Here is a 72089-nt window from a genome sequence, read left to right on the forward strand (position 1 = left end):
GTGTTTGAAACTAAATACAATGATTGGCTGGACATGGAAAATGAACTACCCGATGATGGGTCACGAATTAAAATCACTGTTATAGAATCTAAAGACATGTCAACGGTTAACAGTAACACAGGTCAACACGATATCCATGAAAGTGCAGTTGAGGAATCTCTTAATGAATCATATGGGTGATTTAATTTTACGAAGTTCTATCCCTAAGTTATGATAAATGTGTTTAGGCTGGAAGCAAATAATATTTGTTTTTCAGTTCAAATTCCAGACCAGCGTTTCCTGTCATTTACACCGTACCAAGATTTGCTCACGTTATAGAAAATATGATTCTGAAAAAGGATGAAAGTGCATTTTTACCTAAGAACAGAAGGAGAATCGTAGATACTCTATATGAAGATTTATCCCGTTATGGAAAGTAAGTTTAATGCTTAATTAGTTAGCATTATTAAGTTAAGGTAAGTTCTATGTAAGGTTGTTAAGTGTAGAAAAACTATATTGGTTTACAACGAATTAACTCATTAATTATAGATACCCCTCTCACGATCAATATGTTGAAACTATGAAAAGGTTGATTCAAAAGCACAATTTCCTAAGTGATCGGGATGAGCATGGAAATCCACTTCAACTACCAAAAGCATATGCACGTGACTTACATTTAGGGTGATCTTTTTATTTTACTAACAACCACGAATTTTAAACAGACTACTTGGTGGCAAGCCCTACGTAATAAATTCAAGCATGAAAGATTCCCCCTCACTGGAGATGCTGAAATTGCTTAAGCAAAACTAAGCCACGGGTCCTTAGCCCAGAAAAGGAAAAGAAATCCGTCAAATGTAGAAAAGGCATTGGACGATCGTAGTAGTGCAGATGCTATTAATAGTCAGCCCAAGAAGAAACGACGTTGGGTAATATTCCGATGGCCAGACAACCATTTTTTTCGGTTTAGGACTATGCAAAAACATTTCACATAACTCTCTAAATCCCCATTAGTTTTTTACAAAATCTCTATGCTAAGCGTTCAGTATTTTAATTAGAATAAAAAATGCAAATGATACAATAATAACAAATTCTTTTTGGTGTACTTGTCAATGGCTTTGATAATAATAACAGATATAAATGAGTTGTCCAGCTATTTTATCCAGTATTTAAGAAAACTTTGAATTAAAAGTACTAATTACAAATTTCAACAAAAAGTCGCTCAGTGGTGATCATGCGGGCGAAGATGAACAGAGTATAAAAGCTCACATTTCTCAGCTTCAAAAGGAGTGGACTAAAACCAAACCAGATGAAGTCTTAATTGATAACAAAATGGCCCTTACACTCGCCTACAGAGAAAGTATAGCATGGGATGAAAAAGTACCAATTTCGGAGATTTTCGTACAATTTCCAAATTTATTATGCGAAAAACAGGTCCGTTGACATAATTTAAAATTGAGATTTCAGTATACAGATAACTATTTTTTCAGTTTTAAAATAAATGAGATTAATAAAAATTAATGTCACAGTCAAAGCGTGATTCTATAGACTTCTAATGTTAGACTTTGAGTGATATAGTTGGGAATAAATTCCTAAGGTCTCTACTGACAGCCTTCCCCGCCCATTGTTTTTCATATAAAATCTTTCTAGATTCTCCTAATCTTTAGAAGGATGAACTAAATTAGGTTTAACGTTTTCCAAAAAGAAAAAAATTAAATTAGCTTAAAGCCGGGAAAGTGAAAGTTTTCAAGCTTATAAAAATTAACAGAACAATTTTTATAAATTTCATGAATGATTTTGACATTGTTTTATAAAAGTCTGAATAACCTCCTGTCCGGACATTTATTTTTCCTTTGAAGAGTAGTTTAATATTGTATTTTTTTCTCAAATCAATGCCGATTTTCAAAGAAATGAACAGAAAAACAAATCTAAACAGTCAAGTGGAAAAACTGATTTACTTTTTCGCAGAAAACAATCATGAAAAGATTTTAACGGCAATAAAAAATAAACCAAAGAGGAAGGAATTTGTCTCGAAGTTAGAAACTTATTGTGACTCTTTATATGAGGAAAAAAGTAGAGGTATATACAAAAAAAACTTAGAATTACTGTGATTGTAAAGTAATTATTTTTGAGTAAATTTAGATATAAGGATGAGTGCTTCAATGATTGGTTTACCCTACCTCTTTAACGAGGAAATTGAAAGTTGGGCTTCTGATAAGGTATGAAAATTTATTCTTAAATTCAGATAATTTGTGATTAGACTCTTTTGTTGGAAAATTGTGTTATGTATTTTCAATATTTAGGACGAAGCAATCGCAACCCCTTTGGTTCGATTAAAATCTGAAAACTACTTTACAAAGCCCGTGGATGTGACAGTTGGTGATGCAAGAGTGCAGTGCAGTAGTATTCTAAATGCAATAACAGTAAACTTTGCGAGCTACTATATCTTCAATCTCGAATGCCCAAAGGGAGCAAAAAGAACTTTAGAGTTTGTAATTACCCAGCAAACGCAAAAACGTCCATGGGATGTACTGTGGATATATTAAAGGGACATAGGTTAAGTCCCTGGGATGTTCCTATATCCAAGATATTTGTGCAGGGGATGGTCCTGGGACATTCAAATGTCCTGCATACCAACGTTCCACGTTACTCCCTCGGATATATCTGGGGATATCTCTAGGACCTCCTAAAGATGTTATTGTTTGTCCCCACAATATCCCTGAAACATCCATGAAATATATCAAGGATATCCTAAAGATACTATTGTTTGTCCCCAGAATATCCCTGAGGCATCCATAAAATGTTCCTACTAATATTCGTTGGAGATTTAAAGGAATTTTCTTTGGACGTACAAAGAATACATTTTGTGCTTAGAGCGACATGAAAAAATTGGATTAAAAATATAAATTTCATGTAAAGTTTTATTGCACATTTTAAGTTTGTTACATTCTCACTTAAAGTCCCTTTCTGGTTAAAAGCTAAATAATTAGAAATATCGCGAACATGACAGTTAAATATTAACTGATGTTTGAACTGATAAAAAATAAGTTAACTTGAACTGATAAAAATAAGTTAACCCAAGTATATTGATTTTCAGATGCTGTCCATTTTCATATTAAAAATGGAAATCGAGGTTTAAAATAACTTTTTTCTATACTTAATAATTAATATTAAGTATGGAAAAAAAGTTTAGGCCTTTTTTTATCGAGATTTCCTTTTGCATGTCTCAGTCGTGATTTCATCTCATCTTCTACGTCTTTTTTGGTGCATTGAAATGTGTCAGAGGCCATGACTGCTTCTATATTATTGAAAATGATACAAGTTAATATACATCAACCACGTAAAGTTTCGGTTAAAAAAAGGTTAACACAGACGTTAATGCTCAAGGCTCGGCTCACGCAGGCCTGCATAGTTTAATAGCGTTAAATTTCCTTATTTAAACTCACCAATAATTTGTGACGTCATTATGAAATTTTTAAACATTTGCTTAGTTTTGCGTCCTTCCCAATTAAATAAAACTAAGACTTCATCAGTCAAAATTTGTAAAAATATTCTTTTGACAAAACTTTTTACATTTGATCCACCAATATTTTTCAAATATTGAAGCTAAAATAGAAATATCACAAACATATATAAATGTCTATTTAGTATTTACTTATTAGTTATTACTCTATTATTTTACACATTATACTTACGAATTGAGCCTTTGATTCGATTGATTCGAGTTTAGTCTCGAGATTTTTAAGATCCTCTAGCGATTGAATTGGAAAGGAAAAATCAAATTCCACTACGGGTGAAGTTGGGAGTGTAGTTTTTGCTCCGTTTGCGTCCATGCGCTTCATGATGGCTTCCATTAATGACATCATGTCGTTTCCGTTGATTTTTATAATTTCTAAATTCCTATTAACGCTACGATACCAATCTGCGATAAAAAATACGAATTTAATGTTACGTCCAAATATTTAATACACGCAAATAAAAAACTACTGAAAGCCGATTTTGCAGTTTCGTTTGAACACCTTAAATTTGATTCAACTTATATCAATTAAATTTGTGTCCTACAAAATCTGCTTTGAACTGTTATTTGATTAATTGTACCTTCTTTGATCAACATCATGCCATCCGGAACTACAAAATCTAGTAAAAAAAGAGGAAATTGTATCAAAAATTGTATTTGAAATATAGTTACTTTACAAATACCTTTGGTATTCATTCCTTGTGAATAATTTTCGTTAGTGAGTTTGCCATTTTTTGCTCTGAATGAAAATTAAGATTCTTTGGTTACAAATGCATGGAGTTAAAAAGAATTTTCACAGTTTTTGAGGTGTTAAAAACGCTTAAAAGAAACGTTCACCCAACATAACATTATATCTTAAAAGAACTGTCTTTTTCTAAATATAAATATTAAATCAAAATATTAAAAAAACTTTAGAGCACTCATTTCAAAGTAATTACCTTTTAATTTGTCTTAAAAACGATGACTACTGTAAGTCTTGCCATGGCGCGGTAGTCCTCTTTTTTAAGGCAAATTAAATGGCAATTACTTTTAAATAAGAGTCCAATTATTTTTTTATATTTCCTTTTTATATTTAGAAAAAGGCAGATCTTTTAAAATATAATGTTATGTTGGTTGAACTTTTCCTTTAAAGGGGTATTGTCATTTGTGTTTTAGATTAAGATTTATAAGTGTTAATAAAAGGGCGGAGTTTAATGTCTAATTACCTTTATTGATACTCTTTGCATGATTCTCTGGGCTCTGTCATCCTGATTTTCTTCATCTGGTACAAAATGGGTAACTACTATAAGTAAAATTCTTTTTAAAGGGAAACTTAAAAGAGCTCTTCAGAATTCAATGAGAAAAAATATATATGCCAAAAATACCTTTATTGAAGCTCGCGGCATGCTGTTCTTTATTTTTACTCATGGCACACTGTTCTTTGCTTCTTTCTGGTTCCAGTATTTCTTTTCAAAATCTGGTTTAATTTATAAATAGGAAATAATAAGAAAACCGTCAGAAAATTAAGCTGTCTAAATTGCTATAGTCACAATCGTTTAAATCAGGGGTGTGCGGGTACCCAAAGATCAGGACCGCACAGCCCTTTTATATGTACCTTGACTTGTATTCAGGATTTCGATAGGCTTAGGGGTATGATTTTCAGGTTTTTTAATTTTATTTCTTAATTCCAATTCAGAGTCTTCATCTAAAATATATATGTTAAGTAATTAATCTCGACTTACGAGAAAGCGAATGGCAAACATATTTTTCGAGTGCTACTTAGAAAGCCTTTTAACAATAACCAGAGCTGTGCTAATTAATTAGTTAGCTAATTGAATTTCTAATTAATTAGCAAAATTTACTAATTGAAAATGGTAATTGTATTTTAATTACCTTAGTGCTAATTGAGAAGTAATTCTAATTAATTAGTATGAATCGGAAAGGTAATTATCTAATTAAAATTTAATTAGATTTAGGATTAACTAATTAGCTAATTGAATTTTCAATTAATCTTTTACGCCAATTTGTTGTAAAAAAATCGGGGAATTAACTCTTGATTCATCTATTTGAATATGAAAAAGCCTTATTATATCGACGAGGAAACCTTAGTGCTACTCTAAATTTTTCAGCTCCTCAAACATGAGAGAATACTAGTACTAGTAGAAAATTTCGTAGTTCGCAACTGCCCCATTTCGAAATTTCGACTGTTTTACCTAATCGAATTAATAGCAGTGCGCATGTATTTACTACTCAGGGGTCCATTATAGGAACTGTGGGAAGAAAATGAAGAAATGAGACAAATTTTAACATGACGGAAGGCTCGAGGCTTGTCTCATTTTTCGAGAATAATTCATGGCTTCCGTACCCGTTTTTCAATGACATTAAAACATTAAACTTTGCATTTTTTCCCCGCTTCACTCCCTAGTCCCAACTCCCAAATTCCGCCCTCGTTTCTTCCGTGGTTCGGCGCTCCTTTCTTCCGACCGGTTCCGACAAGTTCCGAGGCTCCCGAAGCTTCGGCGTCCGCCATTTTCCCGCTTCGATCCCAACTCCTAGCAGCCCCGATACGAAGGGTTGTTTGCAAAATATATCTCAATAAATCCAATGTAATTCGCTCTAACACAAATTTCTAGTCCTACTTTTACACTACAAAGACGCTAAAAAAACAACTTACTTTTCGTAGTTAAACAGATTTTCAACGATCCTAGCTTTCACGTTGCAGAGGTGCAAGGCAATCACAATAACACGATGCCGCGAACTATATATTTTTCTACCGCCCGATGTACGCGCTCGTCAATTAAAATAAAATTCGCGACACTACCTCAAATGTACACAGATAAAAACTAGTTACGTACGTACGTACTAATTAACTAACACGGTGACGAATCCTCGATGGAACGCGTCTCTGCTACGATCTACGATACTGGATACGAGTCGACGACAATACAAGGAGATCTTCACTCTCCAGAGTCCGAGGAAGAAAGAAAGGCAGCGGTTCGAGTCATTTCTAACTGCAAGGTTGGGTAGAGAGAGATGCCGAAAGAGGGTGTGTTTGATCATGTGATAGAGAGAGCCAATCGTCTTTCACTACTTCACCCCTGCTTTCTCTAAACAACTCAATGACGTCGTTGCATGACGTCATGATTCCGTTTCTTAATTTTAGAGTATTTATGACATGTATGATATGCATGCAATAGCGGAAATGTCGGTTTTGAATGTGAGTGTGAAAAATGTAAATTAAGTAGGTTTAAAATAAAACTAAATGTAAATTAAAATAAATAAAATTTTAAATGTAACATTAAGTGTAAATTAATTAGGTTAAAAATAAAACTAAATGTAAATTAAATTAAATATAACTTTAACTGTAACATTAAGTGTAAATTAGTATACTAATTATAACACTAAATGAAAATTAATTAGTTAATTATAACATTAAATATTAATTAATTAACGTGTCGACATACCATGGATGTGCAATCATTGCAAATAAACGCATCTACAAGAGATAAACCCTTCAATAAATACTACGGACACATTTCAGAGATATATACGGGAGCAATTAAAATCGTATTTCCACTCAATGTACAAGGGATGATATAAAGGAAAACCTACAAGCTTTGCACATAATTATACATCCTGGGGACATAAAAAGGGATAGCACATTCACGGGATATGAGTGCCTTAGAGAAGGAGATTAGCGTTTGCTGGGGACTTGGTTGGGAACTGGGCCTCGGGAAAGGAGCTCGACAATTTTGAACCGGGTAGGTTTGAGGATAATTTTGGACGAGGGTAGGATGGTAATATCCTTCTTGATGGGGATTGTTATTGTTCCCATGCGGGATGTCCATGTTAGTATGAGTTCCCATGTTCGGGATGTACCCTTGATTCGTTCCCGTCTGGGAATAACCAGTTGTACACCCGAAGGCTGAGGAACTACTTGTTGAGAATTTACTTTAGGTTTGGGTGCTATATACCGCAGGGCCTGTTGTATGGGTGGCTCTCTCACATCAATATTTTGCTGCGCGATAGGATTTTGGTTATCGTGGGATGAGAGAGGTTGGTCTAGCTCAAAAGTTTGTTCTATCTGTAGGCATACATCGTGCAAGTCTGAAATCGTTGCGCTGGGAGAACCATAAGTAACCCTTTATATTCCATCCTTAAATTTTGTTTAATTATGAGGAGTAGTTCATCTTTCGGTATTGGGGGGTGTAAATTCTGATTTACCCTCACGAAATAGCCAAAAAACTCGTCGTTGAATTCATTTTGTTTTTGTCTTCTATTATGTAAAGCTATTCGGGCCTTGGCTCCCTCATCCTTAATCCTATAATGACGTTTTAGTCGTCCCTTAAATTTTGCCCAATCAACTCCTTGGGGGAGGGAACGATTCGAATATAGAGCATTGTCTCTTAACAGGAGGGGCATGAAAAGCATTTCATCATCCTCACTGATTTTATGGAAGCTTACGTATTCCTCGAATTTTCTAATGAATTCGGGGACGCTTTCGTTTTTTCTACCATAAAATGCTAACCTCTCAGGGGGTTCTAAACCTTTCACATTGCCCTGGTTAGCTACCGCCAGGTTCGAAAAGGATTGCAAGACTGCCGCTAGGAAGGCTGCTTGTTGGGCACCTCCAGTATTTGGAGGTGGTTGAGGGTTTGATGTCCCGAGGGGTTGACTAGAACCTTGTGTACCTTGAGGTTGAACACTAGGTGGGGACTGAGGAATGCCCTGTAGAATATGTTCTATAGGGGTCTGGGGTTGTCCAGGGTTTACTGAACTGGGTCTATTTGGCCTACTAGGAGCACTTGTATATACAACCGAGCTTCTACGTGGGATAGCCCGATTGGGGGAGGAAATTGGTACTGGCATTGTCGGAAAGTTCGTAGTTGGTGTGGTCTTAGGTACAGCTTGCTTTGGGGACCCCAGCTATTCGTAAATTGCTTTGCCCTTGCATATGAGTTTACTGCAGCCTCTGCCTTTTGTTTGGGAGGACTGGGTCTAGACGTCCCGCTTAACTTGACTAAATCGGGGGTACTCCCCTTGTGTCTGTTTCTAACGAGGCTACTCCCCTGGGAGTCTAAACTTTGACTCATGCTTTTGAATAGGGCTAAATTATTCTCATGTCTTATTCTTTGTTTCTCTTTTGAATTATTAAACCTACAATTGGGGGAGGCCTGTTCTTCCCTTTCGTCCCTTTGATGAAAATACGGGGTTAAATCTAAGTTATCATTCCACGGGGAATCTTCATTTGGGTTTTGGGCATATGCCATGTTTAAATCACTTAATCGAGGGGGCGTATAATATCCGCTGCCACGAGGTTAGGCTTAGCTATCGATAACGTTGATCCTGAGGATTCCGAAATATTTCCCGAAGCTGAGGAGGATTCTGTATCGTGTCTTTCACGGTATAAATTTGAATTTGGGCACGATTCGGGAGGGTTCATTTAAATTTAAAAATAATTTAATTCAAAATTATCGGTCCTGGAAAATAATATCCTCTAACAAGCGTTTAATTCCAAATTAAATTAATCCGATTATTTCAATTTAATTTGAACCCATGATATCAATGGTAGATTTAATAAAATATGTGATTCAACCCGCTTGAAATAAAAATCGGAAAATTCTGCCTCGAATGTTCGAGAAGGAAGGGACAGGGTTGTCATCAGAGGAGGGTCCAGGTGGGCCCGGCCCACTCTGCATTTGGTTTGGCCCTCCCTGTGAAATTCGTGGGGAGAAAATATTGAATAGATGGCCCTAATTATACTTTTGGTAGAAGACAGAACAACTAATTTCTGCAATAAAATGTTAAATTTGATGTGACTTGGAAATGGAATTTATTTAAGTTATTGCTATTCTACTATAGAAGCTTAGAAGATTCTTTCCAAAATATCATTTTCACTAGGAGACTGAGCTATTACCTGGAAAGAAGAGGGCACAAAAAATCACCTTTTGTCCTCCAGGCAGCTTTTCTACCTTGTGTGAATGGTATGAATCCCCCATGTGTGAAAAGCAGCTATATCAGGCTGAGAAATATGCATTTTTTTTAAACTTGGTAGTTGAATTTAAAAGCTGGTCTTTTACCATCTCTAACCTTCAAAATCAAAAAATAACAACTTTATTTTTCAATAATATGGTGAAATACAATAATAATTTTAACGGAGGAGACACGCGGATAAAATAAAAAACTTTTATTGATGTAAAAGATCAATAAATTAAAGCGTGAGCTTTCGACCCGCGGATCTTTATCAAACTACAGAAACAAGCTGAATATAATGTACCGCTATGCTACCGTCGCGAGTCCTCCAATTTGTAAAGTCCCCCCTACGTTTATTGCATTATTGAGTGCAGTATGTCTTTAGTCTCATTAGTGGTTAGTACATAAAATTTAAAATTTTAAAATTTACCTGCGTAACTCAAATTTCGATTTTTGTGAAAAATGGTCTAAAAGCTCTGGCCGCGCATGCAAATAAAGTCCATTTTCTTTGGCCCTCCCGTTGCCCAACCTAAAATTTTTAGCTGGTGACGGCGCTGGGAAGGGACCCAATATGGCGGCGATCTGGCTAACTTAGAACTAAGTGCTCGAATCGGGCCCGACCACCCCGTCGGAAAAGAAAGCGACGGGACGGAAAAAGACCGAGGCTCAAAACAAAGGGCACAGCACCATTTGTAACAGGTCCCCATCGTGAAAGTACTATATGGCCGGTCGTCTGGGGGTTGTTACAAGTCCCTTAGATTCAATAGTAAGCCTAACTTGAAGCCGTCACTATCGTCCCGTAAGGGAATCCAATCCAAAGAAAACAAATATACCTTTTCTTGAACTTTGAATAATTTTATTAATTGCGACGTATTTTAAATTCTCAAAAATAACCGGATCCAAGTTTGGATTCGCGACAATTCGCGGAGTACAAAAATATTTCTTCAATTTTCGGAATTAAAAAAAAGCGTTCTTAGACCGAATAACTGACCCGTGCCTGGTCAAATGGAAAACAAAAAGCTAACTGCACTTATAGAAGCAACTGGCGTTTCTAATCGCCTTGGTTTGTTTTCGGACGAGGGTTTGGGATGAGAAAGGAGGAGGAGCTTAGATGGCGGCGGGCTGAACATAGTCCCAAAGTTGGACGAGGATGCTCAGCCCTCCGTCATCGTCTGCAACGGCTTCAGGGGTGAGGCCGCTGCAAAGTAAAAAGGGGGGTGAGAAAGAAAAGGATGTGACATCAGGCCCGGACATAAGCACAGGACACTGGACATTGTCCAATAAAATTTTAAAATGTCCCATAATCTTTTGAAAAACTAAGGGGGTCACTGGACAGTTTGACCAATAAATTTCCCGAAGTTTCGATAGCTTGACAGTGGAGACGCGACAGTATTTTTGCAAACTTCAGTTACAATGTCCTATAAATTTTCCAGTCAAACAGGGGGTCACTGGACACATGTCCTATTAGAATTATTTCTTACTTCTGGCCCTGGGTGACATTGACGGCAAATATGTTCGAACTTCTGTCGTCTGCAACGGTTTCGGGGCAAAACCGCTTCAGAGCATACGCTCTAATTCAAACGTCAAAAAGAAGTAGGTTTAAAACGATTTTAAGAGTAACGTTTCTTAAAAGACTTAACTTAAATTAATGATATTTCATATAATTAATATTAATTATATTTATTTGACTACCATGAGATGACGTTCGTGCTTCTAGTCATGCTCAACAAAGTTAAAAAAAGGGAATATTTTTATATGAATATGAAGCGTACATCACGCTTCTCAAAAAAACGCATGGTTTTACGCGATGCGAAAGAATTCGATGCGGAAATAAGCATTTAAATGGGGCTCATCCTCAATTTCTGTTGCCTTAGGGCAACCAATTTCATTTAAATCAATAACGTCTTTGATATTAAAAGTTTCATCTAAAAACGCGCATTTTTCTTTCCCTTTAGAAAAATATTTGACTACACCTTGCGTTGCATAATTAAAACATGCCGATAGTATAAGAAGGTACGTCACCATCTCGGAAAGAAATGCCATGGATGTATTTTGTAGTATACAAATTAGTTCTTCTGTTATCTGGGTCGACGTGGTATGACTGAGGGGTTTGATTCTCCGGTAGCGATGGATAATTCTTTCGGTATAAATGTCGGCCGTTTATTTTCATTGGTTTCTTCCAAAAGATAGTCGAACGGGGCTGAATTTTCGAACCAACCCTTTAGATACGGCTGGATGATGATGCTTTGCTCTTCCAAGATGACCTCGGTTTGAGCGAGTTTATGGACCACTGTGAGTCCGAACAAAACAATCCAGATATTGAGGAGTTGAACGCCCTCGATAACGCGATTTTCTCGGCTAGAATTACCGCGCCTGAAGATGTTACCGATCCGATATTATTAACGCCGACGATTCTTTCTTAGCCGGCTATTCTACTCCTCCAATAGCTCCATTTCAAAATGAGTCTATGGATCTAGGGGATCCACGTTCATCTCCGCTAGTTCCACCACCAGGTGTGAGCGTAATTTCTAGCGGGGTAGTGTCCTTCCTCAATTTTAATCTTGATGAATGGGAATTGCAAGTGCAGTTTGACAATAACATGGTCGAATCTGTAAGCGATTTCCAAGATTACGATTTGGATGACTTTTTACCAGATGATATGATTGCAATTTCGATGACAAATATTAGTAATCCAGGCATTCAAACCGCAGACTATAGTTTTAGAAGAAGGGACCAAATAGATATTGGATACATACTAGAAGTACTGGCTGATAAAGCCTATAATTCTAAAGGAGGGTCCAAGTTTTTTTTCGGCCCAATTGGAATAAGCATACAGCGCGTGAGGTTACCCTAAGGCGCCTGCCGTTCGAAACGGTTAGTAATTTGTAGCTTCGAGACTTTTGCCAGGGAGAAGATATGTATTATACAGATCAAAAACAACGACCGGCTATGTCTCCCACATGCTCTAGTTTTAGCTAGAATACAAAGGGAGCATACAATACATCCCATTGACAAAAGCCTCGAGGCGGATTTCCAAACCCTAAGCCGTCCCGATATTAGGAAGAAGGCAGGAGAGAGGCTTAGGAAGATGGCGGAAGTTATAGCCGTGGAGTCGGAAATACCATTGTACGAATGCGCGGGGGCGGGTGCTCTACCAAGATTTCAATCATATTTAGTTGATTACCAAATAATAGTTTTTAAGGTTAGAGCAAACGTACCCCACCGTATTTTCGGCGAACCCGATTTCATTGAAAAAGTTGCAATGCATCTTAATTTTAAACACAAAACGAGTCATTTATAAAAACACTTTACAATCTTTATCTCATTCGTTCGTTGAAAGTCAAAGAGTAAGATCGTGCATCCTTTATACCATCCTTATAACGTGTTGATAGCAGGCCCGTCTCAAAGCGGAAAAATCAGTTTTAAAAATTTTAGAGAATAGGGAAACCATGTCTTCCCCTAATATAAGCGAAATACAGTGGTTTTACGGTGAATGGCAACCTTTTCTCGAAAGTTTGAGAATTTTTTTTTTCAAACAAGGTACGCCAGACTTATCAGAATATACAAGAGGCAAACCTTGCCTTTTAATCATCGATGACTTGATGACCGAGAACAAAGGAGAAGTTGGGTCTCTTTTAACCAAGGGAACGCATCATCGCAACTTGAGCGTAATTTATATCGCCTTAAACGTATTCCATCGAGTCAAAGACTCTAGTGTTTTTTCTTTGAACTCTCATTACCTTATTCTTATGAAATCTCCTAGAGACAAATTGCAGAGTTACATAATAGCGAGACAAATGTATGTCGATATATGGTGCGAGCCCCTTATGAACAAGTTAGTTACATCCTTGTTATTAGATATTTCACAAAGTAAATCATCAAGTATAACAAAATTCTTGATATTGGGGTCTAATAAATTCACATTTAATATCCCCTTCCACGGAAGGCGTGTGATCTAATACCGAATTAAATCATTTCTGTTGATATTCAGTGTAACACCATATTATCCTATCTGTAGGAGGTGATATACATATATCTTTATACTTTATAAGGTTAGCTACAAAGTATGATTTTCCCGATTGTGTCGCTCCGGCTATGAGACCATTAAATGGGTGTTGTAAGCTGAAGTCCATTTTAAGGAATGAATTGCAACCCTCAATAGAATATTTAAACGAAAGGTAATATTTTCTAGACGGCCATAAAATAAAATAAAGACAACTTACTGTTTACTCCAAAATGGAAGAGTAATCTTCTTTATTTTTATTAATAACAATAATAGGGATAAACCCAAAATAACCTCCGTTACAATCAAACTCCGTCTTAGCGGTTCTAAGTAATGTGCTCTCTCTAAGAGACGACTACGGAATGAAAAAAATCATAGAACAAAAATATCACAGCAAAATATTTGAAAAGGGGAGGAGCATGTAACATGGAGGCAATATGCCCTGTCAAATCAAAGGAGTGGAAACTCCAAGGAATCTGGCAGCTATGTTACATCCCCCCTCTTTAGAAGCTATGTGACATTATATTTAACAAAATCATTAAGAAGAACAAAAAGGAAAGGGTTACCCCGAGGAACCCAGGATAAATTGGCAGGGGTAGTGAAGTTATATGTGTTGTTTTTTTTTTCATTGCTTGTTCACTTCTTCCTTTCATCGTTGCTCCAAGCAGGATAGCCCTCCGGCTTCCCGTCCGGACAGTCCGACACAACATGATGTCCTATTTTGCGGCATCTCCAGCAGACTGAAGTGCTCCATATTAATGGATGTTTCGCGTTAGCGATTTTGGACGGAATTAATATTTTTGGGAGGGAATTCCTTGGGGTCCTTCCCATGGACCCAAAGCGCTCCCAATTTTTCTCATCTTCGTCGGGGCCTCAAGATGTCTCCACTGGCACGGAGAGAAAGGGCGAATTGGAGATGGGTTTTTATAGCTGGCTTAGGATTCACAAGGACTTGCGCACTGAACTTATGATATGCCGTAATGGGTACATTTACGTCCGTTTGGCGGAGAGGTTGAAGCAGGTAACGCGCTAAGGACCAAGGATCTGACTCGGCATTAGATGAAGAAGGAGGATCAGTTGAAGGGTTTAACCCGAAAGAGAGGTCCTGGACGGACAGGGTTGAGGCCAAAACTCACAGGGACAATTTCCCCATTTCTTCCTTCGTGTCTTCTAAAATTAATACATCCTCTTCATCAAAAGGACAGTTGGTTGCAATATGTCCCGACTAGTAGCAATTGTAGCATGAATGGGTAGAGTTTAAATAACGATTTCGCATATAGCAATCCTTTGCTTCATGCCCCAATTCGTCACAATTGATACATTCAATTACTTTCCCCCGTTCCTCCGCTCAATACTCTTCTAACACCTTTACTGATTGTTCTGTAATACTTATCTGCCTTCGTGTGTATGCTACTTTTCTTTAATTCCTTAGGACTGTCAAACGACCAAGGTGAAGAGTTGTTGTTGATAGACAAATTCGGAAATAGGAACAATAAAGAGGAAATTACAGGGGTAGTGGCCCTTCGCGTTCAGCTCAGTCACGCGTTCCGTTGTTAAGAGATGGCGCTCTCGTAGCCCTAATTCTGATTGGCTAACATTTCCCGCTGGGTGAAAAAAGCATGGCTCCGTCCACCGAGAGTTTTTGCGCGCAACTTTTTCAAGCGATTAACGTTTTTAGTCATTATTAAAAAGAAAATTGGGTTATATCATTAAGTTATTGTTCCTGAAGTGTGGATTCTGCAAAGTCGGGTGTGTATAATATATTTTAATTATATAAATATTATGGAAATAGATGAAAATTGTTTGATTTCTTATGTAGAATTACTAAGCCTTGGTCAAATATGGGCCCTTTAAGAAAAATATGCAGTGTTTTGGATTGTAAGCAGAGAGGGTCTTCGAAAAATGTAATTGAGTTTAAAAGTAACTTTAATATTCCCAACCTAATTAATTATACTGGTTTTTCAGGTTTCATATCATAAAGTCCCGTCGTTCAATTGTGGGAGAATGCGACTTATTTGGCTTTAAAAAATTCGTCGCCGAGGCTATCTTTATAACCCGCTCAATCGTATTCTTGTGTGCTCAAATCATTTTAAGACATCCGAGTTTCTACAAAATCGAGCAAATGGCAGGAAATGTTTGAAGGCGGGAGTGATTCCATCGATATTCAAGTGGAATTTTGATGCTTGTCCCACAACAGAGCCAACCCCGATGGGGATGTTTAATCTCGAAGATCAAGAACTAAGGATTACCAATCCCGAAGATCAGGAACTGACGATTGCCAGTCCCGAAGATCAGGAACTGACGATTTCTACTCCCGGAGATCCGGAACTGACGATTTCCACTCCCGGAGATCCGTAACTGACGATTTCCACTCCCGGAGATCCGGAACTGACGGTTATCACTCCCGGAGATCCGGAACTGACGATTTCCACTCCCGGAGACCAGGAATTGACGATTTCCGCTGACGGAGACCAGGAATTGTCGATTACCACTGACGGAGACCAGGAATTGTCGATCACCACTCTCGGAGACCAGGAATTGTCGATTACCACTCTCGGAGACCAGGAATTGTCGATTACCACTCTCGGAGACCAGGAATTATTTAATTACATTAGTTTTGTGGCTTCTGTGGAATATCACACTCCAAATAAATGATTACAAGTTTCATAGATTGTTAGTACTTATAAAATTCGCATACATTTTTTTCTTTTCTTATAAATTCGAACATAACTTTAGTCATCGGACTTCTCGACGTGGTGTGTAAAATATACCGCCGATGAGAAGAGAGGTGTGCAACGGCATGGAAAAGGCACACCTCCTTAAAACTCGACGGCCCAGGATTCTTCGCCTTGGTCGTCGACGAGGTGTGCAAAATACACCGCCGAGGAGAAGAGAGGTGTGCACGGCATGGAAAAGGCACACCTCCGTCGACTCAGGATTCTTCGCACTAAGGTTGATAGAAGTCCTCGTAGTTCGTACAGATACCAAAATTCTTTAATATTCTCTAATTACTCTGAACAACGTTACTATTTCAATTTAAATGCTGTATACTAAGCTTTTGTGCATCGTTCTGATAGCTAGGATGTATAGTACGAGTTTGCAGTGTGAAAAATGATATTCAATGTACGAATTAGCGTTTTTCAGAAGAGTGTGTAAAGTGTGCTAGTGTGTAAGGTGTGCCTTTTAGGGTCCATCTATTTAAATCATGGAATTGAACGTTAGGAAAGAAAAGTTTATTCTACCTTTGGTGAAAAAAATATAAGAGTTTGTAGAGTTAGTAGAAGGTGACAGAAAGAGATGTTCTGTGGTAAGAGACCAAGTCTTAAAGTGTTAGTAGATTCGAGAAGTTGTTAAAGGGAAGAAAACTATTTAAAAATTAAAGCATTGTTCTTGAAAACAAGTGACCTAAACGGAAATCCTCGAAACTAACATGTTTGTTGAAAGTTTCTGGAAATTTCAAAACATGCTCCTTCAAATCTGCGCTTTCAAAAAATGTAAAAACTGTATTGTTCGTCTGTTTTTTTTTTTGCTCTGTTTATTGTCGAGCTAGGGCTGGGGACAGCCATACAGCTCCAAATGGGAAGGTACAGAAATAGTGGTGGTGTAACAAATATACAAAAATACTATTTTTTTAAATAGGAACTTTGGCACTGGAATTAATATTGTCACGGGAGGTATCACATGGTTACATGTTTAACATTTTAGCAAAATCATAAGGGTTTTAAACTCAATTAAATGTTTAGGTAGGTTCGAAGTGTCCTTTTAAAATTATTTATCGAGCGAGTTGAGTCCTCGGGAAGGGCATTCAAGAGCGGAACCGTTCGACGGAAGGAGTCGTGCAGGAGATTTGTACGCGAATGGTTAATAAATAGCCTGCGACTATGTCCACGTGTACCTATAGTGTTGGCATGGACGGTTAAGAATGTCTGGGAAGGTTGACAGAGAATCTTGAAAAGGCTAAGAAGGTCAAGGTATTTGCGGCGAGTTGCAAGGGGTTTCAACCCAAGGGCATTTAAACGGGCAGGAGGAGGTTTATCTCGCAAGGAGAGCGGAATACGGCTAGCCCGTCCAAGCACGTCCAAAAGTAAGTTAATGTCCCGATTAGAGCTAGGGTTCCAGACTTGACTGCCGAACTCAAGAACTGAACGTATGTAACATTGGAACAACCGGGTTAAGAGAGGCTCGTAACTGGAAGGAAATTACTCAAGGAGCTACCCACCCGCACTGCCTGAGAGCGCCCTGTCAAATAACTAGCCAACCAACCTAGTAAGTTAGGGGAGAGCCCATAGGCTGTAAGCTTAGAAAATAAACGGGCATGAGGAACCGAATCGAAAACTTTGGCAATGTCTAGGTAAGTGTCATCGACCCTTTTTCCAGAGTCAAGGGCGGTAGGCCACTCACGTATGCCGTCAAGAGGTTGGTTTCAACTGACCGATTGTGGAGAAATATGTGCTGGTGGGGAGATAGATAAGGGATGACATGTTGTAGCACAGCCGAACGAATACATTTTTCAAATATAATTTACAGACCGATGAGGTTAAGGTGATTGGTCTATAATTTTCAGGTGCTGATTTGGCACCTATGCCCTTATAAAATGGAGTCACAACTGCAGTTCGCCACTCCTCTGGCACAGATTTCTCCATTAGAGAGGTCGCAAACCGCTTAAGTAGGGGGAGGGCTAAAGAGGGACTGCAGTTTTTTAATAAACGGTTAGTAAGGCCATCAGGGCCAGAAGCACTTTTGACATCTAGTAATTGGAGAGTTTTCTTAACTTCAAAAAAGGTGGGCAAGTATTCATCCATTATAGGAAATTGAGAAAAGTTACAAGTATCTGGTGAGTGACAAAAGTTTGCATTAAAGTTTTTGACTAAGGAGTGGTTTAAACATTGGGTCATATCTGTTCTGTATAGATATTAGTATGCATGCTTTCGTATAGAGGGCGCCAGGAGGGCTGTTGAAACCAAACACCTAGCAAAGCTAGATATTAGAGTAACCAGTGAGAGAACCTCACTCCTTTCCTGGACACGGGACGTGTCAGTAATGCCTTAATTGATAACATGTATTTTCGACCTCATTGATCTCATTTAATAAAATATTAGTTAGTAGTTGATAGTATAATGCTTGCCATTTAATCTAACTAACATAGATAACAAATGGCGACGGAGGCGAGATGATTAAGACGGATAAAACCTCATTATCTACATTAGTCAAGATTTGGTCGGACCGGCAAACGAGAAACGAACGGGAGAGGAAGTCCGCGAGAACCTATGAAACAAACATCATCCACTCGTGCAAGATAGGAAAACCGAGAACGTATGAAACAAACATCATCTACTCGCCCAAAATAAGAAAAAAAAACGATTTCAAGTCCGCGGAACCTTAAAAGAACAACACTTTTGTATTCCGAGACTGAGGCTTAGCAACACGTGAACCGCGGAAACACAATAGATCGACACTTTTGTATTCCGGGACAGAGGCTTAGCAACACGTGGACGACTGAACGGTGAACCATCACCCAAGTTAAGTCAATCAAATCTTACTGCTTCCCTATTTCAATAAATTACGCGAATCAGAAGATCACAGCATGTCCAATAGAGGACTGCAAAGGCTTTGGGAAAACTCCAACTCCATAGAAAGCCAAGGGACTCCCTCATTTTTCGTCGGAGTTGGAGTTGGGTAAAATAAATAATTTGGCTTTGGGTGGCTTTGGGAATATTATCTCTGAAATGGAACGGAGTCGGAAGGGAGTGGAAATATTTCGAAAACTTATACGGGATTCTTTCGGGACTGGATTATTGTTGGATTCAGGTGGCTTTGGCTGGCGTTGGCATTTATAGTATCCAAATGGAGTTGGTGGCATTGAGAGCCAGCCTTATTTTATTCAACCGGAGTTGGGTGGCATAATTTTTCCTCTTTGAATTTCCCACGCGGCTGTTTTGGCGCAAGCGGGATGCATGAAGTTCAACGCCACACACATGACGCTCGCGGATGGTACAGCCGTCCCTCCGCAAAAAAAATCAAATTCATTGCTGTGCGAGAGAAAACGAAACTAAAACTATTTGTTCTTTTTAAGTTAGAGAGTCATAAATTTTTCCGTCGCCTTAGATTAAACGTAAAAAGGAAAACTACAATTATAAACAATGTTCGAGTTTATAATAAAAATAATTGAAAAAATGCAGTGGAAAACCTTCATAATGTACCACACGGCCGGCTGGGAAACGTTGGGGTAAATATAAATGAAAATTGGTTAGGTTAAATGCTTTTGTGTTTGGAGTAAGAAAGTTTGTTGAAGCTCTCATTGGCTTTGGAAGAGATAGGAAAACTTGTCGGATATCTCATTAGTATGGTCAAGGATTAGAAAACTGGTCGCATATCTCATTGGCTTTGGCAGGGATTATTAGAAAACTTGTCGGATTTCTCATTGGCTTTGGCAGGGATTGGGAAAATTGTCAAATTTCACGTTGGCTTCGGCAGGGATTGGAAATATTATTGAATTTATCAATTGGCTTTGGTAGGGATTGGAAAGATTTTTAAATCTTTCAATCGGCTTTGGCAGTGATTGGAATTCGTGTGAAACTTCACAATTGGCTTTGGCAGGGAATCAAAAATGAAATGAACTGCGTTGGGCAGGAGTTGAAAATACAACAATGGCGTTAGGGTGGCAGTGGCGTTTGTGAAAATTTTACCATTGGAGTTGGCAGGCTTTGGGAATGACTTTTTTCAGTTTGCAGCCCTCTAATGTCCAACGATGACGTATCAGAACGAGCGTCGAGGGCGAGGGGAACAACCCCACCTTATTTCGACAGTAAAAGAGAAAATTGGACACAATTCTCATTACGTTTGCACTCCTTCTTCTTAAGCTAGTGGTCCACTAGACCTTACGTAATCGTATCGTAACCGTTACAGTTTCGTAAACTCGTCGAAAGAGGGCGCCCACTAACTACGTAGGAATTTAACGTTCTCTCTCCGAAAGAGGAGGGCGCTCTCAACGTTACTGTTAAATAATTCCAAATATTTGAAAAGTTTTCGCCACTCACCAGAACGTCGATTTTTTGTCAAATTATCGGTTAGAAACAGATAAGAATTCAAAAATTTGTTGGTAAAAATGGCAAAGACAAAAAAACCAGTGAAATCGGTAGTAAAATTATTGGAAAAAGAGGAAAATATTGCCCAAAATACTGTCGAGAGTCAAGAAAGTGTGAGTAGCCAAGGCCTAAGTGGATCAATAGAGGATCAAAATGAACTTTTTGAGGAAGCTCTTCTTGAAGAAGTGCGTGTTTGATTGTCTGTCTGGGTACCTGTGTGTGTCAGATGACACAAATTGACCCCCAAGGTTACTTGACCTAAACACCACCAAGATCACTCGACACAAATTGACCCCCAGGGTCAGGACTAACCCCCAAGGTCACTCGACCCAAATGTACCGCTGAAGGTCACTTGAGTCAAATTTTCCACCGCATGGAGTTATCACCCTACCTTTTTTCCACAGGAAAATGGCATACTATATGACCTTAGCCGTTATAGTCGCGCAATAAGAGGAGGCGTATAAAGGGCCACTCCTGCAATCCATATACATAAGTCGCGAAAGTTTGTCAAATGCAACTATAGAGGTTATTGGGAAAAAATTGCAACGTGGCGTTGTTATGTTGCATGGCCTTTTCGAGATATCGAGAAAAAAGGTGTAACTTGGCACGACGTTGTGCACGTCGTATTAAAAGGACGTTGTAAAGAGTAAGTTGAACTTTTCTGCGTGTTTAGAGAATGAATTGGGAGGAGGTAGGTGACGTGACTACATCGAAGATGTTGTCGTCTGAGAGTGGACCCGAAGAAGAGAAGGAGCGGAGTGAATCGAATCGTGAGGAGGAGAGTGGATCTGAAGATGAGGAGCAAATGGAGTCAAAGCGTCGGAAGAGTAAGAAGTAATTGCAGGATTTATACCGTGTACTTAATATTTTAAAATTTATTTTTAGAGATAACAAGCGAAGACGAAGAGGAACTTCCAACTTTTAAGCGCTGACTTAAAGGGGATATCTCCTACATCGACTCTACCCCTTGAGCCAGATTTTCTTTCCAGTATAGCACCAATATAAATATATAGCAATTCAGATCAGTTTAGTTCAAAAATCATTTCTCCGTTTCTGGTGGTCTGGTGCATGCTAAATTGAAGAAGTGGATAATTAAAATATATGAGCTAATGTCTGGACTCTGGAAACCCTTGAATTTTCTTAGTGGTCACTGACCCCCCTCCGATTTAATTTTTAAACTGGTCATTTGCCCTGTGCCACTGCCTTATTTCCCACGCTGGTACTGATTGTAATATCAGCAGCGAGAATGTTATTATTAAATATTAACTACATTTAGCTAGTCCCTCTTGCTTCACAAATAGGTATGTCACACACGCTCTTTTGTCTCAAATATATTAGCTCTTTATTGAAAATGTTAACAAATTTTTGTTTTTTTGGAATCCACATCATAAAGGTTCCGGTTCCACTATAGTTACGCACAGTAAAATACAGCCTAACCATGGAGCAAGTCAGGAGGGTCGACTCTAGCTTTGGCCTATTGTAACGGATTTTCGAAACGTGACCATGGCGCCCTTTTTCGTAGTTAAAACGGGGGATACTAATCCCTCGCCCCCGCGCATCTAATTATGTTCCGTAGGAAACCTAAAGCCGCTTCTGCCGTGCCTCTACTGGACATTTACGGAAACTGCCAGAGTCAACTGTCGACCCTCCTGACTTGCTCCATGGCCAAACTAAATCATAAAATCCCACTTGACACCCACCTCATCTGTCCAAAATACGTAAGTCTAGCTCTTTTTTAGACTCTTAGCGAGGAACCTCATTACGAGTGAGGTTCAAGTACTGAAATAAATGGACAAAACCAAGTCTGCGATTTTTTTGCAGACTGAGTACAACAAATAGAATTTGTAAGACTTCAAAACAACTTTCTGCAATGTTGTATGTAGGTTTTCAACTTCCCCTTCTGAATAAAGTGGGAAATAAGACATGTCCCTTTCCGCTCCAAGTTCGCAAGGTGCTTCAAGAAAGACCTAAGAAAAGTTATTTCAAAATTCCTACCTCTAGATGGCGCTACCACTGCGAGTATCGCCGTATTCCTCCAAGTTCTTGTCGCTTTCCGCTCCAAGTTCGCAAGGTGCTTCAAGAAAGACCTAGGAAAAGTTATTTCAAAATTCCTACCTCTAGATGGCGCTGCCACTGCGAGTATCGCCGTATTCCTCCAAGTTCTTGTCGCTTTCCGCTCCAAGTTCGCAAGGTGCTTCAAGAAAGACCTAGGAAAAGTTATTTCAAAATTCCTACCTCTAGATGGCGCTACCACTGCGAGTATCGCCGTATTCCTCCAAGTTCTTGTCGCTTTCCGCTCCAAGTTCGCAAGGTGCTTCAAGAAAGACCTAGGAAGAGTTATTTCAAAATTCCTACCTCTAGATGGCGCTACCACTGCGAGTATCGCCGTATTCCTCCAAGTTCTTGTCGCTTTCCGCTCCAAGTTCGCAAGGTGCTTCAAGAAAGACCTAGGAAAAGTTATTTCAAAATTCCTACCTCTAGATGGCGCTACCACTGCGAGTATCGCCGTATTCCTCCAAGTTCTTGTCGCTTTCCGCTCCAAGTTCGCAAGGTGCTTCAAGAAAGACCTAGGAAAAGTTATTTCAAAATTCCTACCTCTAGATGGCGCTACCACTGCGAGTATTGCCGTATTCCTCCAAGTTCTTGTCGCAAGACTGAAACCAGTTATTTAATCCATACCGCCAGAAGGCGAGACTGCTGGGAGTATCGCCTTTTCTCGTTCAAAGTCTTCAAACTGGGGTGGCGTAGCGGTTAGCGCTTTCGCCTCGCAGCAAGAGGATCCCGGGTTCGATCCCGGACTGTGGCACCGGGTGAAAATCTGGGAACAAATCCTTCTGCGTAGAGTTTGCAAGTTCTCTCCCCGCTTGTTAAAAGGAGTTTTCCTCCGCGTTCTAACCCGGTTTCTCCTTTTCCTTCAAAACTTGCCGAGGTTAACGGTAATAGTTAGTATAGGGCGCTGTAGGTTAGCTGTGGCATAGGGGCTAGCCACCACCCCTCTATAAAGGGACCCACCTGTAACTAAGCCAAGGGCTTAGTGTGGAAATCCCTTCATAGACAAAAGCTTAGATTATTATTATATAACTTTTTGACATTTTACTGCCAATCCAGGTCAAGAAAAGGCAAAAATGTTAACCCTACTAGTACTAGATGCTACTAATAAAACAATGATTCAAAGTTATATCTAAAGTTTAATGAATGAGTTTGACTCAGAATCCCAAGTCAAATAATACCCCATTCAAAAACCCTTGGTAGAGGCCATCTACAGAAGGGAATTCCGTACGTATACGTGTTACGCAGCAAGAGGGAAGCACGCGCCTATTTCCAACTCCAAAATAGCCATACTGCCATATAGCGAAGTTGCAATACGCCCCAAACCGTTTATTGTCATTCCCCATGACTAAGTCATTACGATACCGATAGTACTGGTAGCGTAGGCGCATCATTAAAATGATCACAATTGGTTCCAAACACAGCATTTGGAACTGGAAACTGTTCGAAATACAATTTTCCACATGGCCGCAACAAACATTTTCTACCGCCAGCGGCATATTGCGACAATTCCCACAAACACACCACCTGTCTTCAGTTGGTTTATCCGATTTAGTTGGGGCCTTCACTCGGACTTTCTCTCCGACCTCCGTTTCTCGCGGCCATCTCGAGCAGCAAGGCCTTCAATTGGCTTGGGCGCACAAGCTGCTTGGCAGGTTATCAATTCACCAGAGTTTTTGGTACTTTCATACAAATCTTCAGATTCTTCTGGATAAAGGACTATAAAAAAATTCAAAGTAGAAACATAAAAATTGGGCTTTAGTTGATAGTCTTATAGAAATAATAAAAATTGCATTACTCTTATTTAAAATGGAAGTGGATTCTGGCACCATCTTTGATAATTGGAGGGCAAACTCCTCCAGCGTGCGTCTATCCAGACCATTGATTCTTTCCAAAAAAAAATTGTTTAATATTATAACCTACTCCTCACAGAATATTTTTGTTCCTAGAGTATTCCGTTTTTGACAAGCTCATCTGCCCCCTTGAAACAGTTCTCTGAAACAAACCCCTCTCCATAAAGCTCGTGTTTTCTCACAGGTGTCGCCAATGTCGCTAAACTTTCATTTACACAGCCAGTAGCATTTTCTTTCCCATTCTTATCCCCCTTTACGCGAAATTATGGCCTCATTAAATTCAAAGAATGGGCTTCATTATGAGTAAAAGTGAAACAAAATCATGTTAAATATATTTAGTACCTTCAGGTTTTCATCAATTTGGGCCACTGTTTGTGTCATACCCTCTTCGTTTTGGGGCATATCCTGAAAAGCCTCTGCCATCCTCAAGTCCCCGGGTGCTTTAAAAATTTTCTTTGGTCGCCCACGTTTAACGATACTGGCCTTTTGACTATCCAAGACTTTTTTTTCTAGTTACAAGGATGTAATTAACAAGGACCAAAAACTCCACTACCCTTATCTAATACAAAAAATTCATACTTACAACTACTGTAATTTTAAATTTTTGCCTAGGAGGCTCATCATTTTCATCAACCTAAAAACAAAAGATATTATCATATTAATACGTTTTTACTTGCACATTTGCTATGCATAATAATCCAGTTTAAACTAACTTCGTCAATGCCACCATCTTCCGAAGAAGTTTCTGTTTCGGATGGACAGTATTGGGGTTCTTCTTCATCCTCCAAATCAATGTCAGTCATCTCACTGATCTCAGGCTCAGTACAGCGGGATGACCGAGGTTCCTTACATTTCGACTTATTTAAACAAGTTAGCAGTTTTTCCCCAACGACACCGCAGCCACAGAGTTCGGAACAGATCTTACTACCCTTTTTGCACGGGCATTTTTTGGATAGACATAACGACTTACAATTACACACATTAGTGGCGTCCCACGAATTAACTTCATTTAAATTCATTATAGAAGATAAAAAAGTAAAGTAGTAAAATTTAAGGAAAACCTATCTACCAACCACTTTACATCTCAAGCTATTTAGAAATTTTCCACTATTGCATTAGCAAAATAAAAAAAAGCAAGTGGAGAGCGTTCAGTTTTGTTAGGGCTGGAGAATTTCAAATACAATTTGAAATTTTCCAACCCTGGCGCCAGCCATCCTGGTAAATCCCTATGTACTTATTTTACAGAAAGAGAGGTCCCTGGGGAGCAATATCTGAAAGGCAGGAGATAAGAGATCAGTTCAATAGCCATCCTGCGTTCAACCCTATTGCTTGGACTGAATGGAGCCCTTACACCCCGCCCCCCAAAGTCAAGCTAAGCGTGACGTTTTACCTAGGCACTGACTTCACAACTGAGAACTAAGATAGCTCTATAAAGTCCCCTATTTCGGGGATGGGGGGGTGGAAACACCTGTAGCTGTTTCAAAGCTGGCTATATACTGTACCCCTCTCTTGGTAGGTGGAATGACAAGGGAGATTAGACATAGTGGGATGTGTTGAAAAACTTATGGGATCATTTATTTTCATTTGAATCTACTTTCATGCAAAAGTATCAATTCTTCTTTGCTTGGCGCATTTATCATGCATCTGTTTTTGTGTATACGGAGGGGGTGATCTTGGCCCAGCTCAGTTTTTTTTAAACTTCCCTGTAATATAAAATTTAATTACTAAACCTGACCTGTAAACCTTTTGCAGTTAATTAAAAGTTGAAATGGGTACCCCATCATAAAAATTTCATTTATTCCCTCCACTAGTAACTGGATTCAAACATACCTCAAAGTTTGACCCTTCATCAAAAATTAATTTCAGTAATTGTGGCAAATATACATAGGTTTTCTGCTGCAAGATGGATCCGGCATACCAAGTTTTTGATCGTTTATTGAATTCTTGAGTAAAACTAATAAAATCCATGTGTGTCACCAATAGTATGTAAGTGGTTCAGAGTAACTATTAAACTAGTGTATCCCATGCATACAGCTTAATATAGACAAAGCTGGGGCCTGCCTTTACTGTACATCCTTACACATTATCAGTCATAAAAATGCACGTGTTTCTGAAAATTATTACCTCCAATGTTTCTTTTAGAAGAAGTTTCCCACCATGCCAAACATCAAAAGAGTGCTTCACTTCAAATGGAAATACACCATTTGTTGTTCCATTTCTCTCTGAATTATCATAAGAATGTTTGGTTTAGTTACTTTTAAAATTAATACATCAACATGAATAGTTACTCATAGCAGCTTCCGTTTGGACATGGCCATCAGTCACCAATTCTGATACTTGGAAATTTAAAATTTCCCCAGCCGTGGTTATTTCCTGGGCAGCAATCTTCAAACCCTTAATTTCCATGTTTGTACTTTTACCATCTGCGTGGCGTACATCTCGATTGCAAAAACTTCGAATTTTTTGTGTTTCGCAATCTGCTAAACTGTACGTGCAGTGCATGGCAGTGTGCCCAGGTGAATCATTTCTCCCATCACCAGCTAAAACCAAAGTTTTCCCAGACACAAGTTGGAAATTGTGTTTTTGCATCTCAGTATAAAACCGATCAACAGCTGGGATTATGAGATGCTTTTGATATCTAAGTAAATGAAAAATTTATGCATTGTAGTTGTCCAGATTTACAAGTACAAACCTGTAGTATGTGTCTTTCCCTAAAAATTTGACTTTGGCAACATTCATCAATTTGGCAATTTTGCCGTACATATTTCCAGACAGTGGAATACTGCTTGCGAGCAATAAATTGCCAGACCGAATTCCGTGAAAAGGGGGTTGGGTAGACCATTTTCCCTGTAATTAAAATCATATCACTAAAACTATTAAATCTAGTATTTTAACATCAAATTATTGTTGGACAATTCTAGGAGAGCGGTTGCTCTCTTAGATAAGACTTGATACTTCCTCTAATGCTAAAGGAGGGTTCTTTGATTGGCCGTAACATTTTTCGAATTGTGTTTGCTGCTTTGAAATTTTGCCAGTGAACTAAAATTTGGGCCCTAATTATGTGTTTAAAATTTCAAAGAGATCCAACTAATAGTTAGTTCTATAAAGAAAAAAGTTGTTAAGGGTGGTTTTAGAATCCATAAAATTAATCAGACATTTGGTGAAAAATACTATATTGTTCCATAGAGATAACATGGGATTTTTTTGAAAAATGACCTTAATTGGGATCGTGTATAAAGAAAACTATTCATTCGTTACGTTTGGGAACCATTTTAAATGAAAGATAACAGTCCATAGATGTGCCTTTTCTTAGTTTCATTAAGATAAATTAAGTTTAAGTATTGATTTTTATCATTATTAACACAAACTTTGACTTACGTTGTTTTGGGTATTGGAATTACGGCGTTTTACCACTGTTAGAGACACGCATTTTAGCCCTAATTTTTTATATTGGACTTACGGCGTTATTGTCGTGATTCACGCCGTTAGAGGGATATTAAGCAAGAAAAACATGGCGTTTGAGCTCTTGTAGGTGCTTTGCCCGGGTTCTTGTGGGTACTTGTGGGTACTTGTGGGTGCTTGTGGGTACTTGTGGGTACTTGTGGGTACTTGTAGGTACTTGTAGTCCCAGTCCCACTTTCAAAATACAAGGGGGGACGTAAAAGGAGGCTATTTCGCCTCTCCTCAGTCGGAAAATACGTAGTTTTCGTCATTCGCGTCGCGTTTACGTGAGTTTTCTGGTCCGTGACCAAATAAGCATTTTTTAAGCTGGACATTAGGCCAGCGACTTTCCTGACTTGGAATAAATAAACTGGTCCGTGACCATTGACCAGAGCACGTCGTCTGCTAAACTAAAGAAGTGGATAATTAAAATATTAGAATTTTAATGTGTGGAGTCTGATTACCCTTGATCTTTCTTAGTATTCTCGTGGGCCACTGACCCCCCCTTCCGATTTAATTTTTTAACTGGACCAGGCAACTTTTAAACTGGTCATTTGCCCTGTGTCACCGCCTTATTTCCCACGCGGTTCACTAAATACACTTGATATTACAACATTTTGCAAAACCGCGAGTAAAAATGTTACCGAATTTGGCGCCGTTGGTTTTAGAATAATTAAAATGTTCCACTGCGAAGCGTGCCGGTCACGAATGGGGATGTAACGTCTTTAGAAACCTTTTAAAACGCAAAACCATACACGTACTCTCCCAAAAGTAATTAATGTAATGATAAAATGTTTTCGGGGAATGGAATTGTGGTCGAAAAGCCGAGATAAGTAAATTTTTGAAATTGATTACCAGTAAAATAATTTATTTCAACGGAAAACGGTAATGGAACGTTGTTTTTTCTTAAGCATCCCTTTAAGTTTCAATTAAAAAGGAAAACTAATATCTGATCCTTCAGACAAGTGATAACCTCAGTCTTATCGATACTTTTTGGGTCTTGATTCTAATCAAGACATTTTTGATTAATAGGCTTAAGGAATTACAGCCGGTCCGTAATGTCACTAATGTTAAGGCCCTTAGAAATTTGTTATATACTACTGAAATAAGCCTACGTAGCCTTAAGGCCTTGAAAGTGAACGTGGCCGAAAAGGCCTCTTTCCTTTGCCCAGCTCTACTCCGTTGTTTGCCAAATGAGATACGAACAGAGTTTTGTGTAAAAAATAAGCCCCAATCTAACGGCACGGAATGGGATGCTGATAAATTAATTAGTTTCTTAAGGAGTCAGGTTGAAAGCCGCAAAATGTCAGACATGCTTGGCGCGAGCCCAGCGACAACAGAAAGCACTGGAAAAGCGGAGGGTCACCAGGATAGGTCAAAATTAAAAAGTAGGCACCCGGCATCGGCCTCAGCTCTGTCGATGGGGGCGCAGCAAAAGCCCCAAGAAAACCAATATTGTATATTTTGCAAAAACAATGATCACCCGTCGCCCCGATGCTCTAATTTTACCATAGAGGAAAAGAAAGCTGAAATTAGAAATAGCAACAGATGCTACACCTGCCTTCGCCTTGGCCATGGTGCTAGAAAGTGCATGTCCAGGTTCAAAACTTGCAAGGAATGTGGCAAAAAACATAATTTTGTTATTTGTGAGGATAATCCATCACATAAGAAACCTAGGGAAGGAGTAGCGATCACTGAAAATTCCGTAACCTTAGCCACTGCCCCAATAATAGCCAATAAAGATGAACAGATCTTGCTCCAAACCGCATTAGCCAAGATAAAGGACCCCCTAAATAATCAAAACCACTGCGTAGTTAGAACTCTCCTAGAAATGGCAGTCAGGTCAGCTTCATTAAACAAAAGGCTGCTAAACAATTAAATTTACCCAAAGTAGGAGTGTCCGAGCTAGATGTCTTTCACTTCCTACAAGAAATAGCCACAGAGCGTAAGGCGGACATAGTTAAGGTCAAATTGGAAAATAGAGAAAACCCACAAGAATCCATTGAGATTTCAGCAGTTGTGCTTCCCTTTTTATGCCATGCGTTTACGGAAATGAACGCTTTGGATTTAGAGAAGGTTGTTAAAAGCAAGGGTTACCAAATAGCGGACAACGTGAGGGAAGCCAATCAGCGAGGTTCAGAAATTGAAGTTAAGTTCTATTGGGAGGAGATTATTATTGGCTCGCAGTTAGTGGAAAAATTGATAGAATGGGACCAAGGTTGGTAGCAATAGAAACTAAATTGGGATGGTGCATCCAAGGTCCCATAAAAAGAAGTAAAATCTCCCTTGGAGTAGGAACCAATCAGGTGTCAACTTTGCTAATACAGTTAGGCCCAAAGCGAGTAAATGAGACACTGAAGAAATTCTTTGATTTAGAGAGCATTGGTATAGACAATAGCGAAACAATAAACCCTCAGCTGGACCAAACATTGACCACCCTTTTCGAGGAAATAAAATTTGACGAGAAACAAGGGCACTATTGCGTCAAATTTCTATGGCAGGTGAGACGCGAATCCCTGCCAGATAATTACAACGTAGCTTTGAAAAGAATGCTTACACAGGTTAGGAGATTCGAGAAGGACCCTAATTACTATGAACAGTACAAGGGGGTGATCAATGAGTGGTTGAATCGGGAAATTATTGAAGAAGTTCCAAGGGAAGAATTGAAATTATCTAAACCAGGGACTTACTATCACCCACATCAGGGGGTAGACAGAAAGAATGTGGAGACAACTACCAAATTCCGGGTAGTATTAGACGGCTCGTCACACGCCTACGGAGTACCCTCGTTAAATGATTGCCTAGCGGCAGGACCTAACCTCGTTCCTGACCTCATGTTATTGTTGTTACGATTTCGATACAACAGTGTGGCCATTCTGGCCGACATAGAAAAGGCTTTTTTGCAAATTAATTTGGAGGAAGAGGATAAGGGCTCGGTTAGAATTTTATGGGTGACCGAAGAAAATGGAAAAATAAAAAATAATAAGTTTAGGGTCCTAAGAATGACTAGAGTCCCCTTTGGCGTGATCTCAAGCCCCTTTCTTTTAGCGGGAACCATTAAATACCACGTGCAAGAGACCAAAAACGTCCCAGAGATTGTAAAGAAAAAGGTTAATAATGACTTATTTGTAGATGACCTCACTACGGGAGGCCAAAATGAAAAACAGGCTTTAGAAATATCAGTGGGGGCGGCCGAACTAGCCAAAAAGGCGCACAAGAAATTTAGACAATGGGGAACCAATTCCGCAGAGCTAGCACGACTTTGGTCGGAGCATAACGAGAGGGGTGAAGCAAAATATTTTGACCATGAATCACAAAATAAAGTTAGGAAGATTTTAGGGCTAAAATGGGATTCAGGTAGTGATTCTTTCTCTTTCGATCTGTCAATACTCATAGAAGTAGGAAAAGCTATGAAAGTAACCAAGAGGCAAGTGTTAAGCTTTAACTCGCAAATCTTTGACCCCTAGGGCTTCTATCCCCGTTCACTATAACCGCGAAAATTCTTTTTCAAAAATTGTGGGAATGTAACCAAGATTGGGATAGCGAACTGCCCTCAAGGCGTAAATTAGAGTTCGAATCTTGGCGCCATGATTTGGAAAATCTCAACAAAATAACATACTAGGTATTATTTTTCAAATTTCAATGGCAAAATCAAGGAGCTTGAGCTGCACTGCTTCTGCGATTCGAGTTTAAAGGCCTACTGCGCTGCAATTTACGTTAGGTTTCAGTTGGAATCGGGAGAAACGGGCGTAACCTTAGTAACAGCAAAACCCCGTGTAGCCCCGCTTAAGGAACTAACCTTGCCCCGGCTAGAGCTAACCGGATGTCTCTTGGGAGCCAGGTTAACCAATCACGTTAAGGAAATCTTTGGTGAAGATATGAAATCAACCTATTTCTGGACGAATTCGATGGTTGCTCTGGGTTGGGTAAGGGGTGATAAAACAATTTGGAAGCCATATGTGTCCAACCGCATAACCGAGATACAAAATTTAACCTCAAAACAAAATTGACTTCATTGTCCTGGCAAAGACAACCCTGCGACGAGGGGAATCACGGCAAAAACTTTAGCCCAAAGCGAGCGATGGTGGGGAGGGCCCCCTTGGCTTCGAGAGCCCAAAACTAGTTGGCCACAGGAAATAAAGACAGAAATCAATTTAGGCCTAGTTGAAGGTGAAAGGAGAAAAACAGTATTATCGATAAGCTCGAACAAGGGTGCGGGAATTCAAAATTTGATAGATTTAGCTAAGTACAGCTCCCTCAACAAAGCGCTACGCGTCACCGCCTATCTTTTGCGCGCTACCAACATTTGGAAAAAGGGTAAGAAATTGGAGGGTCCCATTAGCTCGGAGGAAATGAACAAATCCGAATTATTGTGGATTAAATCAGCACAAGCCCAAGAGTAGATAGGAAGTGTCACTTTGGGGTCATGGCGTCAGTGTGCCAGATCTGGCACATGATCTGGCACCAGTAAATATGGCGTCAATGAATCAAACATGGCGCCCACAGCACTTTTTCTTCTTATGGCGCCAGTGAATCAAACATTTTTCTCACAATCCTGCTGTGACGTCAATGACGTGTCTTCCTATGGCGTCAGTGAATCAGACGCGCCCTGAAAATGTTAGGCTTATGTGTCATATTACCTTTCTGATATATGATGGATTGATCTAAAAAGAGCGCCATGTTTACATGGTCGGAAAGTCACGTAACATTAAAGTATAAAAGACGAGGACGGATTAAAGATAAGGCATTCTACATCCTCCCTTGAAGTACCGATCCAGATTCGAAAAATGTAAGTATAATTATTTTCATATATTTATGGTAGTTAATTTCGCCCGTATTCATGGATATGGTTTTCTACCACAACAGGGTTGAACCTTTAACCTCCTTTGAAACCAGCAATACACAGAACGAGTTTTCCAACTCTATTCGGTGTAATGTGGATCCGAGAAAGAATTATCCAATTATTGTAGAATCTGTCGTAAGACGAAAGAACTTAAGAAGAATTAGGAAACTCAAAGCCATCGGACGGGAGAACCGAACGTACTATAGATTCTGAAACGGGGGATTTAGTAATAAAACCCATTTCGAATGAAGTCTTTAATTTATATGATTGTGGCGAATATTACACATTGCAATACGTTAATGCCCCTTACATAAATTTAGGTTTGAAGCACTTAGCGTTGTACAAGTTACTGTCTCCGTCCAACTCCCACCAGGGACATTAATCGACATGTTTGCTAGACAGTTTCCATGTATCATAAATAATAGAACTCATGATTTCAAATTGAAATGTACGGAATTCCCAACCCTAATATTTGCATATTAGGGAGTTGTCACCCCTACAACGAGGAAAAATGTAAATTTCGCACCTTTTACTACGGAGGATACGAATTTCATTGTCCCTATCAGTACTTAAGAGTTCTAACCTAGCTCTCCATATGTGCATGTTAATGGTTTATAAAACTAACAAGGCAGTTAGAAAAAGCTATAGGGATAAAAACGACACGGCCATGCATTTTATGTTCAAGGCCATGTATATTTGCAAGATAGCCGAGTGTCTGTATGATAACACCCATAGTTTAATGTTTTACGAAGTCCATTATCATATGAGATCCAACGGTTCGAATCATTATTTCGCCAATAATTATTTCGGAGACTTTATTTAACTCATCGGTTGAATTAGATGTTTAATAATTGCACTTAAGTTTTCAATTCTGTAAGCAAATGGTTTCTCTAAGTGTATGTAACTCATCCTGTAAATAATATTTTGAATTTAAATAATAAATATTCGAATTTAATACTTTTTCATTTATTTAACTAAATATATATATATAGACATATTACAAATTTTAGGGGTTAAATATTAAAATTTAATACTAAATATTGTATAAATTTATACGCATGAGGGATTTTCCTTCGCGTATCCACGCCTTATGTCACCCATGTATCTAAAGGTAACATTTACCCTTTCTTTTAATGAGGGGTTGAAATCCTTGAGAACGGAATGCTCCCAATCTTTTTGACAATTCAAACCCCTCATTAAAAGAAGGGAACCGTTTCTTAAAACAACCGAAATGGTTGCCCGGGATTCGCCTTTCGGTCGCATCTGAAATTTCCTTTCAGCGCCGAAAGATAGGGAGGCGTCGGGCCTGTGCGAGTACTCGAATAAAGGCGAGTACTCGATCGAGTACTCGACTCGAGACTCGAAAATCAAAATTTTAAGACTTGAAAAATATTTCGAGTCCTTAAAAATCTTCACTATTGGACTCGAGGAGGACTCGAACCGAGACTTGACGCCTTATCAAGTCCAAAAATATTTACTCAGTGACCCGGAATTTTAAGTAGAGTGCCGCATCTAGTGGGGTTTAATCGATTTAAAGTTAAGAATAGACCGGCGATTGGACAATAATTTGACTTCAGCTAAAGGAGTTAAGCAAACCAGAACCAAAAGTTAAAATTATTGATACTGTGCGTCATTCTCGTCGTGAAATTTACACTTTGTGAGTAAAACTTATCCTTATTAGAAATTAATTTATTATAATTCTTGTATAATTAATTATGTAAAATTAAACCAAGTAAATTAAAATAAAGTTAGTATTAATAAAATTTATTTAATAGGACTCGAGCGGGACTTGATATAATTTGTCAGGACTCGACACTGGACTTGAAACCTAGTTCTTAAGCTGACTTAAGGACTCGAGGACTCGATACCAATTAAGACTCGACTCGAGATTCTATAAGAGCTTTCTAAGGACTTGAGACTCGACTCGAACCCTAAAAAACTGGACTCGCACAGGCCTAGGCGATAGTTGAGTGCACCCCATATTCATCATCGGAATGCCACCCAACACTATCCCTCCCATTTCGATACAAATTTACCACCGCGGCAATAAATTTTACCCCGCACTGCTTCTCCACTTTTTCAGTTAAGTTCCGCAGGCTTTTAGGTCACTCTACTAAACTCTAATGGCATGTCGCCCCATAGGAGTAATTTAAAAAGTTCCGGTTTTCGCAAACGTAGAAAACCTTACGAGGAAGTCTCCGGTTCACTTCCTCGTAAAGCCCCTCAAACTCGGACAATAGTTCGCCGATCGTAACTTCCTCTTCAAACGCATCGCAGTAATATATCGATGCGCCCATGCCGAGCGTCCTCTCGCACATAGGCGCACTTCTAGATGTGATGGTGTTGGCGGACCCGAAGGCATGGGGTCGAGCGGTGGAGGTGACATTGGCAACTTCGACGGTGACGAAGGTGGTGGCGGTTGGACATGCCTCCGTGGCGACTCGGAGTTTGCAGGAGGAGGAGGAGGTAGTGGCGTCGCTGAAGCGTTCTTCCCCATCCTTTTGGCTCACCGTTTTGCTGAGCCTGCGCGTGATGACCTGATGCGTAGAGGTTGAGGAGGATTTAAAAGGGTGTTTTGCCTAAATATAAATATAAATATAAATATAAATCAGTAAACTCCGACAAACTGGTAGAGTAAATTCATGCAGGAGAAAAAAATAATAGTAATAAAGGTTTTATTTCTACTCACCCTTGGGAGTTCATACTCCTGTTGCCGTCCATTTCTCGGTTCTTACCCTCCGCAAAATAACTTCCAACAGCAAAAGTTACAAAGTATTCAAAAATACTATAAATCAACTAAGAGGCAGGCTGGAAATCGTCTGAAGTCAGGAACAAAAAGTGATTGAGTTTGAGCACGCGTCGGACTTTTATACTCTTGGCGTCGTCGATTCAATCTTTGTTTTAACCATCATACAGGTTTTACATTGACGTCACGTTGAAATCTTCGCCACGTTTCGAAATTCGCGTCAAGTTTCAGTGTTCCCGCCAGGAGTAGGCACAAGTAGGCACGTGCCTACGATAAAACATTTTGTGCCTACTTGAGGCCCCATAATCTCTAAAAAGGTGCCTACCTGGGGGCCCCATAATTTGTAAAAATGTGCCAACTGGTGCCTTCAAAATAGATCATTTTATCATTGGGCCCTCTAAAAATCCTTATTTTTAAAGAAACATATATCAATCCACACAATATTCAAAAATTCTCTAGCTCCTCCCCCCCGGCAATGTTGATCTTTGTGTTTTACAAAAGGCATTTTTGATCAGGGGTCTAAAAGGTTAAAGGTCCAAAAAAAAGTAAAATTGAATTTTTTAACTTTTTAAAACTCTTATATAAAGATAAAAATTACAAAATAAAACTGGAAGGGAAAATACCTTAGGCCATCGCCATAATAATGGACCATCTATGATAAATATTGCGAGGGAAAATACTGTACGCCATATGCACCTGTTCTTTTGTCTCGATGATAGATAGGGTCCAACTACATTACAAAAGTACAAACACGAGATTTGTTTCTTGGAGTTTGACGATTTGAGCTTTGAGCCTTTGACGACGTTAGTGGGGGTGGAATTGTAAATATTGTTTATCTCTATATCTGAAACGAAAGGGATAGAACCGGGGAAAAGTCCAAGCATAATACTTTTAAAAATTGGGCATTATGATATTTTTGGGTTTCCCATTTTTGCGAAGTCACATGTGCGCCGAGCAGGTACCTTCGCAATTTAGTATTTCATTCTTTCATTTCGACTTGAACTTCTGAACAAAGTAGACTAGTTTTCAATTTCGAGTCTATCTCAGTCAGTATTTTATCTAAAATAGTTGATTTTTTCCAAAAGCCTTTTTCATGGCTAATTTAGTAGCTGCTATTTCAAACAGCCTTTTTCAAGGCTCATTCAGTAGCTGCTATTTCAAACAGCCTTTTTCAAGGCTAATTCGCTCTTTTAAATATGAGTACCAGAAATTTTTTACCAAGGGCCCAAAAAAGCAAGAGAGAAGAGGATTTTGTTACTAGTCAGAAAGTTGCAATGGCACGTTTTTTTGCAATCCTTGTCCAATAAGCATAACGCTAGTTTAGGGAAAAGCCAAAGCCTAAGCAATAAAGAGGGCTCAGAATCCGATGCGGAGAATATTGTTGTTGAGGTTCTTTCAAACTGTAGTACATCCAGTCTAGACAGTCCTGCTCTGGAAATCGTACTAACTAATAATGCAGAAATAATTGAAAACCCCATCAACAACCCTAAACACGCGCTAGATAGTCCAGACAGTGCTACTCTGGAAATCGTACTAACTAATGAAGCAGAAATAATAGAAAAGCCCATTAACCACTCTAACTATGCGCTAGATAGTCCTAAAAATTTGAAAGCAAAGCACTTGCACGCAATGGATATTAGTTTAGATAAGGATTGTCTTCCAGTTCAGCCTAAACTCATTCCTTTTCCTAAAACTCTAATTGGTAGTAAAAATCGGGGTTTCAATTTTTCTTGGTACGACAAATACCCAATGCTTGAATATTCTGTTGGAAAGGATGCAGTTTATTGTTTTTGTTGCCGTCATTTTTTGACAGTACAAATACTGGTTGTATTAATGGATTTTCGGATTGGAAAAATATGACGAAAAAAATCGAAGAACACTTCACTTCGAAAAAATCTTCTCACCAACTAGCCTATAAAATGTACTTAGACTATATCGAATCCAAATCCCGTGGATCAATAGCGTGTCAGGTTAATGACCATCATAGGCTAGACGTAATTAGAAATAGAGAGGTACTATCTGCACATGTGGAAGTTATACTTTTATGTGCCCAACAAGATCTAGCACTTCAGGGGAATACATCTGCCGATATAATTGAAAATAAAGGAAACTTTATTGCTATATTAGATCTTTTAAAGAGAAAATGTCCAGATTTGAAAGTCTATGCCAAATATAGCATAGCACAATTCAAAATGAAATAATTGCCATTTGTTCCAATTTACTAAGGAGAATGATTGTCGAAGAGGTTATGCATTGTAAAGGGACCCACCTGTAAACAAGCCACAGGCTTAGTGTGGAAATCCCTTCATAGGCAAAGCTGAGATTATTATTATTATTATTAATGAATCTGGTGGTTTTACTCTGTAATTGCCGATGAAACTCGAGACATTGCAGGGGTAGTGCAGTTAAGTGTTTGTATTCGACACCTGAAAAAATGGATCCTTCAAAGTGCTGTGTCTGTTTGTTTTTTCTCTTTTTTTTTGTCAGATACCTATTACAATAAGTAGCGTAGTACTTGCAATAGATCCCAAAAACTATATAGTAAATGAGCATCTTGTAACCGTCCACAGCCAGAACCTCCTTCCCGGGGAAAAACCGCGTCGTCTGCTTTACATTTTTTTTCATTCTAGAGAGGCGCCTTAAGCGCCCTACTATTCCATTTCGTTTTCCCGGAGTGGCGCCACTGCCGCTTATTGTTTTTTACGTACAAGATAAAACGGCGCGGCCTGTCTCGACACAGAGTCTTGTCAGTGTTCGCGTTCGCCATCATTTATTGTTTTCCTTAACGCTTAATAAAAGTTCTTTTCTGATCAACTCTGTATCTATCAATTACTTCGCCATGGACCATCTGGTAAATATCGTTATTCTTGGACAATAAGTCCTTTAAGCGGGAAACCTGGGACCTTCTTAGTTTCTCTTTTATTCAAATATCTTTGTGAATCGTGAAGTTGGGCCATTGAGTTCAGAATATATGATTTCTAGAGTTTTTGATGAATTTCCTCCTCGCGGACTCAGATTCGTCGAATTTCATTACTTTATCATTAGTCGTTAGCGCCATCTGTCGCCTGACGGGTGAAACTGAAAATTGTTTCTTTTGGCGGGAAATTGGCTTCAATTTGAAAATTAGGCTTAAGAAGACTTAAAGCGCCAAAGTTGAGCCTTAATAACTAAGAATTTGTTAAACTTCATTTTTAATAAATAAAATATTGATAAATTTCTGGTGTTACTTTATACTTGTTTTTACTTATGATTATCTTTTTCATTATTAAAGTAACAAATAATATGAAAAGTTATTAAATTTTATCATGGGTAGAAAATGCTCAGTAGAGAAGTGCGTTAACACTGGTAGGAATAAAAATGTTTCGTGGCATAAGTAAGTATAGAAATAAAGACTATTAAAAAATATTTAGAAGTTCAACACTTTTTGAATTGTACTATTAAGATTCCCTACTAAAAATCCCGAGTTAATGAAACAATGGTGTCGGGCCATTAATAAACCCGAATGGACTCCACAAAAATATGATGCTATTTGCGGTGATCATTTTTGTCCGAGGGGTTAGTCACTTGAATAATCAGGTGTACAAAACCGCAGAAATCGATTACTTGATTTCTAGAATTCTTTGAAAATCATCAGTAATCAAAATCATTCCTGCGGGTAATCAAAGGTAATCAGAAATCTCCGATAATCAATGGAAATCACGTGAAATCTTGAGAAAATTAGAAATAATCACATGATTTACTAGTAATCTTTAGTAATCACCTCGGTAATCACGCCTTTCGTGAAATAATCACGCATAATCAATGGAGGAATTCGAAAATCCAAAATAAAAATCATAATCAGTTGAAATATAAATAATCACTGTATTCATCGAAATTCCCGAGGAATCCAGTGGTAATCACGGCATTCACCAAATAATCACCGGAATTCTTTGGAATTCAAACGGAAATCACAAGTAATCCGCAGCAATAACGGGAAATCAGTGTAATGATTATGGAAATCACCGAAAATAATCGTAATCACAGAAATCAAGGAATTCGTCCAGTAATCATAGGAATTCATATAAAAATTCAGAAATCAGTAATCAGGTGTACAAAATTTTAGCGAATGACTAGCCCCTCGTTTTTGTCAAGCGGACTATCGCTAAAATTCCAAAATACGCGTGCTATCGGCTAATGCAGTTCCTACTCTGTTTTTACCCGAATCTACTATTTCGGAGGGTTCCGCGTCTTATTCGCGATCAATAGAGATAATCCCAGACCCTGAAGACCTTTTAGAAATCTGTGGCTGTAAAGTTGTGGATGATGTTGCTCATAATATTGACTTTGAAAATACAGATGGCGAAATTATGTCAATGGATAAAAATGTAAGACACGCTTTATTAAGTTTGGCAACATCCCTAATGTTTTACAACATAATCAGGCAGAGGAACGCAATGTTGCTTCATCAGAAGTTGAAGGTTTGGTTGAACCCATGGATTGGGACTATCCTAGCCCTGAACTAGTACGTGGTTGCTCTGAAGGCAATAAGAGTTTAAACAAAAACCAAGAAACTGATGAGAGGACTGCAGCTTTATATTTATTGTCAACATTTCATGTACATTGAATAGTTATGTTTAACTTATGTTGGTACACATGATGACATTTTCTTTCACCTCAGACATATCACAAGATAGACGAAAAGATTTTAAGAAAAATTGAAACCCTTATGCTAGAGAACATAGAGCCACGCTTAACTGCACATATTCCAATCATAACACCGCCACTTTAGAATAGAGAAATTGCGATGCTTAAAAATCAACTGGCAAATCAAATAAAAAGAAGAAAGATCATCCAAAAGACATTTAATTTAACAAAGCGAAGACTCATACGAAGAGATAAAAAGATTGAAAGTTTCAAAGAAATTATCGCAACTTTGCGAAAAGACAAATTAATGCTAGAAGAAAATATTATACAATTAGAAGATGTATTTTCTCCTACTGCGAAAGAACTTTTCCAACATTTAAAGGAAGCAGGACCCAAAAACAAAGCCAAGAAAGCTTATATTAGCATTCTTCGAGAATTTGCCATAACCTTGCATTTCTATAGCCCTAAAGCGTATAGATATCTTCGCCGAATTTTCTGTTTGCCTCATCCAAATACACTCCGAAATTGGTGTTCCAAAATAGACGGAGAACCTGGATTCACTGCCCAGAGTTTTCAATTCCTTAAGAAAGAAGTGGAAAAATCTAAATACCCAGTTTTGGTGTCTATATTGTTAGACGAAATGGCCATTAGGAAAGAGATAAAGTGGAATGGGAAATCCTTTGATGGCTACGTCAACTATGGCACTAGCATCGAGTCCAAGACTGACAATGATGAAGTCGCTACCTCTGTTCTTGTATTTATGGTTGTTGCCATAAACGGTAGTTGGAAGCTACCGATTGGTTATTTTTTCGTTCATGACACCCCCGCCTGGCTTCTAGATACACTCGTCAGAGAAGCTTTTCATCACCTGAATTTGACTGGTGCTAAATGTTTTGCGCTCGTTTGCGATGGGCTTGCATCAAACATTTCCATGGCACACAGACTCGGAGTAGTCATGAATTCCAAAGAAATCAAATCAGTTTTTCCAAACCCTGGTAAGACAAAAAACCATTTCACACAAATACTTATGAATAATTTAAAACCTTTGGTTCCTTTCCTGAATAGCGAATCCAAAAGACGATGTAGCTTTTATTTTAGACGTTTGTCATATGTTGAAACTGGTCAGTAACTTGTGGGAACATCACAATTTGCTTGTGGATCAGCAAAGTGGAAACGTAAATACAAACTTAAATGATATAATCGTAAAAATATATTAATAGTTTTATTTTTAGGACATATTTTGGGCATTAATTGCACTTCTTGAATTGGTGAAAGAGGAAGAATTGCTAACAAATTAAGCCGATTTCACATAAAATTTCACACTCAAAAGATGAAAGTCAAACTAGCAGCCCAAACTTTGAGTGCTTCAGTGGCTAGCGCTCTGAAACTCCTAAAACAAATAAAAATGAAAGAGTTTCAAAACTGTGAGGGCACAGTTAATTTTATCGAGACAGTTGACAGGTGACAAAACACGCAAAATTTATTGCCTGTCGGTTGCAATAGTTTATTATTTCTCAGGGCATTTGATATCCTGAACTCTCGCAACCCTTATGCCAAAGGGTATAAGTCTCCAATAAATAACTCAAATGTTAACATCAAGAGAGCAAGTCTAAATAAAGCTAAAGAACTTATGTTGAGTCTAACAGACGCAGATGGTAATCTGATTTGCGAGTCCACACGTAAAACTGGACCACTCGGATTCGCCGTTTCTATTAGCAGCGTTCTGTATTTAGTGGATATGTATGTGCACCACGATGGTCCGTTAAAGTATGTCAGACAAAAGTAAAGTTTTTATTCTGTACTTGGGTATAGCTAACTTAACAAATGTTATATATAAAATATAGATACCTCCCAACATATAAACTATCCCAGGATCATTTGGAGCTTTTTTCTCAACGATACGTACAAAGGGGGGCTGGAATAATAATCCAACGGTGGCGCAATTTAAATCGGCATACAAGAGCTCTTTTTTAGCAAAATTAGAGGCAAAAATAGAGGAATGTTCTAGCTCTAGATGACACCGCCATTCCAGATATTTGTGAAATGTCCACAACCTTTTTAAGCGCAGCAACCACCACAGTTTTTTTCTAGTTTGTTTTAAGTAAAATAGATGGCGCTACCACCTAATGATAAAGTTGTCTGTCCGTCCCATATTTTTAAAAACGATGGACGTGCGAGCGCGAAAACTCTATATCCAAATAGGACTCTAGAAGGATATATATTCTGAACTCAATGAGCTGGGCCCCCTTTCCTACATTTTAATTTTACGGTTACATAAAGTGGCGAACTTGCCAGGACTCGTTAAGACTAACATTACCAGTTGTGCTTAAACGCGTACTTGTAACGATTACTTGTATCTTGTGCGCAGTTACCGGGATTCCATACTCCCCCGAGGAGGAACACTGCTCCTCCAAGCCTTGGTACTTGTCCTACGCACGGACAAGGACAAGCAGCAGGAGGAATCCTACCTTCACCGCCGCTACCGCAAGGTGCAGCGACCAATATGTGGCTACAAACTATTCAAACCCTAGCTACTACGTTAGCGAATGTAGGAACTAGACCAGCCGCAAAAAATAGGCCAAAACCACCCCCTCACTTAATATTTAGTGGTGTTGAAGATGAAAGCGCGCCGGAATTCCTTCGGACTTTGACGGAATTCGCTGAATATCACAGCATGACTGCAAATGATATAATTCGCGCTTCTCCCCCAAATATTAAGGGATCGTGCATTAATCTGGTTTAGAGACATGAATAGGCCTAATCAAGCCACGTACAGTAAAAGGCGCGTTTAGAGACTATTTCTTTTCTGTAAGAGCGGAGGAATCCCTCCGCCTAGAAATAGCGCAGTTTAAACAATCCGCTGATGCATCTTTTGACGCGTATATCGCCAGTATTACCGCGATGAATCAAAACCTACGCGTTCCGTACACTGACTCTGAACTCGTTGGTATTTGCAAGAAAAATATCCTCCCCGAGATACGCATCCATGTCTTTAACGACAACATAAGGACAATGCGCAGTTTCATAGAAAAGGGCCGCGTAACAGAAGAAATTTTACGAGCGACCCCTGCTAGCTCATTGTATCCTACCGAAAGGGCAAAGTCTACCTCGCGTGAATCCAGTGGGAGAAGAAATCAAGAAATTCTCCAGCAGCCGCGGTTTTGACTAAACCGCCGGAGGGAGGTGCGAAATCAAAGGTTGCAAGAAATACCAATCGACCAAAGACTCCTACACAGGTTAAGCCAGAGCAAAACGATTTAAGTCAAATCGAATGCTATAAGTGCGGATTCTTAGGGAATTATGCCACAACCTGTCCAGACAAACAAGAAGTCGCGCAAAGACAGGCTTCGGAAAACGCGAAAGCGGGAAGACAAAAAGGGGATCGTCTTCCCGCCGCGCGAAGAAAATAAAGCCCCTTATGGAAATTGGCTCTATGGATGTGCGTCGCTGTAAGGTTGATCCTCCCGTGGCCATAGAAGCCGTGTATTCGCATGGGACTTTCGCGACCAGACTAGATTCAGGCGCTGATGCATGTTTTATCAGCTTATATCAGTGGCGCAATTTAGTCAGAACTTTAAAACCAGACTTAGTTCTTCCGGAAGAAGAAGAGACTCAATGCATAGTGTTAGGCGATGGACGTTATACCTTTACAAAGGGACGCGCGTGAATAGACTTCCGCTTAGGACAGTTGAAACTAAAGCAAGAGTTTCACGTGGTTCCCTCACTGCCAAACAATTTTATTCTGGGAAACAATTTCCTGTATAAACATCGTGCCGTTTTGGATTTTGGTACAAAAACTTGTCAGATTGACGGAACAACGTTTCCATTCGTGCTTACTCTCCCTCGGTTAAAGACACCGACCCCTCAGATTATAGAGGATATTGAACAAGCTGTCGCGTCGCCTACACTGAGTCCTAAACAGAAGGAAGACTTAAAAACTTTATTATTACGATTTCCAAAACTATTTTCGGAAAAAGCGGGACGTACGAAATTAGTCTAACACGAGATACACACCACCAACGATGTTCCCGTTAGTCAACGCGCGTATCGTGTTAGCGATGAGAAAAAACGGTTAATTGAAGATCATCTTCACGAAATGATCCGCGACGGAATCGAGAAGCCCTCCGTTAGTCCTTACGCGTCGCCAGTGGTACTTGTCCACCAGAAATGCGGAAAGATACGTTTCTGCGTCGACTATCGCGCGTTAAACAAAGTGACCGTGAAAGACCCTTATCTGCTACCGAGAACTCTTAGGAAAAATTGGAACCCCAAAGTTCATCACAGCACTGGACCTTAAGAGCGGCTATTGGTAGATAGATCTCCATCCGCAGGCAAAAGAAAAACTGCTTTGATCACGCATGCGGGGAAGTACGAGTTCGAAGTAGTTCCGGTTCGGTCTATGCAATGCGCCGTCGTCGTTTCAACGACTCATCGACGAAGTCTTCAGGGATGGACATCACTTTTCCATCTGTGTCTATCTGGATAACATCGTCATTCCATCCAGTACTTGGGCAGACCATTTACAAGCCTTGGAATATGTCTTTCACCGACTGTCTGAAGCTGGACTTACGCTTCAGACGAAGAAATGTCGCTTTGCGCAGAGCGAAGCGACCGTGTTAGGGCATATTGTCAATGAACGAGGGATTCATATTGATCCTTCCAAGACTAGGGCTATAGTAGACTTTCCCGTCCCAAAGAATGTGAAAGAAATCGAAAGATTTCTGGGCATGGCGGGGTAGCACTCACGATTCATCCCGCAGTATTCCAAGATCGTTGCCCCATTAAACCATCTCAAGAAAAAGGACGTTCCGTTCCAGTGGAAAGAAGAACAGCAGAAAGCGTTCCAGGCCATCAAGGATGAGATCTGCATGGCGCCTCCTTTAGCGGCTTACAACCCTAAGTTGCCGTGTATCCTGACAACGGATGCTAGCTTTCCTGTCACAGGTCCAGAATGACGTCGTGGTACTTATTGCATATGCCAGTAAACAACTTATCGACGTCCAGGGAAGATATACCACTACGGAAAAGGAATGTCTGGCCATCTATTGGGGAGTTGGAAAGTTCCGGCCATACTTGGAGAACATACCGTTCACTGTGATCACCGATCACAAAGGTCTTCAGTGGTTGTTCACCTTGAAAGAACCAAATTCTCGACTGGTTCGTTGGGCAATGTACTTGCAGACATATGACTTCAAGATCATACACAAGAAGGGAGTTGAGAACAAGGTTGCGGACGCATTATCAAGAGCGCCTGTCTCGCTATTAGCCATGTCCTTGGAAGACATGACTTCACCGTCCTCGTCAGAAGATTCCAGTCCAGCGGAATCCTCTTCAATGACCTCGACTTCGTCCTCAACCAGTAGCGGATTAGCTCCTCCCGCCAATCACGCATTGTACTACTCTTTCACGCTGGAAGAAGTGCGAAAAGCCCAACAAGATGAAAAAGCCACAAATGACATCATAGTCCAGTTATCAGGAGATAATCCTCAACGACATCGTTACTACGAACTAAAGAACGATGTCTTGTATCGAAAGGCCTATGGTAGACAACCAGCGAAAATCTATTTGCCACAGCGGTTCCGGCGGGACGCTTATTCCATGACCACCCTCTATCTGGACATCGAGGTCGGGATCGTACCTTCGACAAAGTACGGGCCAGATACTGGTGGCCATCGTTCCGGCAGGACGTTACCGAGTACGTCCGCGGATTTCCTTTGTGCCAGAATCACAAGGCCCGCAATAGAAAACGTCCAGGTCTGATGCAACCTACGGCCATTACTGAGCCATTTGATTTGCTGGGAGTGGACATAATGGGACCTCTACCAAGAAGCCGTCACCATCATAAATACCTCCTAGTATTTACGGACTATGCTACCAAATTTGTCGAACTGTACCCGATGAAGAACATCACCGCCAGAACGTGTGCGAAGAAACTCGTCTCCATTATAGTTCGCTACGGATGTCCGAAAGCCATCGTAAGCGACAATGGGACACAACTCGTTTCTCAACTTTGGAAGGACATTCTTAAGATGTTCAAAGTCAAACCACGATACATCACTCCGTATCATCCTCAGAGTAACATCATGGAGCGCACAAACAGAGTTCTGGGAGAAATCATTTCAATGTTCGTTGGTCGAAATCACCGAAGATGGGACGAGAACTTGCCATTTATCCAGTTCGCCATCAACTCGACTACACATACCATAACAAGAAGAACTCCTTTCTACCTTAACATGGGTAGAGAACCGAGATTTCCCTGGGACTTAGACGTGGGTATGCCAGTAGCGGACTTTGTTGAAAGGTCCGCATCGCTCTCAGCTTTAGCGAAGCAACTTGCTTTGTCTAAAGAACTTGCCAAGAAAGCGCAAGCACACCAGAAACACTACTACGATCAAAGGCGGGAAGGGATGGAATTTTCCGTTGGTGTACTTGTTGTAATCGTTTGAGATGAGATCTCTATTTCATTTGATTTTAAATAACGATTTAAATGTTTAATGTTTCTTTCTTTTTTTTTCTCTCATTTACGTTTTTTCAAATTAAATTTTTAAAAAAGAGTTTTTCACATTACAAATTGAAGAACTAAATAAACTTAATATTGATTTCTTAAATAAACGTTGATTTAATACTCCTTAATTAATATTACATGAATCGATTTTATCTTATAGGATCCTATAATATTTACATTAAATTAACTATTCTGGGACATTACATTTTGCCGATTTATATAACATATATAGTACTATCCCTTGAAAGATGACATAACCCTTTAAATTCCAAGTTTCCAAACTAAATAGAATAGAAGACATTTATCGCGATTGACAGTAAACTTTCCAGAATTTTGTTAACAAAAAGACAGGGCGCTACGCGATTGGTTGGACGTCCTTGTTTAAAATTATCCTTAAAATCTGAACCTAATTTGAATTTTAGAATCATTCGGAAGTATTTCCCGAGTGTTTCACTATGCAGACTGGTCTTATAATTTGCAGAAGAATCAATAAAAAATCACTTGATTTTCTACTTCACCCTCCCTTTAAGGTAAGTTTATTTGATTATAAAAAAACCTCCTAATTTGGTCTTGACTTGGAGAAGTCTAGTTTAGTTTATCATAAGAAAATAGCTCATAGCTCCCTGTAAGTATGAAACTCTTCAGGGTCATTCCATGTGATATGAGTCAAGTCGTTAACCATGGGTTGGCGGATTTTGATGAAATTTGGCACAAATGATCCTGTGGCTATTAGAAAAGAGAAACCGGAATAGTTTTTAAAAAAAATTTAGCGGTTTAATTTTTACGTCAAAATTTGTATCACCCCAGAAAAACGGTGTTTCTCAAAGTCATTTTGGTACCTTTTAGAAAATATGCAATAACTTTCTAGTTTTCTGTGCGAATTCAATCAAATTTGCATACAATACGTAATATAACCCATGAAATTGATTAAGCGACTAAAAATTAGCGTATCTAGTTTCGTTCACGAGTTACAGAAGCATTTTTGAGAAAAAATAAATTTTCGGGGGTCTCGTTTTTGGGCCTATGGAGAAAAATGTCCAACTCGAAAAATCTTATAAAATATCTTGAATTATAGAGCTCGAAGAGACCTTCCTAACGGTGTATTCATATATTAGAGTATTTTGTTCCTTATAGCCTAAATATTTAATTTAAATAAACACAAATTTTTTCTTCAAAATATAAAATATTTATTTGCTTTAATGGTAAATTACGTTTTGATAAGAGCATGAAACATGTTTTGAACTTGCTTAGGGCAATCATCATCTAGTTTATAGTATCTTCTAGAATTGCTAGAAGCCTGTGACTCGGGTAATTCGTATATAACATTATTAAGTGGGACAAGTTAAAGCGCTCGTCAGTTTTCTTAGGCCATGTGAGCAAATTCGTCTGTGAGTCCCTCACCATAAATTTCAGCATGAAATCGCTTTCATCCTTAAAGGAGGCCAGCACAAGGGCAACGTACAACTCTTAATCGTAAATAGCAGCAACATATTATCCCACTGATATATCCAAATAAGCAATAGTGTTAATTACCTTAGCGATGATGCAAGGTCACAGTATAAAAATCGGAAAATTATATTAATTTATGTCACCACGAAATTGATTCCGGAATAACAGCAGAATGGCACTTTTTAGCTACCAGCCATGGCAAGAGTGCTTGCGACGGCATAGGAGGTACGCCTAGAGCTCGGAATCGGATATCCATTATCGTTTGTTATTCACGTTTATGTCTACAAATTATTCGCGGTTAATTTACCCAGATATAAAATATAGTAGCTTCTATTTTATAGATGGGCCTATGCGGTTTGTAGGTTGAAAGATGTAATGTTTGCAAGCCCATATGAATCAACTGTATCCATTCGGATAAACGTTGAGTAAGTTACATTATGTATAGATAAGCTTACATATTACGTAACGCGGTAAGTTTTCTTAACTGAACATCAAAAACTAGTAAATAACGTTCATTTAAACTAAAACACTGGCAAAGCATTAATATAATTGAGATAAGACCGATTGCCTATTAATCAATTATGAATCTCGTTTCAACATCTCATGTTAAAATAAGTATACAGTACAGTCATAACTTTATGATATTTGAACTTTGTGTCCTTGTTCTTGGCTAGAATCTGAAGTTATAAAGGACGAGTAAAGTACTATTCTCAATTACAGACGTACTTAAAAGTCATCATAAGATACTTGTACATGTCTCTCGAAGTCACAATTGTGCAGACAATGCCTCGTTAGTTCCTTTTCTGGTTGCTCTTCATTGCTAATTAACAATGTAATTTAGCAAACATCCAGTGAATTTATACATATTTATTTCCAACAAGTTTATGAAACCAAAATAAATCTCTCCGAGCCGAGACGAATTTACTTTCTAAACACAGGTCCACCAGCCGGAAATACATAGTTCAAATTGGCGAAATATTGCCAAGATCTTTAGCAAAGGCTTAAGCGTTTAACATTTTCCTTTGTATCCTCAATAATTCTAATGAGGACCTAACATGTATCACTGAAGGGTGTATTTAACTTTCGGCTCACTCTGAACCGTTAACACCTCCTATAAGAGGAGGCGAAACAAGGTCATTTCTAGTTTAAATCTAGGGTATCTTATTTCACAGACCCAATCGTTTCAACACTTGTGGATAGATGAAGAAATAACATCGATATTATCTAATTAAAATTAAAAATGCGATTACACTATATATAAATGTAGTAAAGCTGAATTAAAAAGTAAATACCAAATTTGAAATGTTAATATCAAAAGATGTTCTTGGAATATTAAGATGAAACAGAGCTTCATAGCTACACAACTACTTAAAGAATCGTAATGCCGAAAAATATTAAAAATATTTCCATTTAATATTCTGCAAAAAGGAAATGTTATCGTTTTGTAAGAGATCTTATCATCCTACTCGCTTTATATTAACTTTGATGTGCGTGTAGTGTTTCGATTCGGATGCAATCTTCATTACTCGTTCTATATAAACTCTCACTTGTGTCATTACATAGAAATAAGTTTATCTTAAATAATTATTTAAATATAAATGATATTAATTATTTTAATCGCCAGTAAATAACTTTAAAAATAATTAAATCGTTTAAAATAAAGTTGTTCCTATTATTTTTCGAAACTTTGCTAATATTGACGTTTAAAGTGAAGGGTACCCCTCTTGCCCGCTTTCTTCAAATTTTGGGGTATATATACGATTATAATAATACATAGAAACGCATTCGCGTGAATCGATGGTGGAAGCCCTGCCATTGGGAGGCTAGACGTTTCTTAACTAGGTCTATACCTTCCACCATTCGAGTTTGTCGGTGTGAGGAGGAAGCTGTTCATGCTTGTAGTACTTGAGAAGCACTGAGTTTTTGATTATCCTTCGAGGTCTTTCGGATGGACGCTATACAAGTCGTCAATGCCAGCGAAAGCTCCGTGAATATCCATTGTGGACTCATCACTGCAATCATAGTATTCGTTAAAAACGTTCAGAGTAGTAAATTTTCTATTTTTTATCTCCGTGTTGCTGTAGTGATCTTTAAAGAAGTCCAGCTCAATGTTGGATCTAAAACTGAAATTTTGAATTTCTTAACATAAAAGACTGATGGCCAGCCTAATATCCCATCTTATGAGCGCAATAAAGTTTCTAGCCCGAGACCTACAGGGACCATTAGCGAACTGTTTCGTCTGTCTCTGGCTCTCCATATTATGGCAGAGCTGATTCTTAATGACGGTCAACCTGTCATGCAGATTCCGTCTAGCGTACCCGTACGAGATGTGGACGACCGTCGCCTGCCCCAAGATCTTGGCCTCCGCACCCCTTTTAGCAAACCTATCAGCTCTTTCATTGCCATGATAACCGCTGTGACCGGCACCCAGTACAGCTGATTGCCAGTCGCGCAAGCAGATCAAGGCCACTGCGCACCAGCTGAGAAGTGATCTGACACTGGTTCGGCGCTTCAAGGCGGCCTGACTGTCAGAATAAATTCTTAAGGTCCGTCCGGTATAAACTTTATTGACGCAGTAGTCCGCGCAATAACAGATCGAGGCAATCCCCGCCTGGAACACACTTGCTTAGGTGCCCAGACTCTCAGAAAAACCGACCTTTGTGGTTTGGCACTAGTAACCGGCACCAGCGCCGGAATCAGTCTTAGAACCCTGGTACCAAGAGGCAGCAGGTTAGTCCACTCGGCCCGACTAGGAAAGTGGTTGCTGAATGGCTTTGTAAAATCAAAACTGGTAACGGTTTTGTCAGAGCGCATAGTCAGCGACGGCTCAAGTGCGGCATGCTCCCGGCTCTGGGGGCCGATTCTCTAAGTTTGCGCGATTTCGAATCGATTACGATTTCGAAAGTTGTGATAACGAACAAGCGCCGAAAATGGAATTCTATAACTTCAGATTTCGTTTTCGCTATGGATAATTACGAATTCGATATTGGGGAACTCAACTCGAATATATGACGTACTTCCTGCTTTTAAAAGTTGGGGATCAAACCACGAGGGTAATCACGTGATCTAAGGAACCAATAACAGTAAGGATAGTAAAGTTTAGCAGACGACATAACTTTCTTTTTCCAACGTGTTGGGGATATTTCATCTTTTAATCTTCATTTCTACATTGTGTTCCTTCAAGAATAACAAAAAAATTAAAAAATGTCTAGTTCCCAGAGACAAGTTAAGGTTTCAAGAAACCAACAAGAGTTAATCATTAGTTATTTAAATGAGCATGAAAGGTTTAAAACAAGGCAATTCACATCAACTTTTACGAAGGAAGACCTTAATGCTATGTGGGAAGATTTAGCCAAGAAACTTAACTCAGATGGAACCGGTCCACACAAGACTGTTGATAAAGGGAAGAAGGTAAATAAAACATATTTAATTACCTGTACTTTCTAACACTAGTGGTAAAATACTATAATTTAGATGTTGGCTGATTGGAAGTCAAATACAAAATTGAAGAATGCCGCAATAAAGAAATCAAGGAATGGCACTGGGGGTGGTGAAAAACATCAGAGTCTTTGACCGATATTGAAGAAAGACTTTTAGCTGTGTGGGGAAAGGAACTGACGGATGGCATTGCCCATGCTCAGGAATTTGGCCTTCCGATTAATCCTGTAGGTACTAATATAAAACAAATCAAATGTATGTTGATACATTTATGTTAATCCATAATCTTTGTTTGCAGAAAGCAAGAATAATCGAAAATGGCATGACTGATCCAAGTTCAAGTTCCTCACTTGCAGAGTCAGGGACGTCAGAGAAAATTGGAGATTGTACCAAAAACAGTGATATTTTCTTGGGGTTAGAAGACTATGAAGTAAATGACATAGATGAAAATCATGAACCTGTTACTTCAATGCCCAAAGAAAATGAACCTTTGCCTGAAGAAATTTTACCTCATATAGGCCTAACCTCTAAAGCTAGATTCCCACTTGACCGAAAAAACACGGCGGAAATCACGCAGTCGACGGTAGAAATTTTAACTTACGCCGGCGTTCGGCGGTAGACCGTTCACACTACGACTGAATTTTGAGTTCGGCGGTAGATAATTTTGGGTCACGTGACAGATTTGAGTGGTTTCCACAACATCTCTTTCGCACTCTGAATTGGTATCTTTGTCCCCTTGTCGCTTCGATCGTACAAGAAGGGCTATTTTCTAGCCTCCTCACTAAATTATTTCCTATTAACATCTAATCTCTTTTTACTTTCATTAGTTTCGTTTTTCTTTCTTGGTGGCATGTTTAAGCTAAGCCTTGGTCAACCACAAAAAAATGGCGGCTATAAAATCTATCTCGCGTATGCGTGCGCACTTGAAATTTATGACGTAGTCAGTGGGATAATTTCATTGGCTGAGACACCGGCGTAACGCCGAGCACGACCGAAAAAATAGAACACAACTTACGCCCGGCCGAACGGCAATTCCGTCGGGCTCGGCGTAAAGATTTTTCTGTCGAACCCCTTTCTGCCGGGTTTCCGTCGTGTTTTCGGTCGAGTGGGAATCTAGCTTAAGGCGGAAAGGAAAAGGAGACTCGAAAAAGATGCCAAACGTAAGCATTAATTTTTCTTTGAAATGCTATCGATTTTTATAAATTGATTTCTGAAATTTTCAGAAAGCTTAGAGAAGCGCCATGCTTTAATGATCGAGGGACAATCAAAGCCCAGAAATGAATTCGATAAAGCATCGAGTCACTAAACACCATTATTGGCGAAATATCTTCCTCTTTAGCCAATTTAGTGAAAGAAGCAAGAAATATGTTTGAGCAGCACACAGAAATGGCACTTCAGCTTTAACTTTGTCAGTCAACAAAAAGAATTAATTACACTGAAGTCTACAAGCAACCAAATAGAAATGTTGAAACTTGCAGCTCAAAGGTAGAACAATGAACTAATGCAATCATTACTCAATTGCTTGGAGGATAAGAACAAAAAATAATTTGCTCGTTTCAAGGGCAAGCTTAAAGGGATAGTGTAATAACTCATCAAGCAGCTTTTTTTAATAAGTCAGTCAAATTTTTCGTGAACGTTGATCCACAGTCGAACAAAAATGAATTCCTTAAAGTAGAATTATATTTAGGAAGTTCAGTTTCCTAACAAAGATAACTGTGGATCAAGGCAATACTTTCAATGAATTATATCGTTGATTTTTATTTTAAATGGATATAATTTGACATCCAATTTTACAAAATGATTAAGTCTTAGGCATTATATCTAAGCGATGAACCTGATAATACTCTGTGATATACTTTAGTTGATGGCTCATTTACTTAAGTACAAAACCACTTGGCAATTCAAGTAAAACTGTGATAATGGCATAGCTACTTGTGGTATAATTTGTTAAATTGTGCATATCAAGCCCATGTGGACGGTTACAACTCGTTCAAGTACAAACTAATGGGTTAATGCAATTTTTTATAGTATAATGTTTGACTATTGAAAAACCCATATTACCTCACTTCCTCAAGTACAAAACTAGTCATCTAAAAACTAATCATTTGGGAAAAGAAAATCCAATGAACGGTAGTGATAAAAATCATCAATGGTTTATTCAAAACTCATCATTTCGTTTCTTCATTTGTTATTTTTGCACATTTCAATAAAGTCTAACTTATTCATATCCGTGTAAATGGTATCAATATTTAATTAGTAAATCGTCTACGAATTATTTGATCTCTTGTTTGCTGACCCGACAATCGCCACTTATCATGAAGATTCCTAGTGGGTGCAGCAACCTCTTCCCATGGTTCGTTATCAACCCAAATTTATCATCTTCCCCATATTCACCATTTTCCAGTGGTTCCAAAATATTAAAGTCATCTGGCACACCTCTTAATATGCATATATTACGCAACACTACGCAGGCTATAATAATTTTTGTTGCTTTTTGTGGAGAATAATGGAGCTTTCGGTCTTTTAGTAAGCATCGGAATCTTTGTTTCAGTACACCATTACATCTTTCAATAACGCTTCGGGTTGATTGTTGTCGTTTTGAAAACCTCTCTTGTGGAGTGTTCTTGGCAGGGTTCATAATAGGAGTAATGAGCCATGGCAATAATGGGTAGCCACTGTCTCCTGAAAAATAAAGAAATAGATGGTAAGCTTTACCATGAATCTATTGTATAGATTCGTGGCTTTACACAATGGAGAGATATACATTAAATGTGAGAGGAACTATCTATATACCTAGCAGCCAACATCCTTTTAATGATCCATCAAGAAACTTTCGTTCCAAGTAAGACGATATTTCTGAGGTTTTATAGATGTATGTATCGTGAGCTGAACCCGGATACTTTGCATTGGCTTGCGAAATAACCAGATCATAGTCACAAATCTATTTTAGATAAACAATATCAAAAATTAAATTCATAAATTCCAATTTTCCATGTCATATTTACCAATTGCACGATGATAGAATGATAACCTTTACGATTAACAAACAGGTACTCTCTATTTTCACCATTCACTTTGACAGGGGGAACAATCGCAACATGTGTGCAATCGATGCATCCAATAACGCCGGGGAAATGTGTCTTTTCCATAAACCTGCAAAAATTTAATATAAATAAGAACCAAAAGGGCCTTCTTTAGAAAGTAGAAAACCGTTGCCTTCGGAATAAGAATTCTTCTCCGTAGAATTCTTATTCCGTAGGCAACGAGAAAACTAAAGCAGATAAGAGAGTGGCCTAACCAGAGCTTTCAAATCCATGCATTATGGAAAATAACTTACCTCATTTGTACTGCCATTCTTTCAGCCTCTGATAATGGAAATTTTATTGATTTTTCAGTCAAATTATCAACGATTGCATTAGTAACTTTAGTCAATACTCTAGAAACAGTCGACTGACTGACTTCCAAAAACAAGTCTTGCCCAACACATAGTTGGTATGAGACAACAGCATAAAAACGAAGAGCAATTAAAATCTAAAATAAAACTATTATATTAAGTCTATATTTTTAAATTAAGAAACTGAAAAAGCAAACCTTGCAATCAACAGGCAAATTCGTCGTTCTTTGCCCAGACAAAGGCCCCCTAAGCTCCCTGCACAACTCCAACACTATATGTTTCTCAAGCCTGTATAAACGCCTAAAGTTTATATCCGAGAGTTCAAAAGCTTTGGAGCGGTCTCTAATGACCCTTTGCCTTCTTAAATCTCTTCTTCTATCAATATCTAACGCGAGATAAATTAACTCAATCCGTGCTAAATTGATCGCGGCCATTTCTGCTACAAATTAACCTAAGTTGAAATGTTTTCTCTTCAAACGTCGTCTGCTCAAATGAGGCGGCTATCGAGTGCTGTGAATGGTCAAAAAAGATAACGAAAGAGATTTCACCGGAGACTACCCTGTCGAAATTGATTTCGATTTCGAATCGAACAAATTTGGTCGAAAAAAAGTTACAGAATTCAACTTTGGCACTTTTCGATCATCCATATCGAAAACGAACACGATTTCGATCGAAATCCTCATTTCGAAGCTTACAGAATCGTGTCCCTGATCCCAAAGTCTGGGTACCCAACAGCCATTATTGTAGAGCCTGTAGGCCCCCATGATGGCCTCCTCTTCAACGAAGAGATGAAGAATAAGCATGTCAAGGAGTATATCCAGGGAAGCATTCGGGATCGATCTCATGGTCCCCGTGATACCAATGCAGGCCAGCATATGAAGCTTGCGCAGGTCAGCCTGCACCGTTTAAGACGTGTATAAGAAATATATTTAAAAGAGACTGAGAAGATTATATCTCTATATGTAATCTTTAGGTATTTTAATCCTAGTAATAGCTCAACTTATTATACTAAAGACGACAACCTAGAATAACTTAAATAACCGAACTTTAAAAGGTTATGTTCTTCTGCAATCGTTTCGCGGAGATAAAAGTTAGACTCTTAATATGCTAGGTAGATGGGGGTACATAGTACGTAAGCAACCAAGCGAGAATATGATATTCTATTAGCCCACTACATTGGTAAATCAAAGATACAAAGGTACCTAAAGCTCAACTTATGTGCACGTCACTATAGTCAAATGTCAAAAAACCAATTCTATTGGTACAGAGTGGACACCCAGAATATTTTAGTTGCATTTTACTTTAGCTACAGTATTGAAAATGCTGGACTCCAAGTTTGAAATCCCAATGTCTTCAAGACCACACTCTTCTTCACTATTGCAAGATGGCTGGGATTTAGGGTGGTCATGTGAGCAAGGCACTAATTCGATTTCCAGTTCGGAATCTAAGTCCTAATTGTGACCTCTTTTCAAGCTTCTTATTTAACCTTTTGTTCTCGGAGGCTTTTTCCACTGTAATTGCCTACACTTGTAAAACATACTATTACTGTAGTGTGCTATGGGTGTTGAATAGCCTATTTTCTAATGAATGAGACCTATTCATGTTGTTTCTGATTAGTTTGCCATAAATTTAAGGGCATTTTTTGATAATATTAAGTGGAAAGTGTCAAAAATATGGGGTCTGCACTATTTAGTTACGGATATATGGGCTCCCAAACAATGACCCTTAAAATGAGGAAATAGTCCAACACGTGAAGCAAGACATCATCCTGGCCTTCTAATTTAGAAGAAATACAGCACTTCGACATTACCTTTTGCGCTACAGCGGGCCACTGCAAACTAGTTTTTGTTAAAACCGCGCCTTTGATAGTAGTTATAAAGAGCAGCGTCACGTTTTTCCCTCTCACTGCAATGTTATTGAACATTTATCTTGTAGAAGTAAATGAACTGCAGTGTGCTTGAATAGGTAAAATAAAGATTAATGAAAGTGTTGCCGTGTTTTAACATCTTCCAAAGACTTCCATCTCTTCTAAACAAGTATAACTGCAAGTTTGAAACTTTTTCTTTGTTTTAGGGGCCTCAGTTTGGATGCCCGTATATTTGTAACTAAATATTGTAGGCGCCAGGTTCAAGGACACTTTGCTATCAGTTTGACCGAACTCAGTAGAAAAATAAACAGGTCAGGCCAACACCAAACCTGATCAATCGGCCCTAATGAACTATTGGAATGTCGGCCCACAATACTTCATGTCCGAGCCATTTAGTAGGCATGGTGGATTCCACGTCGTGTTTTGAGTCGTGTATCCGACTTAAGGTGGTTAGAAGACGTTTACCAACAATAAACCGATTCGGACAACTAACCGCCTGTGCCGACAATAAACCGACTACAAAACGGATAGAAAATGCTACTAGGGAAAGAACACACCTTAAAATTAGCTCAAGAAGCATGATCAAGAGATATGAGATCCTGATAAACAGCGACATTGAAGGCGCTTTTGTAGAAACGCGGTTAGGTACAAACAAAACAACCCTCAAAACGGTTACCACTGAAACCAAAAAACAGGTGAAGATAGTATGCGGGCTGTTGAAAAAATGCCATATTTGAAGTCGGACGTCTTTTTTTTAAACCTGTTTATGCACATGGACATGGACTTAAAAGTATGATTTCTATTCATCAACATTGATTATCGCGAGCATGATTTCTATTCATCATCATTGATTATCGCGATCAGTATTATATTTGGGATGTTTCTTCTCAACGTGGTATTTTAAGTTCCCTGTGCTTAAGTTGGTCTTGGATCCTTGGGTATACGACGCACTTTCGTAAGAAATGGTTACTATTTTTGCACATAATATACAACAAATAAGATGTTGGTACATACTTATCACAGCACAGTGATTTTGCAAATTGTTTTGCCATGGTGAGACTCTCGATATGAGATGTTGAAATGCCGCCAACAGTCACATCACGTTTGTGCAACTTCAGGTTGCGAACATTCGGGTAAACCAATTTCTGAATAACAACCTGAAGCCATTAACCAAGGTCAACATGCACTAATATTCCGAAACACTAGTACCACCGTCCACGACCACCCGAGTGACCCGCCAGATCATTATAAGCTGACAGTTGAAAATCAGTGTAAATGCATCAGCTTGCAGATAACGGATTAAGAAACGGTTAAAAATGGGTAACTACAAACCATTAACTTAACTCTGAATAAAAAATAGCATTGCAAAATCGGATTAGATAAGGTTGTTGGTTTTTTATCAAATTATATATACCTACTTTAATTGCAGATTAAACTATCCGGTAACAATATTATTTGTAAAAAAAGAAACGTATTTAATTGACTTTCAAAATTATTATTTAATTATTTTATCTGTTAATTAATGTTCTTAGAACGTACGCAAAAGATTATGTCAACTCCTTTACGAATCCAAAATTACGCTACGTAATCATGAACGGATAACACTACACATTTACGGTTTTGGTTTCGAATAAGGTTTTTGGAAAATATAGATAAGCTTAAATTATTTGAATGGATAGATCTGATTGATATTCAAGAGATCGTACCTAAGCAACAAAAGTTACACAAATTCCGAGCTCTAGATGTTACAAGATTAAAGATTTTAAATAGACAAGAATAATAACAAAGGTATATTAGATGTTAGTAAATGGAGAAATCTCGATGTGGATTACAAAAACAACAAGGCTTGGATTAAGTCACTGGCAGATTTTCCAGGAACTTGTAAAGAGGAATACTCAAAACTATTTCAATATAACAGAGAAAAACAAACGAAAGGATGTAACTTGAGCGAGGAGGGTTTTGTCCAAAAACATTTTTACAATCCAAAACCATTTGAAGAGTTTGATATTGTTTGTGCCATAAGAGCCAATGTTTATCCATCAGTGAAAAAGGGAAACTACGCTATTGTTATTGGATTTCAAAAATCTACTGGAGTAGTGCTATTTAGTTACTACAAATGCCCTTGCGGGTGAGTTGAATTTATTACAATTTGTACGTTTGTCATTTGATTAAGAATTTTCTCGTTTTAGACAATTAGGCAAATGCCATGACTGTGCTGCAGTTTTTAATGTTATACTAGAATCTCAGAGTGATATTCAGCTTCCAGATGATACTTCTACAACAGGAAAATTATGTCAGTGGATAAACCCAGGAAAGAATAGCATAAAGTATCGGAAAAAATAACAGGTTTGGATATAGTCAAGCTAACACGTGGCAAACTTCTTAAACCAAAAAACAAGTTTAAAAGCAGATGTGACCCAAGAAGGATTAGCTGTAGGGTGGTTGACCAAAACAGGAGGTTGAAGCATTACAAAAGACTTGTTCTAACAAATTTGTCCACAATTTCGAAAATTTACCTGTCGATTCTATTGAAAAACCAGTTTATAGTTTTGCAATACCAAGACCCCCTACTCTACAAACACTATCAACTCTTCCAAACGCTAGTGAAAATGATGTGGCATTAATTAGTCGTAAAGATGTACCATCATCAGATCAAACCTCACGGTCAGTTTTCAAACCCATGAAAAACATCCTACATCTAAGAAAGAACGTAACAAATTTTCTGGGACCTCGCATTGGAAGTCCTCAGAAAAGTGCTGATCATATTTTTGATAACTCTCCTTCGCTACAATCTGAAACGTTCCATCAGGGTGTATTGAAATATGTCATTGAAAACTATCCAATTTTAACTAAAGAGCAAATTGAAAACATCGAGGAGAAGACGAGGCAACAGTCCTCAACTGAAGACAGGATTTTGGATAGGACTGTTCACGAGCCGAGCTGAGCGAGCTTTTTAAAAGCTCGGCTCGGCTCGAGTCAAAAAAAGGCGGCTCGGCTCGACGCGAGCCGAGCTGGGTCTTGGCTCGGCTCTAGCTCGGCTCGGCTCGATCATTTTCGATTAACATATACATGTTTAAAAAATATTGCTACTACCAACGTCAAACTTGAGAATGACTATAAATGCCATCCCATGTTTAGGAATGTAGTGGTTCAGTAAAACCCGCTCTTTAAAATATGCTCAAGGTTAGAGGCAAGAGATTTTTCCCACGCTTTATTTCATGTAAAAATACAACGGAACGCTATTGGTGGAGAGAATAAAGACTAAAAGGAAAGCACTATATCAGTGACTAAGCTCGCGAGTCGGCTCGGCTCGATGCCTATCGGCTTGGCTCGGCTCGACCATAAAAAAGCTCGCTCGTTAATTAATCGAGCCGCAAAAGTGGCGGCTCGGCTCGCTCGTGAACAGTCCTAATTTTGGAAAGACGCCATAGACTAACATGATCACACTTTAGCATAATGCCCAAATGGACCACACAACCTGATAAACGGTTAAAAAGCCTTTTGTATGGAAAACCTCGACCATTTGCCAGCAATACGCCACGGGAAAGAACTAGAGGAAACTGCAGTCCTAAATTATGTTAATTTCAAGAGCTAAGAAGGAAATCCTGTGCAATTTGCAAAAAGTGGCTTAGTAAGTAGTTTGTTCCCTTTCTTAGCGGCATCTTCAGATGGATTAGTGTATGAGTAAATATCTCAAAATCAGGGGCTTTTGGAGATAAAATGCCCTTACTCGAAGAAAAATTGCAGCGTTTCAGATTGTTTAAAGAAAAAACCTTTTATCTTAAAGAAAAAAATACTCATATCACTCTCAAAAAGGTTCTAACTATTATTACCAAATTCAAGGTCAAATGTTCGTCACGCAACGACCTTGGTGTGATTTTTTTTCGTCTATCTCGGTAAGAATAGAGGTCAGCAAGTTTGTATTTGGATAAAAAAGATGATGAATTTATGAAAAACATGTTGGATAGGCTGTGTTATTTTTTATTGTGCGCATTCGTGCCTGAAAGGATGTAAAAGCGGGTCGAAAGAAACCTACCTCTCTATTGGGAAGAAAAATATAAACTCTTCTCAAAGATAGTTAAGAGCCATGCTGTCTCAGAAATAAGAAACATTTACATTTAAAAATCATTACTGTGATATATTTAATTTTAACAAAACATTGAATGATTCATAATTTTGTCACGCAGCTCTAAGTTAAGTATTTGACTGTATTTCTCATTGATTGAATTAAATTTTACTATTTGTTAGCAGATTCTTTAATTATATTATCAACAATCATCGTCTAGAAGTGACAAATCTGAGCCTCTGATAATAGCTGGAAAAATATTTGTAAGGAGGGAGCATACTCTAATAATTTTTTCTGCCTCATCAGCCATTGAGAGAGGTATCGCACCATCAAATATGTGAAATGTTTTAACTCGTCGGATTGCCCTCTCTACGTGGACCCTAACTTTTGCTATACTTCTTGTTTTCAACACATCATCCACCGACATTTGTGGGTTTTTACTTGCGTAACACTTTGGAGGAATAAGTAGCCCTACTCCTTCTGGCATAATCTCTTGTATATCAAAACCCTTGTCCACCATGACACCATCACCAGGATCCATAAGATCAAGGACTTTACAGTCTTGAACGATGAACTTGTCTGATGTGCCTCCACCTAAAGCTTTGATACAAATGTTATCATTCCTGTCCGAGAGATTCCTATTAGGCATTTAAAAGTGTTGTAGTTCTTGTATGATGAAAAGGTCGCTCTTTTAGCCAATATGGATGACGGTCGCTCAACTTTGAACTCTGTACAATCTAGGATGATACGCGTGTGGGGGAACTCATGAAATGAAATATGAGTAGTCAAGCGAGTCTTAGACTGGGTTGGAAAAGGGCACAAACCCTTTAAATCGTAGTATAACAAGTGTATCCACGTAGTTATTATAAGAGATATTGATTGTTCTGACAGAGAGAAAATCCTCGATAGCGCTTTCACTGGTAATACAACTCTGCGATATGGAATAAATGCGCTTTTGTCAGGAAATCTTTTGATCTTGCGCATTCCCTTACGCACGCTTACAACACGGTGATAACGGGATGTAGAACACAACCTGCTTCTTTTGGGCGCCGTGATGAAATTATCACTATTTTACTTTAATGTTAGGGAAAAATGTATTTGTGTTATGAGTAAGATGCGAGCCCATTTTGGGCTGGGGTTGATTATGTAGGGGAGTTGGATACTGTACACCCCTGATGCGCTTAGGGTATGAGTAGCATGATTTTATGACCCTTAGGAGTCTTGCTAGTTTTAGGAAGAGGTAATAGGAGTCGATCATATTATTTCAGCTGATAGGAGTCCTCTCACAATTAATAGGAGCCCCACTATCACAATTAATAGCAATTAAGCTAAATAACCCTTGGAGTCTTGCGAGTTTTAGAAACTTTAGGTTTAGGGCACCCTGCTTCAGTTTTGCTATCATTATTTTTGCATTTCTGGCAAACGTTTTGATTTTTCATTTCCTTTCTAAGACTAACTGCCTTAAGAGAAGCTCTTTTAACAATCTGAATTTCTGTTTTACACTGATTTATAAACCTTTCCCTAAACAATTCAAATATATCTTGCAACCCTTTTTTAAAGCAGCATCCTTACGTTCACCCTCACTCCATAGATCAAAAAAGGTATATTTGACAAATGTATCATTTTTCAAGTGAATTAAGGCTTTTGCTACTCTATCTTTCTGTGGATAATTTTTCTTCTGGTAATATATCTTACCAAGATCGTTTATATTTTTAAATAGCGCAAATGCTTTTTCCTTCAAACCTAGTAGACAACCACCATTAGTTATTGGGTCCATTTTGTGTAGTCGTCTAACTCACCACTATCCAATTTTAGCGAATTTTTACAAAATGACTACCGGAATACCCGTGTTCTAAAATTAGTTCACGCGCTATATATGCACCAATATGGTAAATAACCTTTTCTACTTTGTCTAAAGATTCTTTTATGGTCATTAGGGGGTATGGCTGATCGGGTTGTGTAGTAGACTTTGTTGCAGCAAATGCTTCTGCAGCATTTCCACTTTTTTAACCTTAGCCTCATTTAAAAAGTCTTGTAAAGCATTGGACAAAACTGGTATTTTTCACCCTCATTCAATAAAGCAAACTCCTGTAAATTATGAATTAAGTTCAGATTTAAAGATAATACCATTAACTCTTCATCAAGCTGCAATGATTCTAATATAATCACATACTGTTAATTGAGAGAAAGAATCTCCCATTGCGTTGGAGAAATCATCTCTTGTGACTAATTTAGCAAGGTGTTTGAAAAGCTTGTCAGAAATATTTATTTTATTTGGATCGGCAATTATTTCTTAAATGCAATTCTAATAATAGTAAATGTAGAATTATAAAAACTTATAGCCATAATTATTTCACGAAATACTTGCTTTCATATTTTCACTAAGATAGGTTGTATCTATGCTCTCCATCTGTTCGGAGGCAGTCCGAATTAAAAGTCTAATGTGCTTCTTAAAAATTGAATCTTCAATAATAATTTCATTCTTTTGTAAGTCTTTCACTGATGTTACGGGTGTTTTCCTTCGTTCAGGATTATTCTTCTTTAGTTGTTCTAAACACATAACGCTTAATAAGAGGGCTTATCGTGAAACCAAAAGGTTTTGTAATTGTTCTACTATTGGGAATCCAATTAGAAAGGGAAAAATGAAATTGTTATTTTGCAAAGCAATATATTGTTAGAACTGTTAAGAATTGCGTGCTATAGAAGCACGCGCTTATTTTTTTAAATTGTATAATCTCGTGCCGCGTGATTTGACTCGGGGAAGTTCTTAAAAATGTTTTGAGCCTAACGGTCGTTATTTTTAAAAGCGGTAAGAAAAGAATTAACCCTAAACGGAATAAACTGTGTGGTTCTTACATATCAGAAGTGGTATAAATAACAAATCGCGTCAAAAACATCTATAGAACTTTCAACTAGGATCCGAACGGAACCGCAATGGTCTAGAAGAAACGAAAAATAGAGCGAAATCCTCGACGCATGGAACGGAATAAAGACTTACGAACGCCTATAATAAAATTACGGAATAGAACGAAATAAGCAGAACGTAAAGTGCCAAGAACGATTGAGGTACTGCTTTATGTATGTATAGTGAAGTGAGACGTAGTGCACGTATAGCAACTAGAAGAAGTCTGGGAACGGAACGTAGAGGGCGAATGTTTAGCGAGAACAACATATTGAGAAGAGAAGAAGGGCAATTAGCAAAAGCGACGAAAACTCAACGTCTGGTGACGAGTACGAAAGCAGCGAAGAAAACGGGGAACGAACCAACGCTGTGAATAACTTAACAGCCACAACGACGATGGCTGACGAGGAAAACGAGGCAGACGTAGCCCTTTCCCGAAAAGAATTTCAGAAAACGATGAGAGACGCCATCGGCGAAGCAATTCAACAGGCAATAGTTAGTGTCGCAAACTTGAATGCCAACGCTACGGCTCAAGGTGACAACGCGCGTCGTCACTTCGGCACTGATGCAGATGTCATACCGGAGTTTGACCCAACTAAAGCTCTTCAACAAACCATCGACGTATGGATCCGTAAAGTTGAAGATGCTTCCAGGACATATGAATGGAGTGAGCGGGCCATTATTCATTTTGCACTAATAAAGCTGCAGGGAACAGCCAAAATTTGGTATCAAGGTCTGGATTCAATAGATCATGACTGGGATGAGTGGAAGAGTCTTCTTAGAGAATGGTTTCCGTCACGAAGCAATTACCAACGTCTTCATCGAGAAATGGAACAACGAATTTGGCGAAACAATGAACGGGTAGAGGTCTATTTCCACAAAAAAGGTGGCAAAAGCAAATCAATGTGGTCTGAACGACGATCAGATGATTAAATGCCTTCAGAGATTTTCTTATCAAGAAAAAGGGTCCGATAATTTGGTTTCCAAGAATGCCCTCCCAAAAATGCACGTTATGAAGGTTTAAGGTACCATCCCTCAATAGCCTCGTTAGAAAACAGTACCTTTCTAAAAAATAATGGATCGGCTTCAATTAGTTCACGCAAAGGTTTTGCCGTCTTAGGTAATCCTCGTAAACATCATGCTCAATTTGCCCTGGTTTGAATACACTGGCATTTTGCTAAGAGACGAGACTAATAAATTCGATCTTAACTGCTACGTAACGACGATTACTTTTCACTACGGCCTTTTTTCTCGGTTCCACAGACAACTCGGACCTTCTTCAAAGTTATTACCAAAGAAACCATTATGTTTTCCTTATTTTGTCCAAAGTTTAAGGTTAGGGGTGTTTAAAAATTGGCCAACCATTATTACAATGGTTTTTTACAGTATTTGTGCCTTTTTTACAGACGTATTGTTACAATTGTAACACTACAGACCTTGTATATCTTATGGGACCAGCAATACCGCAACACTGATCCGAAAAACCAAGATGGTAATTGTTTGGACCTATCGGATCAGGACATTGAAGGACCAAACATACCGTGGTGTCACGTGTCGAACGTTAAAGCAACCTTCACCACTATACATACTATGACCTGCTCAAGCTGGCAATCATTGAAAACTCAACTTTGAGGAACTTCCGGTCTCTTTAGATATACAGGGTCTTTCAGTGTCGCAGCTAAGTAGTAGAATTACAGTAGTTAGTCTCGTTTCCTAGCAAAATGCCAACCTATTTTAACCAGGACAAATTGGACAGCACGTTTATTTTGGGTGAAGGTCGCGGTAACGTTCAACTAAAGGCATTGCTTTATGCCGAACGGTCTCCACACCGACAACATTCGGGTGCGAGCACCTTCGTGATTTCGGTAGTGCAAGATCGTGAACGTAGAAGAGAGTGTATAGTCTGTAATGAGGACAGAGTCTTTGACATCGTAGATAGTTTTCAAGCCAATCTCATGCTAGTATAGAGCGGTGGAACAAGAAGTTGCACCAATCCATTCTACTGTTCGTGCCAGTTTACAAGGGCATTACTACCGGCATAATCATATCCCCCTTCATCAAGCCTTAACGGCAATACCACTAGTCTTACCATGCGTCATGAGTTTAGTGGTTGCAAATGTAATGTAAGACACGGACAATTCTCTGGAAGAGTGCCTCAACCACAATGGTAGAAACGTCGAATATTTACGTTGAGTTGTTTACCAAACAGTTTAGAGGTTGCAATTTGAGACCCAGGTTCTAAGAGACTAAGACTAATCGTAGGACTGTGCTTTAATATATTTTGTTGCATTCAGGCATACAATAAAACATGAATTCTAAACATTTATTTACACTCTGTATAATTTAGTATGACATCTCCCGTTGGCAGTATTGGGGGTTTTACATAAAGGAAGCTGTTGGTCTGATCTCGACAACACTGTAGATGTATACAGTGTACGAAACAAATATTTTTCTTCCATATTTCAAAACCGTCGTTTCTAAACTTCTTTCATAAATAAAGTACAACATTATATGCTTATCGAAATCAATGTTTTTGAATATAAGTTAAATGTAATTAACGATACTAAAGTACTTCTTTAAGCAATTAGAAATAGATCAACCCCAAATGTATGACGGTAAAGCAAAAATAAAATTATTCAAATTTTAATTACAATAAGACTGAAGTGACAGATATTATAAAAAAACGTCTTGGTTTGGACCAAGGCCGAAAAAACAAACTATATGTGTGAGGTTTATCATTTGACTGAAGTTAAGATATTGCAATTGTTTTAGTTATTTTTATCCATTTAATTCTTAATCAATATTAAATTCAATCAAATGATTTTACTGTTAATCGATCCATTCCCTCTAAATTAATTGAAAAAATTACATATCTACGCTTTTTCAAGAACAACTACATTTTCCGAAAACATTTTATCATGAAATTAATTATTTTGAAGGGATTTCGTGTCGTTGCTAACTAACTTTTAAGCACCTTGACGTACTTAGTTTCAATTGTTGCTGGCTTAACAAATTTTCAAATTTGCACCAAAAAAGTTTAAATCTGTTGTAAGTTTCCAAGAAGACTGATGTTAGAGAAAATATGATAAAGAACTTTTTTTTCTCAAACTAATTTATAAACTAATGTCGTCTTCTTGAGTCAAAGCAACAATGTTTATCCTGTGTAGTTTCGTTTAGTAGGTGGCTCTCTGTAGCACAGGAAAAATATGATATCGGTATAAATATAACCAGCAATAAGACAAGGGACTAGAATTAAAGCGATCTAGCATTGGTAATAGAGCCAAGCACTAGGGTCATCTGAGCCGTCGCAACACACTCAGCCAATAATACCATATAGTTCGAAACCTTTTCACATTAGTGACTCTCCGGACTTGCCCGCCAACCATAATAACCTAAAACTATAAAACATTCGTGTACATGAATGATTATGGTTGTGGCTTGTCACTCGCTAGCGCCTGAAGGACCGATCACTCAGTGTAATTTGTGTACATTTGTAAGTGAGTAGACCATTTTAGAAATTACATACAGAGAAACTTAAACACAAGGGTCTTCTCTCTCTCTCGCCTAGAAGCACCGCTATAGGCAAAGCGTGTTGACTACCCTCTTGTGAACTTTGGCACCGTCTGGCGGTGACCCTTGTTGCGAGGGAGAATACCCCAATGGTGGCCTCGCCCCTGTGTGTTATCCGAAATGGTCTTTAAGCGTGCTAAAATGATTACGCGTAATACATAACCGGTGTACAAGTAGCGCCAACAATGTTGGAAGGGGTGGTGACGTTTCAAATGAAGACTGAGTTATGACCAAGAAATTCTAAAGCACGGAGAGGGAAATTGCAGTGCAATCTTTTCTTCATAGAGGCTACAATAGAAATGTAGCATTTCGATTAAATTTTTACCTCTCCGAGTGACGTATGTCACGGAGAGGTATTACACCGGCCGGTCTGTCTGTCTGTCTGTCTGTCTGTCTGTCAGACCCCACGTGACCGCGTTCGCAGTTTACAAATCGGAGCAAACAAATACCCGATTTCCGGAACGCGTTCGCGGTTCACGGAAATTTGGCCATTCATCTACCAACACCATTCTTTGCTAACTGGCTTCTAAGGACCACAATCTGCTAGTCTTTGTCCATCCCACATGGACACTAGTCTGTACTTGCTAGCTTCCAAGCACAACCATCTTCTGTTCTTCGTCAATTTCACCTTGACACCAGCTTCTATGCACCACCATCGTCTGTTCTTCGTCAATTCCACATTGACACCAGCTTCTATGCACCACCATCTTCTGTTCTTCGTCAATTCCACATTGACACCAGCTTCTATGCACCACCATCTTCAGGTCTTTCTCCATTCCACATGGACGCCAGTCAGTCCATTCTGGCTTCTTTTCCTTCGTCATCGTTTGGTTTCAAGATATACGCGGCGATCGGCTAGGGTTACGAGAAACGTCTAGCCTCCCAATGGCAGGGCTTCCACCATCGGTTCACGCGAATGCGTTTTTATCTATTATTGGTTTCAAGATATACGCGGCGATCGGCTAGGGTTACGAGAAACGTCTAGCCTCCCAATGGCAGGGCTTCTACCATCGGTTCACGCGAATGCGTTTTTACCTCTCCGAGTGACGATGACGTCACGGAGAGGTAATACACTGACCGTGTCTGTGTGTGTGTGTTTGTCTGTCTGTCTGTATGTCAGACCCCACGTGACCGCGTTCGCAGTTTACAAATCGGAGCAAACGTGTTCGCCATTTCCGAACTGCTTTCACAGTCACGGAAATGGCTCCTCTACTTGAGTTCTCACACCACCATCTTCTGGTCTTCGTCCATCCCACACGGACACCAGTCTGTACTTACTGGCTTCTAATCACTACCATCTTTTGATCTTCGTCCATCCTACATGGACACCAGTCTGTACATACTGGCTTCTAATCACCACCATCTTTTGATCTTCGTCCATCCCACATGGACACCAGTCTGTACATACTGGCTTCTAATCACCACCATCTTTTGATCTTCGTCCATCCCACATGGACACCAGTCTGTAAATACTGGCTTCTAATCACCACCATCTTCTGGTCTTTGTCTATTCCACATAGACACCAATCTGTGTCATTGGCTTCTACTCCATTATCATCGTTTGGTTTTAGGATATACGCGGCGATCAGCTAGGGTTACGAGAAACGTCTAGCCTCCCTAAGGTGGGATCGCCACCAAAGGTTTTCGCAATTGCGCTCTTTCCTTACTATTATAATGGAAACGAATCGTATATATACCCCAAAATTTGAAGAAAGCGGGCAAGAGGGGTACCCTTCACTTTAAACGTCAATATTAGCAAAGTTTGAGATGATAATAGGTATAACTTTATTTTAAACGATTTAACTATTATTAATGTTAATTATTGAAGATTAAAATAATTAAAAATAATTATATTTATTTAAATATTAAAGATAATCTTGTTTCTCAACTGAAAATTAATACGGAAAGAGTTAAAAAGCAGTCTATGTTTTTGTCTGTGTGTGTCCGTCCATTGTTACACTAGTGCGTCGCGTTAGCAGTTAGCCTTGTGTTGATGTGTTAAGAAATCATACAGAACCTTAATATTCCCTTTTTCCATAATATAAAGTGAATATGTGGAAGTATTTTCCGTAATCATGATGCATTTAGTACTTTTGTAGCTTTAAAGCTCTCTTTCATTTTGATATTCCAAAGATTTTTTTTAACATTGTTATTTGAAATGGCTGTTTATATATTACTTAAGCTATACTACATCTGTATATAGAATAATCCTTGGTTGAGTGATTTCATGAAGGAAACTAAGTTCTAGAATCCGGCGGGTATATTAAGTATCATCCGCAATAGGCTTAGTGAAAGAGAGAGTAAATAATTGAGGCCTGAGGTGAAGTAAACTTTGGGCTTTGATTTTCGTGTCTGAAGTGAAGAGACATCAACGGTTCAGAGTGAGCCGAAAGTTAAAAACACTATTAAATAATCAGGTTAAGATTTTATAATAGAAGAATATATCATGGTGGCAACATAGATAATTAACACCAGGATCAGAAGGTCGGGGCAGAGCTTGCCGCGCTTTGTACAAACTGGGTAGGTTCTACTTCCGGAAACCAGCGCATGCGTACAGCGTAGAATCATGGTTAAATAATGCACGTGTGGAAAAACAAATTTCCCCACGTGCATTCTTTAAAGTTTTTATATAAACATTAGGCCTATCGGTTATCATCTTATAGTATCATAGGAGCATATCTTGGCACTATGGCTTTAACTGACTATAAACTACTTACTAGAAACAAAAGAAGGATAACCCTTAAAGGTCAGGTTAATTGATACTTTAGAATTTCCAATAATTATTGAAAAACATCCTAAGCCTCGGTTTAGATTAAGGGGTCACACGGGTGCCACGGGGCGGCGCGAACAAGGAGCAGGCAGACCTCGTCTGCGCATAAGCGGAAGTCAACTGCAGATGTTTGGCGTGCGCCCCCCCCCCCCCGCACAAGTGCGGAAAAGAGAGATACACTACGGAAGGCATACCTTCCGATCCCTGTGTATATTATCTATGGTGGCAATTAGAATAGTGAAAGGGCTAATGGAAAACGGGTAGTAGCTACAGACTTTTTATTCTCTTTATGGTGCGCATTGACTATTAGTGCGTCTAGCTACAATTTAGCTTTGGTGTTATTTAACGTTAACATTCATGTTGGCAAACTAAGAATATTGTTGAGGTGAGACGAGACGATAGTGTTTACACTGCAAACCAGTTGTGAATGTAGCTATCAGAATATAGGCTAAACAGCTGAAGCGCAGACTTCATTTCCTGTTCTTTTCCCCATTGACTGATTTCCATGTGTTCAAGATTTATCCTTATTGGATGTAAAATGTCGTCTGCTTTACTGTATTATTCGCTATGCTTGGAATACTGCTTCAATATTTCGTAAATTTTTACTTCAAAAAGAGAAATAATTCCATATCTAGGTAAATAAGTTTGTAGTAGTAGACCTCTTGACTCGGAGAGGTAATATTTTGGTTTTCCCAACTTGTTATCTATTATTATAATGGAAACAAATCGTATATATACCCCAAAATTTGAAAAAAGCGGGCAAGAGGGGTACCCTTTACTTTAAACGTCAATATTAGCAAAGTTTCGAAAGATAATAGGAACAACTTTATTCTAAACGATTTAACTATTTTTAAAGTTATTTACTGGCGAGTAAAATAATTAATATCATTTATATTTAATTAATTATTTAAGATAAACTTATTTCTGTGTAATGACACAAGTGAGAGTTTATATAGAACGAGTAATGAAGATTGCATCCGAATCGAAACACTACACGCACATCAAAGTTAATATAAAGCGAGTAGGATGATAAGATCACTTACAAAACGATAACATTTCCTTTTTGCAGAATATAAATGGAAATATTTTAAATATTTTTCGGCATTACGATTCTTTAAGTAGTTGTGTAGCTATAAAGCTCCGTTTCATCTTAATATCCCAAGAACATCTTTTGATATTAGCATTTCAAATTTGGTGTTTACTTTTTAATTCAGCTTTACTATATTTATATATATATAGTGTAATCGCATTTCTTATATTCATTAGATAATATGGGTGTAAATTCTTCATCTATCCACAAGTGCTGAAACGATTGGGTCTGTGAAATAAGATACCCTAGATTTAAACTAGAAAAGACCTTGTTTCGCCTCCTCTTATAGGAGGTGTTAACGGTTTAGAGTGAGCCGAAAGTTAAATACACTCTTCAGTGATACATATTGGGTCCTCATTAGAATTATTGAGGATACAAAGGAAATTGTTAAACACTTAAGCCTTTGCTAAAGACCTTGGCAATATTTCGCCAATTTGAATCATTTATTTCCGGTTTTTCTCATTGGCTGGTGGACCTGTGTTTAGAAAGTAAATTCGTCTCGGCTCGGAGAGGTTTATTTTGGTTTCCCAACTTGTTACATTTTCCTTTCGAAATATGTCAAAGTTCGCTTGCTCTTTTTAGAAAGTCAATAGATTATTTCAAATATTCTATGTTGATATCTCAACACGTACTCCCTTCAAAATAATTAATTTCATGATAAAATGTTTTCGGAAAATGTAATTGTTCTTGAAAAAGCGTAGATATGTAATTTTTTAAATTAATTTAGAGGGAATGGATCGATCAACAGTAAAAACATTTGATTGAATTTAATATTGATTAAGGATTAAATGGATAAAAATAACTAAAACAATTGCAATATCTGAACTTCAGTCAAATGATAAACATCACACATATCGATTGATTTTTCGGCCTTGGTCCAAACCAAGACGTTTTTTTTATAATATCTCATGCCTTGAAAGGAATGAAAGTGATCGTTTGAATTAGTATCA

The 72089-nt window shown here is 38.6% G+C and overlaps 3 protein-coding genes and 1 long non-coding RNA gene across 4 annotated transcripts; 1 reads left to right on the top strand and 3 right to left on the bottom strand.

Annotated features, from left to right (window-relative positions):
* Positions 1–3146: 3146 nt before the first annotated feature.
* LOC149695114 (uncharacterized) lies at positions 3147–4223 on the bottom strand. Its single transcript, XM_089867474.1, has 5 exons — positions 4177–4223; positions 4075–4113; positions 3672–3898; positions 3423–3582; positions 3147–3274 (listed from the first exon to the last, which is right to left on the bottom strand). Exons 1-5 carry the CDS (start codon positions 4187–4189, stop codon positions 3147–3149), a joined length of 567 nt encoding a protein of 188 aa, XP_089723600.1. The 5' UTR covers positions 4190–4223.
* A 20304-nt stretch (positions 4224–24527) lies between these two features.
* LOC149695115 (uncharacterized) lies at positions 24528–25523 on the bottom strand. Its single transcript, XM_089867475.1, has 4 exons — positions 25149–25523; positions 25015–25069; positions 24778–24944; positions 24528–24686 (listed from the first exon to the last, which is right to left on the bottom strand). The coding sequence occupies exons 1-4, from the start codon at positions 25452–25454 to the stop codon at positions 24528–24530; spliced, it is 687 nt and encodes a 228-aa protein (XP_089723601.1). The 5' UTR covers positions 25455–25523.
* A 1299-nt stretch (positions 25524–26822) lies between these two features.
* On the bottom strand, positions 26823–27340 carry LOC149695116 (uncharacterized). Its single transcript, XR_016382568.1, has 3 exons — positions 27128–27340; positions 26917–27073; positions 26823–26858 (listed from the first exon to the last, which is right to left on the bottom strand). It is a non-coding gene; the product is annotated as an uncharacterized LOC149695116 (long non-coding RNA).
* Positions 27341–29179: 1839 nt separating this feature from the next.
* On the top strand, positions 29180–32279 carry LOC149695117 (uncharacterized). The gene is made up of 4 exons (XM_089867476.1): positions 29180–29718; positions 29859–30094; positions 30253–31233; positions 32035–32279. Exons 1-4 carry the CDS (start codon positions 29180–29182, stop codon positions 32277–32279), a joined length of 2001 nt encoding a protein of 666 aa, XP_089723602.1.
* The last annotated feature ends 39810 nt before the right edge of the window (positions 32280–72089 follow it).

Source organism: Phalangium opilio, unplaced genomic scaffold, assembly GCF_054372755.1.
Source record: "Phalangium opilio isolate 3A_F unplaced genomic scaffold, DU_Popi_V2 ptg000022l_1, whole genome shotgun sequence".
Taxonomy (NCBI): Eukaryota; Metazoa; Arthropoda; class Arachnida; order Opiliones; family Phalangiidae; genus Phalangium; species Phalangium opilio.

Coding starts and splice junctions, on each gene's coding strand:
- LOC149695114 (XM_089867474.1), bottom strand. Junction 3,899..4,074: donor CATGATGTTGATCAAAGAAG/GTACAATTAATC, acceptor TTTTTATCGCAG/ATTGGTATCGTAGCGTTAAT. Junction 3,583..3,671: donor TCGAATCAAAGGCTCAATTC/GTAAGTATAATG, acceptor TTTCTATTTTAG/CTTCAATATTTGAAAAATAT.
- LOC149695115 (XM_089867475.1), bottom strand. CDS start 25,454: ATGAATTTAAATGAAGTTAATTCGTGGGACGCCACTAATGTGTGTAAT. Junction 25,070..25,148: donor AAGATGGTGGCATTGACGAA/GTTAGTTTAAAC, acceptor TTTTGTTTTTAG/GTTGATGAAAATGATGAGCC. Junction 24,687..24,777: donor AAATTGATGAAAACCTGAAG/GTACTAAATATA, acceptor TTTCGCGTAAAG/GGGGATAAGAATGGGAAAGA.
- LOC149695117 (XM_089867476.1), top strand. CDS start 29,180: ATGTCAGACATGCTTGGCGCGAGCCCAGCGACAACAGAAAGCACTGGA. Junction 30,095..30,252: donor ATTGATAGAATGGGACCAAG/GTTGGTAGCAAT, acceptor TCTTTGATTTAG/AGAGCATTGGTATAGACAAT. Junction 31,234..32,034: donor AGGGCTAAAATGGGATTCAG/GTAGTGATTCTT, acceptor AAATCAATTTAG/GCCTAGTTGAAGGTGAAAGG.